At 39.9% G+C, this 72,089-nt stretch overlaps 1 protein-coding gene across 1 annotated transcript; it reads left to right on the forward strand.

Moving 5' to 3' along the window:
• The first annotated feature begins 13,858 nt into the window (after positions 1–13,858).
• Positions 13,859–36,708, forward strand: LOC118843265 (zinc finger protein 501-like). Its single transcript, XM_036750811.1, has 5 exons — positions 13,859–13,905; positions 26,733–26,873; positions 27,997–28,088; positions 29,520–29,643; positions 35,289–36,708. Exons 2-5 carry the CDS (start codon positions 26,756–26,758, stop codon positions 36,446–36,448), a joined length of 1,494 nt encoding a protein of 497 aa, XP_036606706.1. The 5' UTR covers positions 13,859–13,905; positions 26,733–26,755; the 3' UTR covers positions 36,449–36,708.
• The last annotated feature ends 35,381 nt before the right edge of the window (positions 36,709–72,089 follow it).

The following is a 72,089-nucleotide window of genomic DNA, read 5'->3' on the forward strand; positions in this document are numbered from 1 at the left end:
TGTGACCTTGGGCAAGTCACTTAACCCCAATTGCCCTGCCTTCCGCCCTGCAAAAAAAAAAAAAATTATTGTATAAGACAGAGCAGACCTGCAGTAAAACTTAATTAGTTTTGAAAGGATTTTTTTTTAATGCTTCAATCTGTATTCAGACACCATCAGTTCTTTCTCTGGGGATAGATGGCATTTTTCCTCATAAGTCCTTCAGAGTTGTCTTGGATCATTGTATTGCTGAGAATAGCTAAGTCATTCACAGCTGATCATCTCACAACTATACTGTTACTTTGTACACTGTACATTTCACCTTGCATCAATCAGCCCATGCAAGTCTTTCCAGGTTTCTCTGAGAGCATCCCGCTTATCATTTCTTATAGCACAATAGTATTCCATCATAATCACATGCCACAACTTGTTCAGCCATTCCCCAATTGATGGGCATCTCCTCAATTTCCAATACTTTGCCACCAGAAAAGAAGTGCTATAAATATTTTCGTATATATAGGTCCTTTCCCTTTTTGTTTTTGTGTTTTTTTTATAATCTTTTTTGGGATACAGACTGTTAAACCTGAAAGTTTGGTTGAAGGAGGCAAACAAGCCAGGTGATAGAAAAATCCATGTTGTTTATTATTTTCGCTTAAAGCACAGCTAAGCTAGCTTACTTGTACGTACAAGAAGTCAGAGCATAAGCTCTGGCTGTCTGAATAAAGGAATGAGAAAACTTATATACATTATTTTTAGCAGACTCAACAAGCCTGTGTTACCTCACTTTTATGATCCCCATGTATGTTTAACCATGATACAAGAAGAGGATTTTCCTTAATGGAATAGATTTGTAAATACAATGAGGTAAGAGTGTTGACAAGGGTCAGTTGAAACTACAACCCACCATTTCTGTGTTTCATTAACATTCCGTAACATAATATGTGCCTGTAAAATATTAAGCAAGGTAGTCTCTCGGGATTAAGGTCTCATCCTTTAATGGTTAACAGGGGAAAGACTGTTCTCAGGTCAGCCGGATCTGGCCTTGTTGACAGAGAAACGATATTCTCTGAGCAAACTTTAGAGAACAAAGAAGCCCCAGCCCAGGCTCTTCTTCCAGTGGATCATTTATTCAGGCTCTGGCCCTTGATTGAAATTACAAAAAATGATATAAAATGGTATAAAATGTTCCACAAGACCTAGTAGTGGTATTGCTAAGTCAAAGTGGAAAGGACTTAAAAAAAGTTTATTTCATTGTATCAATCTAGTTCCATATACAAAATTTTTCAGAAAATTACACTTTGCACTTCCATTTGAATACCTCACTTAAATTTCCTAATTCGAGAAAAGGAAACCATAGGTAGGTATGAATATAGCCAAAAACATGAAACAGAATATCTACTTTATTATGACCTCCTAAAACAGTTCATAATTTTCTTAGCTGTATTGACTTAAAAAATGGGTGACATCTATATATTACAGTTAAAAGTAAATTGTCTTCACCATATTTGCATAAATTATGTCCTGGTGACTATATGCTTTAAAACATCTTAGAGCCGTCAAGAACTGTCAATCAGTCAAATAATCCACTAAACTACACATTCCTTCCCTTCAGGGGAACAAAGCAAGCTGGAACTCATCTTGAACCTACAAATTATCTTCCCTGCATTATCCATACTTAGGGGGTAGATAGATATCATTCTAACCCGGTACTCTTTCTCTGATCTTCAGAGACTGTCAGGCTGGCCAGCCTCTGGCCTCAATTTCCTGTCTCCTCTCCTGGCAGGAATCAAAATCACCCTTGGAGAAAAGTGGGTAGAGGAGACTCTAGGCATCCTTTCGTGCTGCTCTGCTAGCCACATCTAGACACATCTACCTAGACATGCATAACCTACATGGGCAATAGGATACAGCACACATTACGTGTTGTCTCCTCCAATAGAATGTAAATTCCTTGAGGGCAGGGCCTCCTTAATTAAAAAAACAAAATAAAACCACACCCCCAGCACTTGAGCAGTACTTGGTACATAGTAGATGCCTAATAAATGCTAGATTGATTTAGATCACAGATCTGTGGAAGTGCCAAAGTTTAAAAGGAGTTTGTTTGTACTGACTTCAAAATCCGTGAATATCTAAGGGATGGTTTTAGTCTGCCTGGTGTTTTGGGCTAAGAATATTCTGTTGTGAATTTAATTACAACTGTTCTTCCCTAATAGTACAGCATTATCCTGTGACATTGAACAGATACTTTTCTCAGATCGTGAATTGTTCTTTGCTTTGTGCAAAAGTCAAACCAAGGAAATATAAAAGACATCACTGAGGAAATGTAAGACTGAAAATGAGGTGGGTTGGTCATTTAGTGAGAATGAAAGAAAGCAGATGGAAAATACTCTGTCTTATAAGCTTGAGTTCAGAATACAGCAGGCCCAGGAAAATTTTACCCTGCAGGCCAGCTCCACACTCGGTTTTGACTTTGGGGTCCCTGCGAGGGGATCTCATAGCTAGGAAAGCTGCAGGAGCACCTTTAGGCAGGGTTATTGATTCACCCTTCTACCCCTCCACCCCTTCCAATGATCATAACGCCTTCCCAGAAGGCCAAGTTCCTTTTTTTCGGGTCCTTAGTTTCCTCATTTATAATACAAGGTGGTTGGATTGAATAATTTCTAGGGTCTCTTCAAGCTCTGGCATTCTTTGATCTGAGTCTGGAGTGAGGAGGAAGAGTTCTAATGGTTCCTTTGGTTGGGATCTTCGAGGGCTTGGAAAGGATTGAAACAATGAGCTCTAGCCATCAATCAGGAAATGGATAAACCAAATCTTTTTTTTTTTAAATCATGAATATATTTTAATGTATTGTTTTCTCTGGAAGCTCATTTCTGGGGTATGTAGCAGGTGTTTTTGTTTCTATTATTTTTTTAAAGTTAAACCTTCATCCTGCATTTCAGATGTAGTTGTTTCACTTACTGACTGGTCACCAAACTGGAATCTGATCTGTCTCATGGACAAAGCCTGCCCTTCCAATAGGTTTTCATTAGTTTATTAAGTGATACATGCTTTTTGATCTTGAACTATCTTGCACTGACTGCCCCCTTCCAATGAATGGGATCCTTGTTTTCAGTCTTGGCTCCTTCCCTGAGCTCCTCCTTGGCCATGGTGAATGGAGAAGATGCTATTCAAGTCAAGTTCTGAAGCCCAGACGCCATTATTTTTCAGGGACCATGAAGTGGTTAAATCATGCATCCTCCAGCTGGTCAGGATAGGCCAAGTTCTACCAAGTGCACTTTAAAGGATGAGATTTAAAAGGAAAAGCAGTGCAGAGATATATGATGTTAAACGTGAAAATTTGGTTGAAGGAAACAACAGAGCTAGGTGATAGAAAAATCTATGTTGTTTATTATTTTCCCTTAAAGCATAGCGGAGCTAGCTTACTTGTACGTACAAGGAGTCAGAGTATAAACTCTGGCTGCCTGAACAAAGCAATGAGAAAACTTATATACGTTATTTTAGCAGAGCTAGCAAGCCTGTATGACCTCATTTTTATGACCCCCATGTATGTTTAACCATGATACAAGAAGAGGATTTTCCTTAATGGAATAGAGTTGTAAAGCATGTTGACAAAAGTCAGTTGAGACTACAGTCCAGCGTCTTTGTGTCTCATTACATTCCATAACATAGTATATACCTGTAGAATATTAAGCAAGGTAATCTCTCTTGGGGTTAGGGTAATGTCCTTAATGGCCAACAGGTAAGAATGTCTTGTTGACAGAGATAAGGGTATTTCTTGAGCAAACTTTTAGAGAGAACAAAGAAGCCCAGGTCCTGGATCTTCATCCAGTTACTCATTAAATCAGGCTCTGGGTCTACTTGAAATTAGAAATGATATAAAATAGTATAATATTTTCCACAATGGTGATTAAAGAGCCAGGCTTAGGGTCAGGAGGGGGCTGGGGTCAAGTTCTGCTTTTGACAAATACTAGTTCTAAAGGGCATCATAACGTAAAATACATAGAAGAAAAAAAATTCAGAAAGGGACACAGAAACAAGGAAGGGCATTTTTTTGTCACTACCTTGTTAAATTTAATGTATGTCTTAAAAAATATTTTTTCAGTTATCAAAAATCCTCCTCTTCCACCTCCCCCATGGAAAAAGAAAGAAAAACAAAACACTTGTAACAAACATGCCTAGTCAGTAAAGCAAGTTTCCTTAATTGGCCGTGTCCAAAAAACAATGTACACTCTTGAAAAACAGTAACAGATAGTTTACAGTCTCATATACAATCTTCTTTTTTATTCTTTGAATGTTTTAGTTTGTTGATGATTCATAATGACATCTGTAATAAAAATGTAAACCAACTAACTGTTAAACCTGAAAATTTGGTTGAAGGAAACAACAGAGCTAGGTGATAGAAAAATCTATGTTGTTTATTATTTTCCCTTAAAGCATAGCGGAGCTAGCTTACTTGTACGTACAAGGAGTCAGAGTGTAAACTCTGGCTGCCTGAACAAAGCAATGAGAAAACTTATATACATTATTTTAGCAGAGCTAGCAAGCCTGTATGACCTCATTTTTATGACCCCCATGTATGTTTAACCATGACACAAGAAGAGGATTTTCCTTAATGGAATAGATTGTAAATACAACAAATTAGATAGTTGACAGAGTGTCAATTGGAATTACAACCCCAGGATCTCTGTGTTTAATTTGCCATTAACATTCCACAACATAGTATATGCCCATAAAATATTAAGATAAGAAAAAGTCACATAATTCAAGATAGTGTCTGGGGTCAAGGTTTTCACCCTTAATGGCCATGGACAGAGCAAGGAATGCTCCATCTGGATTTTGTTGATATAAGATAGAGATATCTCTGATCTTACTCAGAGAACAAAGAGACTGTTAGGATCAGGCTTTTCTTCTGGTTAAGTAGTTCAGGCCCTGAGTCTTATTGAAATTACAAAAATGATATAAAATAGTATAATATTTTCCACAAAATAAATCCCAAACCAAATAATATCTATGAGACCATGATGGGCAAACCGTTTAACTTCCCAGTCCCTGCAGACAAATATCTATGGCTATAAATTACAGACAACTTGCCAAATTAAATCATAGATCCATATCTAAACAAAATGTTGGAAAACTTAGATGCCATTCAGTCTGAGACTGGGCAGATTTGTTTCTATGTTATCCTGTTGTATTGTTTCTGAATTTATATATTTCATAGTGCAGCACACCCCTCTGGGATATTCCTCCAGCTTGCACAGGAGCTCAAGGTTAGGTCCCTAGAGGATCCTTACTACTCTTGGGTCCTAGGGTGGGTTACCTGTGGGCTTGCAATCCCAGAGCTATACCTCATGAACTCCTGCTGATGAGTTTTCCATTAACAAGCAGCCAATAGACAGACATTTTGCCTCAACTCTTACCTAGCCCTTTGTCATTGAAAGGGCTTGGTTTCAGACAAACTGAGACCCACTGTTTCCTGGGCCATTGCCAACCATATTAACTTCTGCCTTGCCACTGGACTTTGATGACTCTGGGGGAGAGAGTGGGGCTGGTGACTTTGCACAGTTTTGCTTCACTTAGAAAGGTAGGGTCCCAATTCCTTTCTTTGTAGAGCCCTCATACTACTCTCACCTGGGTGTCATGTCCATACTACTCAGCTGGGATCCCTAGGCCTGCTCTTCCCTCCATGACTTGATTCTGTATTGCTAGAGCTGACTCTCTCTTGAGTCCACAGCTAGCTCCCTTCTCTGCTGCCAGAGGTCCCACTCCTAGAAGCTGCTTCCTCCCCTGAGTGCCTCTATATATCCATTTATGCTTAGAATGTGTGATTCTACTCTCCATTGAATGCTATGTCTTTTGTTAGTTAAGTAGGTCTCTTTCAAAGCTACCAGTGGTGGAGTTTAGGAGAGGGAGGGAGGGAGGGAGGAGAGAGGAATATCCCACTGTCCTGCTTGTCAGGGTCTTCTAGCTAGTTTTTCTATTTATTTGAAGAACAATAAAAAACACTATTTTTTGGGGGGGGGTACACTTTGGGAATTCAATGGCATAAGGTACAGTGCCAAAACATTAAAAAAAATAGATTTTTCTCTCTTTCTGAAACACTATACTACATAGTTTTATTCAACTAAACAGATCATTTACAAATATTAGGTCAATAAATTTCTAACATCCATAAAAATGTACTTTTACTACTGTTACTAACATGCAAGAATGATAAAGATTCATGTCTACACAAGACAAAACAAAAAAAATAAATGAAAGCCTAGATATCACATCTAAAATTGGGATTTTATGTTTGGGACTTCATATTCTTCTCTCCTTCTATTATATCCTGCTGGAGTTCCAGATCCCATTCTTTTAGGGCCGTGCCTATTGACAGGCCCAGCTGCTCTCTGCTGTAATGGTAATTAAGGTGGGACTTTTTTTTTTTTTAACTGTTTTCTCTTTTAGAATGCTAAAGTAATCAAGTTCCTTTGATTAGGTGTTGCTAGGTGCAAAGCCCCAGACCCATATCCTTTTGCTGATTAGGTGTGGAGCCTTTGGGGCCCTAAGAAGAGTACATAAATTCAGAGGCTAGCATTTTGTTTGGGGCTCTCACTCACTGGAAGAATATTGTGTGATTTGACTAGACTCTGAGCAGCGGTTGTTGAGAGCCCCCTGGCTTTGAAGAAACCCAGATGTTGGTGCTTCTCTGATACCTACATATTGCTTTGGATAGACTAGTTTGTGTTTGCTCTGTTGATATTATCTCTGTTTGTAATTTCTATTTGTATTTGCTCTGAAGTTCAGGGTGCTGGCTTTTCCCCCTGAACTAAATGAATGATATATGTATGTTTGATTAAAGTGAGATTGTAAACCCCTTAAAGTTGCTTTCCTTAGAAAAGAAGATCAAAGAACCCGTGCTAGCAGCCTTTCTGTGTGCTGCTGTTGGTGGTCTTACACAGCCACGATAATGGCAAGCAGCATTGTTGTTACACCTGCCCAAAGCCATTAGTACTCATGTCAGTTCTCATCATGGACCCACTTGGGGCTATTGGTCGAAGCCCAAGTATAGGGAAGATTAGTCCCTCTGATGTGAGGGTTTGCCAAATCCTTTTCAGGGCTGGTCATCTACCTTTGCTGTCCACCTGTCACCTAGCTCTCACCTGTGGCTCCAAGAAGCTGTAGCAGGTGTAGCAGCCACACTCTGTAAACTCTTTCAGCAGATGGGCTAAACCAGGCTGAGGGTAACCTAGGGGTCTCAAGGCCATTGGTGAAGTAGGCAGATGTTTACCCAAAGCATGTGAAGACTTCCTGGGAGGAATAGGAGGATGTGACACAATTTGCTTCAATGGGCCATAAAGGTGGCTGAAGCAGTTGCTGTGGAGTGCTCAAAGCTTGGTTAGACATGAAAGACATCAAGGTCATCCACTGGGAGCCATCCTAATCATCTTGACTTTTGTCTTGCCGCTGGACTTTGATGATTCTGGAAAAGAGAATGAGGCTGACCACTTGGGGCAACTCTGATTCACTTAAATTCAATTTATGCACAAGTCAAAAGACATCACCCATACCATTTTACTATTTTTAACCTATCTCAAAGGCCTGTGTCAATGGGCAAGTAATGAAGCTGCAGGTGCTGATACACTGGGAGCTGTAGTCACAACCCTGCTCACAGGTGGCCATAAGGTCATCTTCTCATTGGACTGAAGGAGCAGTGAGATTCAGCAGCCTCCTGGGTGTCTGAGCAGCGTTTTTTTGTTTGTTTGGGTTTTTTTTTTTTGATCGGGGAGGGCCAGGCAATTAGGGTTAAGTGACTTGCCCAAGGTCACACAGCTAACAAGTGTCAAATATCTGAGGCTGGATTTGAACTCAGGTCCTTCTGACTCCAGGGCCGGTACTCTATTCACTGCACCACGTACCTGCCCCTGAGGAGCCTTTTTTAAGGGCCACACTGCTCACTTCCTGGTGTGAGGAAGGGGCTAGAAAAGGTGCCCTAAAAATTGTCTGCTTAACCTAATTTAACCCTGGCCTGCTTTTTGTGGTAGCTGGGAATCCTATCCTGTGATTGAAACAAAAAAAATGTACAAACTTTTCAAAGATGATTCCATTCACCATTGGTACATGGAATGTGTACACGTTTATGGACAACATGAAATCCAGTAGTCTTGAAAGATGAACAGCTCTTGTTGTGAGAAAACTCAGCAGGTATCACATCCAAATAGCAGCCCTGAGTGAAACAAGGCTGGCAAATGATGGCCAGTTTACTGAAAGAGCTGTATACACATTTTTTCTGGAGTTGTTGGCATGATGAGGAGCACTGTGAAGCTGATACAGGTTTTGTAATCAAAACTAATCTAGTCAACAAGTTTGTCTGCCTCCCAAAAGGACTGAACAACAGGCTCATGACAATGTGATTGCCACTTACAGGAAAGTGCCACACATCACTATCATCAGTGCCTGTGCTCCCACCGTGACAAACCCTGATGAGGTCAAAGAAAAATTTTATGAAGACCTGGAGACCCTCATCATCACTATGCCAAAAGAGGACGAGTTTGTAATTCTAGATGACTTTAATGCCATAGTAGGCACAGACTATTAGACGTGGCAGGGAGTCCTTGGGAGGGATGGAGTTGGAAACAGCAACAGCATTGATCACTTACTACTGAAGACTTGTGCAATCCATGCCCTTCTCATTACCAGCATTGTCTTCCATTTATCTAAATGCAATAACACTTCATGGATGCATCCTAGCAACAAATATTGGCATTTAATAAACTGTCATTGTAAGGAAAAGAGACATAAAGGATGTGAGGGTGAGTATGGCAATGTATGGTGCAGAGTGCTGCACCAATCACAGACTTTTCCTCTCCCAGCCAAACATTCACATTCAACAAAAGTGGCAGCCCCAAGGCAAGACAACCATCAGAAGACTTAATGTCAATAGATTAGAGTGCCTCTCTGTGTTTGGACAGTTTATTGCTAAGTTGGAGGGAAAGCTGAGCCAATATACAGTTGACAACAATGGAGCAGAAAAGGAATGGGTAGCATTCAGAAATTTGGTGTACAGTACAATATTTACTCATTTGGGCCAGAACACTCGCAAACATCAAAATAGTTTTTATGAAAATGATGGAGAAATTCAAAAGCTGTTAAATGAAAAATGAGAACTCCACAGGGTTTACCCACAGGATAGTTCATCCATCTCTAAGAAGGCAGCATTTAACTCCATCAAAAATAAAGTGCAAGCAAAGCTTAGAGAGACGTAAGATTCTCGGCTTAGTAAGAAGACAGATGAAATTCAGTTTTATGTTGATAGTAACAATTCAAAGCACTTTTATGGTGCTTTGAAGGCTATTTAAGGGCCAAAGATCTATGGTACATCTCAACTCTGTGGCTGATAGAGCCACATTTATTAGTGATAAGGACATGATCCTGGAAAGAAGGGTTGAACGCTTCCATAGTGTTCTCAACAGACCATCATCAATCAATGCTGAGGCCATTGACCGTTTACCTCAGGTTGAAGTCAATCCCTCCGTGGCTGAAGCTCCAACTGAAGAGAGGTTTTGAATGCCATTAGGCTCCTATCATGTGGCAAAGCACCTGGTGCTGATTCTATTGCAGCTGAGATTCATGAGGCAGGAGGTCCACTGCTTATATAAAAGCTGACTGAGATCTTCTGGATTATATGGCAAGAAGAAGTTATCCTTTAGGAGGTCAATGATGCCTCCACTGTCCATCTCTATAAAGGTAAAGGAAATAGAGTGTCCTGTGATAATCACAGGGGTGTCTCTCTCTCAGTCATTGCTGGCAAAATTCTTGCCAAAGTGCACCTTAACAGGCTAATCTTTTACCTGGAAGATGGTCATTTACCTGAGAGCCAGTGTGGCTTCAGAAAAGGCTGAGGAACAGTCAATATGGTGTCTGCTGCTTTATGATCTCTTGCCTTATGTGAGTTTTTTGTAAAATACTTTTTAGGCAAATGTACATTTGGCATTCAAACAGTGTAGCTAGCCCACTGAAGTTATCTGCAGTAGAGTTTGAATGCTTGGCAATTCAGCTGGAGAAAGGACCTCAGTGTTGAGTACCTTATCTTGCCAGGCAATCTTCAAAATCTTCCTAAGACAATTTGAATAAGTGTGTATTGCTATGTCATGTCAACCCTTCAATATGGCAGGTTCACTGGGTTGGGGGTGGGGGCGGAAATAATATGTAAAATGATTATTAAGGCAAATACTCCTTGAGTGTCCATCCTGTGCATTATCTACCAACCAGCCAGGAAACAGAAATCACATGGTAAAACTTTTCATTAGGACAGATTAGCAGGACAAATAACTAGGGACAATCCCTGACCTCCCTTAACATAGCCTCATGTTGCATTCACCTTCCTGGCAGCTGCATTGCACTGTAGTCTCATATTCAGCTTGTAGTACACTAAAATCCCTCCCATCTTTTTCAGATGATCTGTTTCTTGACTGTGTAGCTATGCCTCAGGAGTCATGTGATTTGTGAGACTGCCTTACCAACACACAAAGAAAATTGAAGCCATCCATCAGGAGCTCTCCATTTCACTCTAAATGCTCTACTTCAAATTCTTTCAACATCAACATCCTTTATCTTCTCCTCCTTTGCTTGACTTTTTTGTGAAGAGGTGGCCTTCTTGAAGTTAACTCCTTCACGTATGCTCTTGATCCCACCTGTTTGTCATCTTCAGTCTCTTCTTATCTGTTGACTCTTTCTCTGACACCAACCAATTCAAGCAGATCTCCCTCATCCTCAAAAAAGCTTTCACTTAATCCTGCTATTATTATCTTAAGATATTGTTCTGTATCTTTTCTCCCTTTCACAAAGAGCATCATTTATAGTTATTGCCTACATTTCTTCAAGTCTATCCAATTCTCAGTCTCTTGTAATTTGGCGTCCAGCTCTCAACCCCCGAAAGTCTGCAAATCACAGCCATTTTTTTTCTTTGTGTCCTTCGATGTAAGTGATTAATATGACCCCAAAGTTGTTCCTTTTTGTTAGAAAGATACTAGAATCTGCTTTTCCTTGTTCTCCCTTTGAATTTCCTGGTCCATAGGAGGTTCAAAAGGCAGAGACAGTGAATTAAAATTCTCTTGGGATATAATACCTATGGGCTGTGGGTATATATGGTGGGTGCTCCAAGAAAGACCTTTCTGAAATCCAGTTTTATTGTGCTTATCTGTCTGCAACATTCTTCTGATCTTGTATATATTGCACTCCTTGCTTGGCTCCTGACTTCCTGTTCTTCTCCGTCGCCTTTAGGTGACCTCTCCTCCCTCTCCATCTTTGTCTTCATGATTTTCAGCTCATTTTGATGCATCATAGTCCCCTTTCCCCTCTCCCCCAGGGAAGAAAAAAAAAAGGAAAAAAATAAATTTACATGATTGCTTTATTATATATTTAAAAAGAATAGCAAGTTGTACATAGTAGATTTGTAGTTTCGTGTGCAATCTTTTTTCTACTATATTGTGGAAATACTTGTTTGATTTCATTAATTAAAAATAAAATAAATACAATTAAAAAAATTTTAAAAATAGGCTGAAAGCCAGCTGACACTACTTGACTGAGTACTTGTTCTATGTACCAATGAACTTTCCCCTTCTAGCTATACTTCTAACTTTCTGGATTTCAACACCCTGTCTTATGTGCAATCTCAACGGAACATCCAAGTGCTGTCCCAGCCCCCTTTTTCCATTAGTGAGTTCCTGTTTGGGGCTCTATATTGTGGAGGGGCCCAACTAACCTTTATTACCTTCCTGGCTATGTTTCTAATTTTCTAGATTTCAAAACCATGCCTCCGTCTGGCTAGGTTTCCTCTCTCCACATCTCCACCTCCATTTTGCTTTTTGTATTATCTTCCTCCATTAGATTGTGAGCTCCTTGAAGGCAGGGACTATCTACTTTTGCAAAGACAGTGCTTAGCACAATGCCTGGCACACATTAAGTAAGTGCTTAGTAAATGCTTGCTGCCTTGGTCCCCAAGGTAAAAAGGAAAAAAAGATAACTATTTCAGCTAAGGGAGATAGCATGGTGCAGTGAAAAGAGTGATGAATTTGGAATCACAGAGTCTGAGGTAGAATCCCAGCTCTGCTACTTACCTGTATGACCTTGGGCAAGTCACTTAACTTTTTTGGATCTCATTTTCCTCATTTATAAAATAAGAGGGTTAAATTAAATGACTGCTGAGGTTCCTTCTAACTCTAAATCCATTGAGAGCTGACAGATTTTCCCTAAGGGAGAAAAAAGCCTCTAGGAGTTTGTTTTTCCACAGTCTGATGATGATATATGAGAACACTATCTTCCTAAAAGATGTAAGATAAGCCCCTAGGCTGACTCCAGCTGAAATCAGAAGCTAGAAGGAGAGAAAAGTTCCATAACTTTCTGTTCACTGGAGCCATAGCTGGCAGCAACCAGTAGCTATGATAGGACCATGGTTGCACCATTGGTGGTCACATGAGACTAGTAAGGAACAACACCCAGCAGGGATTATAGACCACAACCACTCACCCATCAGAGACCATATGCCTGTCAGACTCTGTATGCCATGCCAGTGGAAAGCATGCCCAGTGGAAGCCCTGTGATGATGTGAGCAGATAATATTAATGGCCTGCAGTGTGGGAGGCATGAATTCCCATTCTAGGCATGTGCCCTTTTCCATGAATGTGCCCTAGGTACGGCCACTTTTCCAACACTTGGAAAGAGTGTGCTCTGGGTTAGGAGGGACCTGTTTTATTGTTACTTTTCTTACTGTGCCATTTCATTACATGCCTTTGCTTTGAATTAATTTGTGTCCTCTGGCTAAAAAGTAAATACTTAGATGGATTATGTGGGTAAGGATTCTAGCACTCTTGCTTCCTTAGAGGTAGGAAAATATCTTTTTTTTTTAGTTCTGATTTTGTAGAATACTGGAACCTGGAGTAGCTCCTTTGGAGAGTGTGTGTGTGTGTGTGTGTGTGTGTGTGTGTGTGTGTGTGTGAGAGAGAGAGAGAGAGAGAGAGAGGAAAATGTGATCAGGGCAATTCATGCCTCCCACACCGTTGGCCATTAATATCATTTGCTCATGTCATCATAAGCTGCTGCTTGGCTCAGTAAATAGAATAGGACCACCTGGAGTCACAGACCTGAGTTCTTACTTTAGTTCAGACTCATGGTAGCTGTGTAATGGTGGGCAAGTCACTTAAACCACAGTTTCTTCATCTATAAAGTGGGGATAATAATAGAACCTCCCTCACAGGATTGTTGTGAAGAACAAATGAGACTAGATATAATTTTGCTTTGTACACCCTAAAGTGCTAAACAGATGCTAGCTATTATTATTAACAGGCTGGTGCAAGTGAGGTAGGAAAAGTGTCTCCAGAAAAAACTGAAAATTTCCTTCATATTCCAAACAAGTTCAGAGCTTCTTGTTTAAGCCTTCTTTTCCTTCTCATTCTTTCCTTCTCTTTCTTTTCTTTCCTCTTTTCTCCTTCCCAGTCCTCTCATTCTCAAAAGCACCTGCTAAGGGCCTACTATTGACCCCGCCATCAATACAAAGGCGAGAACCCAACAGTGCTAGCCTTCAAGGAGCTAAACAGAAGGCATTTACCTGGACAAGCCACTTAATCTCTAAGTCTCAAGTCTCTAATCTACGAAATGAAGCGTTTGTGTTAAGATGGCCTCTGAAACCCTTTCAGCTATTAAGTCTAGGATCTTTCCTGGCTTCCCTCCTTCCTACTCCCACGTTCTCGCACCCTCAGGCTCTCTTTTCTAGCCCTGAGCACACTCGGGAGGTAGAGTACTACCGAGATGGGGAGACCTCCGCGGCTTCCTAGAGCGGCCGAGGCAGGTGCCCTTCGGAGGGCGCGCCGCACGCACGTACGCCTCGCCTGCTCTCGCCTGGGCCTCACTTCCGGCGGCAGGCAGCGCCATGGTCCTCTCCGGGCTCGGGTGAGTGTGAGGCGGACGGGAGGGAAGTGGGGGCGGGGCGGGGCTGCCAGGGACCGGGACCCGAGTGTCCCGGCTCCCCGCCCTCCGCGCCCCGCCTCTCTCAGGGCGCCGGTCCGATGGCTCGCTTTCTATTTCACTTTTACTCCGAACTGACCCGGGCCACCGACTGTCAACGCCACCCATTATACAGAGGGGGAAACTGAGGCTCGGATTAGAACCCAGGATTCTCTTACCCCCGGGTCGCCGCACCGGCTTCAGGACCTAGGCCCGCGGGGTCCGGGGGTTGGGAAAATTGTTTCTGTTCACTTAATTTTAATTGAAAATTACTTTTTATGTTGTTATGGTTTTCGACTGGGTGCAGTATTAACGTTTAAAAGTAAAGTTAGTCCTCTGCCCCTCCCCCACCATCAACCATTGGCAAATCAGTGGAAAACTTTTTCCTTCTAGCACTCCTTAAAAAACAAAACCCAACAAATTTTATTATTTATTTTTGACATCTAAAAAAATTTTCGAGTTCCACATTTGGAAAATTATTTACAATGGAAAACAATAAAAGGAACGCCGTGCCTCGTTCTTCTCGCAGTGCAGTCCTCTCGCTCCTTTCAGTGCCCAAGACTGCTGGAAAGAGACCAGGTTGTGAGCCCGGGGCCCTGTTAAGACCTGGGGTCATTTCCTTGGGCAAAAACTTCGCTCTCCTACGGTCTTAGATTTTCCTCTTTTGTAAAATGATGAGATAGTAAAAGTTAGCATTTATAAAAAGAGTTATATTCGTATTATATTATTCGTATTATATTCGTATTTACGTGTTATTTCTTCTAACAACCCTGTAGGTAGGCAGATGCTGCTGTTATCCCCTATTTTCCTGGTGAGGAAAGTGATCAGAGTTTAAGGGACTTGCCCAAGGTCATTCAGCTGCTAAGTATCCCAAGCAGCATTTCCCATCAGGGCTTCCTGACCCCTCCCATGCCAGCCTTCTAGATCCTACATCACCCAGCTGCTCCTGCGTTACAGAGGGAGATGATCTGTAAAGTACTTTCTTGCTCAGACATTTTGAATTTTTCCCCTTTATCCCTTTTATCTTTCCATGTTCCTTTGGGTTCTTACTATATCTTTTTTTTTTTTTCAACTTGGCCTTGTGGGTGATTTTCATTCACTTAGCGGCTCTTCTCTCCTGGTGACTTTTAGCACAATTTTGTTCGGTGTCTAGATTCTAGAATGTCAGAGGTGTGAAGAACTAGATGCCGTCTCATCCAATCCACTTTTTTACAGTTAGGGAGAATGAGACCTGGAGAGGCAGAAATGACTTGTCCACCTGAGAGAACTGGAACTCTAAAATACTAAATACAGTAAACATTTATTAAGCCCTTTATGCATACAGAGCACTGTGCTGGGGAGCAACAAAGTTTAGTTAAGATGCTGCCCCTGCTCCTGGGGTCTTTGCTTATCTGCTCCAGTAATTTCTCGGCAGATTTTCTTGGAGAACTCGATTTAGATCTCCCCTTTGTTATACTTTGTATCATACATTATTTGTGTTTGTGTTGTTTTCCCCTAACTCCCAGTAGATGGAAAACTCCTTCAGGGTATGTACTCTGTCATTTTTATCATTCATGTTATCTCTACCTAACTCAGTGCTTGTGCCTACATTTAATAATTGCTTAATTGAACTGAGGCACATGACGTACCTAAATACGATGAATAATGACAGCTAAGACAAACTAATACGTGGTAAGTGCATTAGAGAGAGATGCTAAACAAAGCTTGAGAGAAGCTTCATACGGATGACTTGGGTCACTTGCCTTACAACTGCTATAGCCTTCACTCACTCCAAGAGGGGATGGCCACAGAGTGCAGTCGCATTAACAAATGCACCTTCAGGTCTAAAGAAGCAAGCACTGGCTTAATGGTAGTCGTTGTCTGAGTCAGTTCTTCCATTCTCCCTGATAGGCCAGAAACCATAATCAATTAATCTTGGGGCACAACCCTCATTCCCCTATTGCCTGCAGCAGTGAGCTAGGTTCTAATCATTGATAGAAGTCACATAGTCTTACTTCTTCCAGTCTAAAGACTTTGAGGGCAGGGAAGGGTGCAGGAACCTCAGGAACACAGACCTGTGAATTTCTTCCCTGCATTTTCTCTTTGACTAACCAGGATTCAGATCTTTGTTTTTCCTTTATTTCCTCCCAAGCCCTTTTCTTCTTGAAGGTGAGGCGGAGGGAAAATCAGACAGCAGCTACAGCTCTTTTTCCTGTGAAGAAATCCCCTCTCCCCATTTCTTTACCATCAGACATTTATTGAGCACTATAGCTAATTTTCTGTGACGTTTCTTTCCCTATCCTCTATGTCTCATCTCTTCTCTCCCCGAACCCTCCCTGCCCCTGCCCCTGCCCCAGCCAAAAAAAAAAAGCCTTAGTGTTTCACTTTGTAGGCCTGTCTTTTTGCCTTTCCTTGAAGAGATCTGTTTGGACTGATATTCAACAAGTTTCTTTTGCTCTCCTCCTTTTTAGTTTTCCTGGCTATAAAATGAGGATTTGATTTAGAATGATCATTAAGTCTCTTTCAGCTCTTCAGTGTCTGGTTCAAATAAGGATAGACCTCCCAGAGGAATTGAAGTTTAAAGCTGAGTTGTAGAATCCCTGACATAGAAGGGACCTTAGAAATTATTTAGAGCCAGGGGTGGGGAATCTGTGCTTGGAGGACATGTGTGGGCCCTCCGGGTCCTCAAGTGTGGGCCCTTTGACTGAATCCACAGAACAAAATGCCCTTAATGAAAGGATTTTGTTCTGTAAAAGGCCATAACCCAGGACCTAGAAGGCCACTTGTGGTCTCGAGCTGCAGGTTCCCCACCACTGATTTAGGCCAAAACTTTTGTTCACAGAGAGGGAAACTGGCTTAGAGAAGTCAAAGGACTTGTCCAAAGTCACACAGAATTAGTGGCAGACCTGAGGAACTTAACTCTTGGCTCCCAGTCCCTTTTCTTCCAACTATATCAGAATGTATCTTTTGATCTATAAGGTTATTTTATGTAGCTAATACACCAGAATCTCAGAAGGGAGCTGCTCAGACTTTGTGGTATCATCTAATCTCATATTTTCCAAATGAGATACCAGCAGTTTAAGTGTCTTGCCTCAAGTCAACATCTGGACCACTATTGCTTTTTCTTTTAATTTAATTTTTTTTTTGTAAATGATATTTTGTTTTTTTTCCAATTACATGTAAAGATAGTTTTCAACATTCATTTTTTAACTAAGATTTTGAGTTCCAGATTTTTCTTCCTCCTTCTGCACCCCTCCCTCTGTCTCCAAGACAGCAAACAGCCTGATCACGGTTGCTTTTTCTTAAACTTTACCCCTTATATTTTGACTTTCCTAGGTGGGGCAGTAGTCTATGGAGGTAGGAATAATTCAGTGTCGAAAGGACTCCTAGGGTGGAAGTACCTATGTGATAAGAGGGTCAGACTAGAAGATCTTTAAGAGTCCTTCCAGGTTTAAGAAAGTTTCATGACTTTCTTTAACAATTTCTGGCTTTAATCACCTTTCCTAGACTTGAGCTCCCTCCTCTCCTAATTTACCGTGACTCCCTCGACAGCAGTAGTATTAAGAACAGCTTATGTTTCTGTAGAGTTTTACCTTCCTGGTCACATTTGATTTCCATAACCACTTGTGAGATCAAGTTACGTGACTTCCCCATGGTCATGTTGATAATCATAGTGAGTGAAGGCTATGGGATTTGAACAAGAGTTTTCCCAGTCTAATTCTAAACTCCAGCATTCTTCCTATTCTACTATGCCGTCTCTCTCTTTTTTTTATACTGGAAAACTTTATTGTAAGTGGAGTGGGATAGCCGGACACAGTTTAGATGATTCCAATTTTGTTGGCAACATCTAAAGCATCATAGTCTGGAGCAAGTCGGACATAGGCCTTCTCTCCATCAGGCCGGATCAGCGTGTTGACCTTGGCCACGTTGATGTTATACAGCTTCTTTACCGCCTGCTTCATCTGATACTTGTTGGCCTTGACATCCACAACGAAGACTAGGGTATTGTTGTCCTCAGTCTTCTTCATAGCAGACTCAGTGGTCAAGGGAAACTTAATGATGGCATAGTGATCAAGCTTGTTTCTCTGAGGGCACCTTTCGAAGGTATTTGGGCTGCCTTCAAAGTCTTAGTGTCTTGGGTCATGAAAAGGTACGGGATGTTCGGATCTTCTTTTTGTGGCGATGGACTCTCTTCAACACCGCCTTCTTGGCCTTCAAGGCCTTGGACTTGGCCTCTGTCTTAGGGGGACAACGGCTTCCTTCTTCGCCAGTCCTCGCCATCTTGGGGGAAAGGGTCTTCCACCTACTGTGCCATCTCTTGTATCCTTCTTGACCACCAAAGCAGGTTCAAGATTTATCCTTTATTCCAGATGAGATACCTAAAGTCTTGGTATCCCTTTCTCCGTGCATGAGTTATTCATTCACAAAACAAGCAGTCTTGCAAGTGTTAAGTCCTTGGACAACATAATAAATATATTCCTGGAAAGTGTAAATTCTCCTTCATGATAAAATTCAGCTTTGTTCATCAGAAACTTTTAAATCCAGACGGCAAGTTCCATACTTAGAGAACTCAAATATGGGTCCTTTTTAAATAAAAAGGATATGTTTGGTAAGTTAATTCTGAATATTTTTTTTAGATGGGGAACATTTATATTATACATTTTGAGTGACACAAGAATGGAGGAGGTGAGGTGCTTGCCATGAAAATGAGGAAAGAGAAGAAAAAGAAGGAAGGGGAGGAGGCATAAAAGTAAAGATTGGGAGCATTTTTCCTTTGCTTTTCTGAAACAAGTGACAGCTGGTATCTATGTCCCTCCCAGTGCTAAATTTCTGTGATTCTCTGCTTGTCTGTAATATATCCTCAGGAACCAGACCCTCTGGGAACACAATCTCCCATATGACAAAGTTGGTTTCTGCCCTACACAGCAAAGCTCAAGATTTGACAGTTGGAAGGAAGCCCTTGAAAGAGCCCCACCTTTGCCTTCAGTGTCTGAAAGTCATTTAAACACAAATTGTTTTGGTGGAGAGACTGTTAGATGATATCCTGTGTCTCTTAACGTCACTATCTTTCACTGTGGCTCAGAATATCAGAATCATCTTTGAGTCCAGCCATTCTCTTGCCCCTCACGTCCAGTAAGTCACCAAATTCTGTGATTTTTTTTTTTTTACTCTGTCTGGCACCTGATTTTCCTTAGTGCTATCCCTGAGATCCTCATGCCTAGACTGTTGTAATATTTTCATCACTGAGGTTCCTGCCTCTAATCTCAATCCACCTTCTAATCCACTTTCTACAGCAGGGGATTTGTTCTGTGAAGTTTGGATTCAGTCAAAGGGCCACACTTGAAGACCTAGAGGGCCACGTGTCGCCTTGAGGCCACAACTCCCCATTCCCGCACAGTATTGCTATAAATTTTTCATTGTCTCCCCGTTGCTTACTGAATCAAGTCCAGACTCCCTAATCTGTCTCTGAAGCTGGCTCCAGACTTCCTTTCTGTCCTTATTTACCAGCAATTTCCTAGAGGAATTTTCCCTCAAGCTAAACTTGAATTGCTTAGCTCTGGGTATGCCCGAACTTTCCTATCTCCACACCTTTGGCTATACTGTTCTCCCCCACCTAGAGCACCCCTGCTGGTTGACCTTCACATCTTGAAATTCTCTTTTTCCTCTCAGGCACAGCTCGATACCACCTTCTTCCTTCTAGAAGTGATGCTCTCCTGAAGTCCCCTGTGACTTTGTACCTCTTCTGTGACCCTTATCACACACTGTCTTCTCTAATAGTTATGTCTTTATCTCCTCTATAGTATTGTGAATCCTTTGTGGGCAGTGACATCCTTACGATAAGGAGGCTGAGTCGGTTCAGGGTATAGACCCCTGGGACCGGTTTTAAGCAGCTTGAACTTGTTACTAACGTCAGGCTCAACGTGATGAGTTAGTGTGAAGTTCCCCACCTCCACTGGCCGCTTAGCGAGTACCCATGTTCTGGTTTTGTTTGTTTGTTGGTTGCTATGTACTGGGAGATAGAAAATGGAAAAAACTAACCTGACAGAAGAAGAAGATTGCTCACGGGTCTTGGGTGGTGTGTGGGCGTTCTGTATTTTTTATAGTTAATGCGTATTAGTGATGGGAGGGATGCTAGACTCTTCAAATGATGTCTGCATACCTTTATTTTGGTGCTCCTTTACCTAGATCAGGGGTTCTTAATCTTTTTTTGTGTAATAATCCCTTTGGCAGCCTGGAGAAACCTCAGAATACTGTTTTAAATGTATAAAATAAAATACAAAAGATTCCAAAGGAAACCCATTATATTGAAATAACGTTCTCAAAATGTTAAAAAAAAAGTTCCTGGACTCAGATTTAAGAACCCTTGATAAAGATGATATAGTTCTTTTTTTGCTAGTGGTAACTTTTGATAAAATAGGAAGGTCAGAGAATGAATTGTCCTCTGAGAGGGCTGCTGCTGTTTGACATTTGAAACACTCATCTCTATGATAAAAGGAAGTTAGGAGTCTGGGAACTACCTTATCAGTTTTTTAAATTGTTGCTGTACTATAGGAGATTGAGGATTGGTGGCAAAGGCACTGTCAGTGTGGAAAACCTAATAACAAACAAGTACCCCAAACATCCCAGGGGCATTGTGGGTCTGCAGTGACAAGTAGAGTGGGGCTTTTTGTTGTCTTTTGTTTCGGAGTGCTTCTCAGCACTAAGGTGATTAAGTGCCTTTGATAAGTCTCACTATTGTTTGAATCAAGAGTCATTGATTGGAAACAATATATGAGGTGGTGCTAGTGATTAAAGATCTTTCCCACACCCTTTTGCTAAGTAGGAGCTAAGCCCCAGGGCCCTAAACAGGGAATATATGCCCTGAGGTTGGCATTTTGTTTTGGGGGCACACTCATTGGAAAAGTGTTGGTAGCTGTTAAGGAGGCCCCTCCCCCCCACTTTGAAAGCCCAGATGTTGGTGCTTCCCTCTCTGGTAACTATGCATATTGCTATAGGCAGACAAAAAGCCTGTCTGTTGATCTGTTTATATTTTCATGCTTGTAATTTCTGTTGTATTTGCTCAGAAGTTCAGGATGCTGACTTTCTCCCTGAATTAAGTGAATGATATATGTATGTTTAGTTAAAGTGAGTTTATAAACCCCTTAAAGTTTCTTCCTTAGAAAAGCAGATCAAAAACCCTGCGTTATCAGTCCTCCTGTGTGCTGGTGTTATAGGTCTTACACAGTGCAGTAGCTGAAGTAGCTACATTGTTGTTACAGGGTCTTTGCCTACTGTTCTTTGCCTTGTGTGAGTTTATTCTCATTTCCTCACTCCCTATATAATATGACCCAGAAATAATATCTACTCACTCATTTCTCACTGGCTTTTTTAGGCTTGGGAAAAAACTTTGCATAGGTGATGAAGATCAAGAATGGGTTCAGGCTTAACTGCGTGTGCTTCTTGGCATCCCAGAGGTAGACTGTCATCTTGCAGGCAAGTAAGATCTTGAAAGCTGGAATCTGTTAACTTCGGAAGGTGCTGGAGTATCAGAGCCTGAAGGAAGCTACAGACTATGAATTTAAAATGCCTCTATTTGGTCTGGATGGCTATTTCTATACAGCACTCTGGTTTGCAGATAAGATTGAATGTAATTTTTAAGTTCATTTTGATAAATATTCCAACCTGGATCAATTGGTCCAGGACAAGGGTGACCCTTTGATTGAATCCAGACTTCACAGAACAAATCCCCTTAATAAAAGGATTTGTTCTATAAAATTTGGACTCCATCAAAAGGCTGCACCCAGGGACCTAGAAGGCTGCATGTGGCCTGGAGGCTGCAGGTTCCCCACACCTGTCTATATTTGAAAGGTCAGGTATGTTAGCTCAGATACTAGAGAAAAGGGGAAACCAGTTCCAGGTAGGTGTTATGGTCTAGGCTTGGTTGTTAGGATGCTGCAACCTCTGATGTATTTCTGGGGTTCTACTCCCAGTGAATTGCATTCTCTGAGAGAGGCCAGTTTGTCATCTCAGCCGCCTCCCCCTTGACGCCTGACTCCCAGGTATCACAGGCATGGAAGCAGAGCACAAGTATCACAACTCCTCTGATACTGTTGTCAGAGGGAGGGCAGCTAGGGTGGTACTTGAAATGTAGTAGGAGGTTATAGAAATCAGGCTGGTCCCCTAAAATCAGCAGTCTTCCTGAGTTGGGTGTTGACAGCAGCATCCCTGGATGCATATCCTGAGGAAGGCAGCCCAGCCAGGCAGTCTTCTCTGGGAAGCCTCGAGCCCCTGTTGCCCAGTCCTCCCTCCCTGCTTTTCCCCTCTGCGCCCTCTTAGAGCATGGTTCACACTCCTCATCATGGCATTTCAAGCTCTTCAGTTTGGCTCCAACTTATTTTCCATATTAATTTCCCATTTACTCTTGCTCACATTTATATGTCAGCCAGATTAGCCTACTTGCTGTTGCCAGAGCTGGGCATTCCATCTCTTGCCTCTGTGCGCATACAGACTGTGCCCCATGTCTGCAACGCTCTCTTTCCTTACCTTTGCTGCTTGGGATCCTTGGTTTCCTTTGAGGATAAACTTGGGTGGCACCTTCTAGGGCCACATTTCTTGATCCCCCTAGCTATTTTGTTTTTTGTCTTGTAATCCCTAACGCCTAGTATGTTCTAGTTAATGTTCTTTCCCTCCTTAATTATCTTGTACTTATCTATTTATATGTTATGTCTCCCAGCAAAATATAAGCTCCTTGAGGTCATGGACTTTTTCTTTTGTCTTTGGTCTTCCCACATAGCACAGTGCCTTACACCCAATAGATGCTTAATAAATGCGTGTTGAATTGAATATTGGGGCTTGGGATGGAGATTTGGCATCATCATTGTGATCCTATGGAAATGGATGACATCTCCATGTAATACAGTGTAGGGAATAAGAAGGGAGAGCAGAAAACTGAACCTTGGAGTAGGTTCACATTAGGAGGTGAGAGGAGAAAGGGGAAGGCAACCAAGGAATAACTAGAGAGAAAGGATGAAAACCAGGCTGAGACAGTGTCCTGAAGCCAAGTTCTCATTTTAAAGGCCACAGTCATTATTTTCAAGTGGGGAACATCCCCATCTTGTGGACTTCTAGGGAATCACCATAAATATTTTTATTGCATTTAGCAGTGTTGGGTTTAAAGCTGTCCCACTTACGAGTATGCATGCCTTCCCGGGAACAAAGACCCTCCATTGTCATCTGTTTTTTATTTGTCATTTTCTACCAGGCCTAAGTTTTAAAAAAAGAAAGAAGGTGGAAGCACAGGAAAGGAATGTTTATTACTGCCTGCAAAATTCCTTAGGAAACCTCAGATGGGCCCTATGTTTACTTCAGTAATAGGAGGTCAAGAGAAAAGCGTGAGATTGCATTGTTTCCACAATATACTAGGAAAGAATAGAAACCCTAGTCTGAAGCCACAGATAGTAGTACTGGAAAGTTAAAGTAGATCAACCTTTGGGGCCTTTAAAAGAAAAGAAAGCATGTATCAGGGAGTAAGCTGTGCTGAGACTTTTTTGAGTGTTTAGCTCAGGACCAAGCCTTGCACAGTCTCCTGCCTAAATCTGTTTTCTGCTGGAGCCACCACTAGCGTCTGAGAACTCAGGCCTCTGTCCTATTGACAGTGATGCAGATCAAGGGTACTTGTGCTCCTGGGACAGAGAGCTGCAGTGCATTCTGTCTGATTGCTAACCCTCCACCTTGCCCATGATTCTGTCTTTTTCAGCCTCCTTTTGGACCTTGCTCCCTCTAAGCACTCACCTTCTTCACCTGTATTTCCTGTATATTCTGTTTCTCCACTGGCTCCTTCCATTTCCCTTGAGCTGTTGTCCTTTCTCTCCTATCCCTTTCACTGTTGAACATTTAGAACTTCACTTCCTTATCATCCACTGACCATTTTACTTCCCTTCCAGAAATACCTCCGAGATGCCTTTCTGATAAAACACCGACTCCTCAGCCTGGTACTTGAGCCTCTCAGAATCTGGTGTCAGCCTCCCTTTCCAGCCTTTTCTCATATTACTTCTTGATATGCTTCTCTGCACTATGCAAGCCATTCCTCTTGCCTGGAACGTGAAGCCTTTTCTACCTTCAAGACTCAGTTTAGGTGTTCTCTATAAAGCCTTCCTTGGCTTCCCAGGCTCCTACGCTGATCCTTCCCTCCCCTTGTAAGTGCCCCCTTCTTCCTCCAAGACTCTGATCGGATTCCTTTTCTCCCTTTATACTCTTTTGGTGATCTCATCAGTTCTCATGAGTTCAAATATTGGTTCTGTGCAGATTACTCTTAAGTCTGTATATCTGGTGCTGTTCTTTCCCCACGCTCTAGTCCCACATCACTATCCACATGGGTGTCCTACAGGCATCTCAAACTGAAGAAAAGCCAACTCTCAGATTTGTATTAGAGCCAGGACTAGAACCTGGGTCTATTAAATCACAGGGCCAGTGCTCTTTGGGGGGAGTCACTATTATGTGCAAAACATTATGGTATTGAATGTTAACTCAGATCTTCTGTAATGACTCCAATGCCTGTTCCCTTCTGCTAAAGCTGATCCTCATCTTTCTCATACTATTAGGTCACTTAACTCTTCCGCATTCTCCTAGTCCATCATTCTTGTTCTTCACTGGCTCTGCTCCCCAAAGATGGGAGATGTCAGTAGGCATTTCTTTGATGACAATTCACCAAGACTACAGAATTCCTCCTTCCTTTAGTCATTCAGAGTTCCTTCTGCTAATTCCTTACCCTATAGAATGCTAGCTCCCCTCTACGCGCCCCCCCCCATCTGTTTCTTTCATTCATCCAAGCTAGGGAGTGTTTCTGGAGGGAGGTAGAAAACTTCACTGACTTGGTGTACATAGACTTTGGGGCTGGAAGGAATCCTTGAGACTTCTAGTGCAGTCACCTCAGGTTAAACAGGGAGGGGATTGAGGTCTAGAGAGGAGATATCACCCGCTCAGAGTCATGAAGGTTGTTTATAGAACAAATGAAAGTAAGGGCAAGGACCCTAACTTTTTATTTGCTCTGGAAACAAAAGTCAACCTCTGTAGAAGACACATCTCCTTGTCTTCGATCCCCTCCATTAGAGTTTAGGGCAGCCCGGCTCACAAGGAGAAAACTAGCCCGAGAGGTTGGATGGAAATGGCTTCCCCCCATCTAGATGCCTTGAGGCTGCTGAGTTTTGTGACACAGCTATGATCTCAGCGGGAGGAGCTGAAGGCTTTTAGCCCACCTCCTCATTAAATATCTACCCATCAGGGTCGAGTTTCACTTGTCAGGAGGGTTCTCTGTCAGAAGGAACAAACCTGATTTAAGGTGTTGCAGAATCTCCATTGGTGTCTTTGCTTACCAGGAGAAACCACTGACCATCAATTTATTGATTATTGGCTAGCCTAATTATTAATAAGTCCCGGAAACCTTGTCTCTGGGGATTTTATTTGCAACACCAGAGGTCTTTAAGAAGTGACTGAATGACTACAAATTGATGCTGTCTCACTTTAGCTGAGCCCTTCCTGCTGTGGAGCAGTCCTTTTACTCACATTCTGTTTACTTCTAGTCCTATTTCCCAGAGAGGCCATGTCAGCCACCCTCCTGCCCTCCATCCTCTGTCTGACTGGCTGCCACTCCTCATACTCTCACCTCATGAGGTCCGATGCTGTTCCCTCAGCTCAGTTAGATTTACTTCAACAAGCATTTAAGTGCCTACTCTTGGCCATATCTTAAAAAACCTTTCTAGGTCCTTAGCTATATTTCCCATCCTAACAGAGGAGAGGTGGCATTCCTTGCCAAGGGTTGCCTCTGTACCCATACCCCTTATTCCATTCCCTTCTGCCTTCCCCAGGCCCTTCAGTAAATCTTCTATCTTTCCCTTTCCCCTGCCTCCTCTTCGCAGTGGATGAAAGGTCTCTGCTGGCTTTTATGGACTTGTACAGTCCTGTAGGTACTTCTGAGGCACTTTGTCAGTAGGTGTATCTGCGTGGACGATCCTTACTTCCCCAGTGAACAAGTTGTTTGTTGGAGTTATGAGAGCCAGACGTGCAGACGTGTGCTGAACTTTGCTCATATGGATTGTTGTGATAGCCTCCTGCCTATTTTACTTTCCTTCACTGTTTTCCCTTTCCCTACCAAATAAAATACAAATCCTTTAGCCTAGCTTTCTGCAGTCTGACTGTAAACTACCTCTGTAGCTTTTCTTCACACCACGTCCTTTTGTTTATTCTGTATTCCAGCCAAACATATTCTCCAAACTGGTTCCATATGTGCTCCTTTCTTTGCCTTTGCTTATATCATTATCTGTGCTTAAAAATGCCTTTCCCTCCCTCCTCCTCCTCCTCCTCCTCCTCCTCCCTCCTCCTCCTCCTCCTCCTCCTCCTCCTCCTCCTCCCCTCCTCAAGCCACCATGTTCAACCCACCTGTTGAAAACCTAAGCTCTTTCAAGGCTCTGCTGAAATGTCAAAGGCTTCCTCTCTGAAGCCTTCCCTGTCTTTCCAAGACTTCAGAACTCTGTACCTGTCTTAAGCACTTCTAACTTGTATTATTCTGCCTCTTCTCTCCCCTATCTTTGGATTTCCCCTAATAGCCAACATAATTCCTTGAATCTCATAAATACTTAATAGATATTTGTTAAATTGAACTGAATTTAATTCCCTGATTGTATCTTTGCTTTTTAACATGTGTTAAATTATAAATATACTTAAGTGTTTTAAAAAAAATTATCCAAATCAAATATTTTAGCTCTAAACATTTTATGTTTTAAAAAAATGTTGCTTATTTTCCCACCCTGATTTCTCAGTAGATTCATGCTACAATGAAGAAATGGCGGCCCTCCAAGCAGCAGAGTCCCCTCCTGGCTCGGCTTCTCTCAGCTGTTCATCACTTGAGACGCAGCATGTTGACAGAATGGTGCTCCATGACTTCCATGAATCACAATCCAGTACTTCATTTATTCATTTGTTTGTTCAGCAAGTTTTTATTGAGCTCCTGACATACAGGCTTGTTAAATGTAACACTGTGGTGGGCACTGAAGGTGATTTAAGGAAGTGTAAGACATAGTTTCTGTCTACCAGAGATTTATAGTCTGACTGAGCATATTTCAAAGAACTGACTTTGGTGACTGACTAATTAGATAAAATGGATGAAGTTGAGGCAATAGTTAAAGATGATGTTGAGGTTTTAAGCTTGTGTTACTGGGATAAATGGTGATGCCACTGGTTGAATTAGGGGAGATGGTAAGGGAAGGAACTCGTTTTGAGTTGAGTTTGAAATGATAGTAGACAAGCCAATAGCTATGTCCTGAAGGCATTCTGAAATACCTTTTTGGTGCTTTATTAAAAGTTTGCGATTGGCAGTGCAGATTTCACTCTCATCAACATAGACTTAGTAGTTGAAGACTTGGGGCAGGATCATCAAGGAAAACCATATACAGAGAAAAAGAGGAGGTCAAGAATTGGACCTTAGAGAATGCCTGGTGGTAGGGTAGCAAGTGGGCAGTGAGGTGGCACCATAGTGCACAGAATGCTATGCCTAGAAGTCAGGAACGCTCATCTTCCTGAGTTCAAAATTGGCCTCAGAATCTTACTAGCTGTGTGACCCTGGGCAAGTCACTTAACCCAGTTTGCCTCAGTTCCTCATTTATAAAATGAGCTGGAGAAGAAAATGGCAAACACTGTAGTGTCTTTGCCAAGAAAATCCCAAGTGGGGTTGTGAAGAGTCAGACACAACAGTAAAGTTACGGAACAACAACAGCAAGACTCACCACCTACAATTTTGAGCTTTTGCTCTGTCTCACCGTGGGCTGGCCTCTTTGGTAATCTAATCCCCCAATTAAGAAACTCTGGTTCTTCTTTCTCTGTACTTGTGGATGAGATGGACTGTGGGCCGCACCCTCTCATTTATTCTTAAAAAACCTAGAAGAATGACATACTTCCTGTGGATACTTAATTAACTATTGGGTGGTTATTTCATGATACCTGAGGGAGGGAGGAGGAGGAGATTCACTTGATGGGCATCCTTATTGGGAATATATTCTTACTCATGAATCCTTTCTCATCCTTTAGCTCCATCTGCTCCCAAGTTTCCTACACTGCTCCTCAAGGAGAATTCAGGAGACCAAGTGATGGCAGCAGCACCCTTGACAAGCAGGTCTCAGGTAAGGCGTGGTCCTTCTTCCCTGTTGCCTGAGTGTGACCTTTACTCTGTCCCACAGCATCTCTCTCTAGCAGTGTCCTCTCCAGGGACCTGGATTCCAGCTCCCTCCAAAGGAGGTCAGACCCATTCTTTGGGTGATGGTTATGGACTAGTATTATTATCCCTTTTTATAGACATGGTAAAAGCAATGGGCTATATTAAGAGGTCTGGGTTCTAATCCTGACTTAGTAATTAGCTATGTGACCTTAAGGAAGTCAGTTTTCCTCTCTGGTTCTCAGTTCCCTCCTGTGTGACATAACCTCTCTGGGTATCATTTTCTTTTCTTTTTTTTTTTTTTTGTTTCTAAAAGAACTCTTTTCATTTTTATTTATTTTTTTGAGATTTTTTTATTTTTAGTTTACAACACTCAGTTCTACATGATTTTGAGTTCCAGATTTTCTTCCTCCCCTTCCCCCTCCCTCCCCAAGATGGCATGGAATCCAATATGTCTTCTACATACAACTTTGCATTGAACTTATTTACACAATAGTCAAGTTGTAAAGAAGAATTATGACCAATGGAATGAATCATAGACAGAAGAAACAAAGCCAAAAAAAAAAAGACAAAAACAAAAGAGAAAAAAAAAGGGGGGGAAAGGCGAGCCTAAGGTGTGCCTCAATCTGCATTCAGACTCCATAGTTTTTTCTCTGGATGTAGATAGCATTCTCTATTGTGAGTCCTTTGGAGTTGTCTTTGCACCTTGTATTGTCTGGGTATCATTTTCTTCACCTGTGAAATGAATAGTGTAGATTAGATGATCTCTGAAATCCTCCAGCTCTGATTGCTATGAGCCTGTGGCTGAATGATGTCTAAGGAACCTCTTCCTTCCTGTCATTTCTTTTTCTTTTTTTTTTTTAACAGAATCGGTGATTTCTTTGGTATTTGTAATTCCTGGTGAGGAGACTCTACCAATGCAGATCAGCCACCTAAAGTCTTAGAAATCGCCTAGGGGTACTCAGATTTATGTTGCTTGACCAGAGTCACGTGGTCAGTATGTGTCAGGTGGGACCTGAACCTGCGTTTTCTTGACTCTGGGGTTGGCTCTCTATCCACTCCACCATGTGGCCAAAGCTTTGTATAATTCTGAAATCATATGATTCTGGATGGGAAACTGATGTCCAGGCAAGATACTGTTTGATGCCCTTCAACAGGTTATCGAGAAAGCCAGTATTAGAACCCAAGTCTCCTTATTTTTAGTTAGGTATTCCTTCCTTTGTACGATTTTGGTTTGGGGTCAGACTTTTCAGTCATCTAATAGATATTCCACACAACCTCAAAACCCTTGATTCCTGCAGATGCCCTTCCCTGTCTTTCTGTTGCTGCCAACTTTGCCCATCATTCTGGGGCAGCCTGGTGGAATTGTCCCCAGGGCAGCAGGACCCTATTGTTTTAGGAGTCGGTGATGTTTGAGGATGTGGCCATGTATCTCACACCAGAGTGGGGGCAACCTGACCCCACTCAGAGAGCCCTCTACAGGGATATGATGCTGGAGAACTGCAAGAATGACGTCTTATTGGGTAAGGATTCTCCCCAGCTCTACTCCACAACTTTTTACCCCGTTTCTTCTTTTCCCATTTGTTCATGAACATGAGAAATGCAGTGTTCCATTGTACCAGGAGTCCATTATATGGATATTCATTCTTTGGACATTCAGTGGGACCAATGGTTTCTTTTGGGGTAAATGCGATAGTTAACATTCTATGAAGTAAACATCTAAGGGTTAGGGAATATTTCTCAAACATGTGCCCTTTAATGAGTGAGTGAATGAAATAGTAATAAGTACTTATTAAGTGCTGTGGATACAAATGCAAAAGTGAGACTGTACCTCCCATCTGTTTGGGAGAGACAACACACTTCTAATCATTGAGATGGGTGGGTAGAACAGGGGGGCTTGAGGGGCCCCAGCAGGGCTTGAGGGGCCCAAGGGGAGCAGAGATTCTGGGCTCCCTCCCAAAATGGTTGGGGGTCAGTGTCTGACCAGGAGAGGGGGAAGGGGAAAGGGTATTGGCAGGAGGGTTGGCAGAGAAGGGCACCAGGAAGTACTTGCTTTAGAACCTCTGACACCATATGGGATCTATGAAGTCAGGTGGGAGGGTGGAAGAGCCCTTTGTGTTTAATTTTAGTTGTTCTAGGCAGCTTAGATTTGTTTTGTCTTAATACCAAACTGGTTTATCTCTTGGAATCATGTTGTATTGAGTTCTGGTTCTTATGCCTTAAGAAAAAATTTAGCTAGACTTAAGAAAGTACAGAGAAGGGCAACTATATTAATGCCATGTAATGCCATTTAGTTTGTACAACACCCTGTAGTCTTTCAGAGATTCATGAATTTGGTATTTCAAGAACTGCTGGCCCAGAGAGTGGAAGTCCTCAGTGGTACACTTGTCTGCTCTCTGGGTCCTGTCCAGTGTGTTGTATTGCTCCAAGCCATTCTTCACTGCCTGTGCCTCTAGGGCTTCTCCCACAAGAAAAAGTTTTTGGTTTGGGAGCAGGAACTACTCTCAGTCAGAGCTGCATTTGAGATAGAGGCATGATCTTGAGGGCACAGAGCATCCCAACTCATTGTCCACCTTGAACATAAGACCTTGATTAACCCTCAGGTGGTAGAGCAGTTGAGTCAATGTCAGGTCCTTCCTGTTCTGTTTTCAGTAGTATCAACTTTACCATGACCTATGTTTAAGGATGTTGTTGATCTGCAGAAAGATTCTTTGTTGTGAAATACTGAATTTGTGTAGTCTGTCCTCAATCACCTCAAGATCTCACCTACAGATTATCATCTTTTCAGCTACTCAGTAAGACTTAATCAAACTGATCCGCCAGGTGGAGGTATAAAGGAAAACTAAACTCAGGCCTAGCTATCCTCCTTCCATGCTGGCATGGTGCTTACATGCAAGAGAAGTTTGGTTTCTTATGAGCTCTTGTACTACTGTTTGTGTACATATCTTTCTTCTGATGAGGATTGAGTAGTAGAGCCCTTTCTCTGCTCTAACCATCTGGCTGTGGGCCATCATAGCACACTGTGGTCTGGTCAAAATGTGGTTGCCTAAGACTTTTGATGGCCATAACTATGACATGTCCAGTCTCTTGAACTATGTGCTTGGGCCAAGGAACCCAATGGGACAGCCAGTAAGCTTATTGGCAACCTCTGCCATTTCCTTCTGTCCCTCCAATACATGATTTTGTCATGGACCTGCCTTCATCTTCCAAGGAGATTCTCTGACCAAGAGGACTCATGTCTTTGTGTTGGGCCTCCCCCTGAAGCTAAGATTGCCTGCCTGCTAGGGAAGGAGATTTTCTCACCTCCCTTTTCGCATTACCTCCAGTTGGGATCCCTCATTTATATCACATTTCTAGAATTCTCAATTAAATATCCTTCCCATAAAGTTTCCCCTTTCTACAATACATAACCCCTAAGATAAATTATCTTACATAAAAGAGGCAAGAAAAAGCTGTTATAATTGGAAGAAAGAGGGGGGAGGTGAAAGGGAATGAGTGAACCTTACTCCCATTGGATTTGGCTTAAGGGGGGAATAACATACACACTCAATTGGGTATCTTTCCCTACAAGAAAGTAGAGGAGAAGGGGATAAGGGGGGAAATGATAGAAGGTAGGGCAGATTGGGGGAGGGGGTAGTCAGAAGTAAACACTTTTGAAAAGGGCAGGATCAAAGGAGAAAATTGAATAAATGAGTGACAGGATAGGATGGAGGGAAATATAGTTAGTCTTTCACAACATGACTATTATGGAAGTGTTTTGCATAATAATACATGTATAACCTATATTGAATTGCTTGCCTTCTCAAGGATGGGGTGTAGGGAGGGAAAAAGGGAGAGAATTTGGAACCCAAAGTTCTAAAAACAAATGTTAAAAATTGTTTTGACATACAACTGGGAAATAAGATATACAGGCAATGGGGTATAGAAATCTATCTTGCCCTACAGAAAAGTAAGGGGAAAGGGGATGGGGTGGTGAATGGGATGATAGAAGGGAGGGCAGACTGGGGAAAGGGGCAATCACAATACATGCCATCTTGGGGTGGGGGGGAAGGGAGAGATGGGGAGAAAATTTGCAACTCAAAATCTTGTGGAAATGAATGTTGAAAACTAAAAATAAATTAATTAAAAAAAAGAAAAAAATACATAACTCCTAATCTGATAAGCCGATAGAAGGGTCAAACTGACCCTTGCAATAGTATCTGTGGTACTATATGTCTTCTCACAAGATTGACTGAGCTACCTCATTTTCTACTGTGGAATTTCATTATAATAACTCAACCCACTTATCCATTGAGTAAAACATACACTTTTGTATGACCTCTGACTTCAGCCCTCATATTTTCCTTGCACTCATCCTGTGCACTCTAGTTCCTATAGTCAGTGACTATTTGGGGGAATTGGAGGTCCCCCAAACTGACTTATTGTACTCTGAATATCCAAAGTAGCATAAAAATGGGGCAAACTGGCATTATACCCCTGGGAAGCCCTTGAGCTTAGGGAACCAGGTCTAGCTATCTTCTTGAAACCTCCACACTCTCAGACCTCAAAACTGGAGACAAGACTCCTCCCTCACTCAGTTGGTAAATCTTACGGCTTACTGGCTAGGATTATTTTCCTTATTCCATATCCCCTTGTCTTTCACTGGTCCTTGGTTTTTAGAGACTTCCCTCATCTCTGAATTATTCCCCTGAATTCTTGTTCACCACGGCTATTTATGGTTGCTTGGGAAGAGCATATAGTCCAAGATATCCTCGATTTACCAAAGCATTGGGTCTCCTACCATTATCTAGTGGACTAACAGGGATTTGGCTTGAGGAGAGGAAGTAGGAACCAGCTCACAATGTGCACATATCTGAGTTAGTAGATGCCTACCATCAGTGCTTTTTTGTGAAATTTTCAACCTTGAGTTCTAGGGAAGTGTTTGAGAAGAGGAATATTGTTTAAATGCACAGCTTCCACAGTGTGATTGAGTAAGGGGGTAGGCAAAAGTTGGTGTTCCAACAAAGGTGACTAAGAAGGCCTAGTCATACAAATAGGCAGAGAACCAGGAGAGGTCAGTAACAGGGATACCAAGGAAAGAGAAGGTGTCCAAGAAAAGAAGGCAGCAACAGTATTAAAAGCTTTAGACAAGTATAGGGTGATTAGGACAAAGTAGACCGTTGAATTTAGCAGTTAAAAGATTGTTGGTAAAATCCCAAGATTGGTTCTCTTCCACATCCATCTCTGACACTCAGTTCTTCTCTGAGCTTCCACAGACTTATTCTCTCTTTTTAAGATTCTGCTTTATTTTATTTTTTAAAATACTTTTCCCAATTAACATGTAAAGACAATTTTTAACATTCATTTTTAAAAATTTAGAGTTCCAAATTCTCTCCTTCTTCCCCTTCATCCACTCCTCCCCTCCACGGTAAACAATTTGATATAGGTTATGCATGTGCAATCATATAAAATACAATTCCATGTTAGGTTGTGAAAGAAGACACAGACCAAAGAAAACCAAACCCCAAAACAACACCCTACACCAAAAAGTGAAAAATAATATGCTTTGATCTGCGTTTGATCTTCATCAGTTCTTCCTCTGGATGTGGCTAGCATTTTTCATCATGAGTCCTTTGGAATTGGCTTGGATTAGTGTATTGCTGAGAACAGCTAAATCATTCGCAGTTGATCATCATATAATATTGCTGTTACTGTGTACAATATTCTCCTGGTTCTGCTCACTTCACTTTGCATCAGTCCTTGTAAGTCTTTCTAGGTTTTTCTGAAATCATCCTTCTCATCATTTCTTACAGCACAATAGGATTCCATCACAATCATATACCACAACTTGTTCAGCCATTTCCCTGTTGATGGGCATCCCCTTAATTTCCAGTTCTTTGCCACCACAAAAAGAACTGCTATAAATATTTTTGAACAAATAAGTCCTTTTCCCTTTAAAAAAAATCTCTTTGGGACATAGATATAGTAGTGATATTGCTGGATTAAAGGGAAGGCACAATTTTATAGCCCTTTGGGCATAGTTCCAAATTACCTTCCAGAGTGGGTGGATCAGTTCACAACTTCATCAACAGTGCCTTTGTGTCCCAGTTTTTCCACATCCCCTCCAACATTTATCGTCTTCCTTTTCTTTCATATTAGCCAATTGATAGGTGTGAGGTGGTACCTCAGAGTTATTTTAATTTTCATTTCTCTAGTCAATAATGATTTAGAGCATTTTTTCATATGACTATAGATAGCTTTGATTTCTTCCTCTGAAAACTGCCTGTTCATATCCTTTGATATGCACTAATCAATGCAGTAATTTCTGGCTATCAGAACTTTTTCTTTAATAGCTTATTTTCTACCATGCCTGACTTTTATCCTCTTCCTGTATTCTGTGTAGTTGGGAGGACATTTTTAAGAGTTATCAAAGTCATATACACGTCTGATAAGCATAGTTTTATTTGGATAATCCTGCTCTTTGGTTTCAGATAAGCTGGCACCTCATCTCATAAGGAGGGACTGCACTTCCTCCTCACCTCTGGTCTGTTCCTTCCATATTCAGGTCAAATGCTATCTCCTCAAAGGAGTTAATGCTTTTCAGTTAGTCTGCTTTGCCTCCTAAAATTATCTTTCGTTTATTTATCTAGTCACCAACAAGCATTTATTTAGAGCTTACTACTTCCTAAGCATTGTGAATGCAAATAGCGGCAAAAAAGAAAGGCAGATCCTGCCCCCAAGGAGCTTCTATTCTTGTGGTGGAAGATGATTTATCTAAGGAAGCTGGGGAAGAGGGGAGAGGTACTCAGGGGGCATGATGGAGAAAGTATTCCAGGGAGTCTAGAGTGGAGTCCTGAGAGGATTGAAGGAGTGTTTGTGACCAACCTGGGACCTTCCTTAAAATGGAGGTTTGGGGAGCAACTGGACAATCTGAGGAAGGGGTAAGGGATCTTTCAGGGTGAGAAGGCTGTTGGAACCAAATAGTGAAAGCATTTTCCTGGGTGAGAATGCTTGTCTGTATAAATGTATTCCTGTAATAGAATGTAAGCTCCTTAAGGGCAGTGACTGTTTTATGTATCCCATCACTTAGAACCATCTTACACCTTGAAGCTGCTTAGTAAATTTTTGTTGAATTGAGTTTTTCTTTCCCAAGGTATGGGTAACATTTTTGTTCGCTTTATCTTTTCAGATGATGGGTCTGAGACTGAAAACATGGAGTCTCTTTCAAATCTGGAAGCTTCTGAAGATGTTGAATCAGAAGAGAAGTTATCATCTGAATTCCCAATAGCTTTTCCCCAAGGACCTGATTTTGGAGAAGCCCTTGACAGCAAGCTCTATACATATGATAAATGTAGGACTGCCTTCCAGTGGGGCTCACACCTTATTCAACGTGAGCCGATTCACAGGGAAGAAAAGCCCTATGAATGTAATGATTGTGGGAAAGCTTTCATGAGGAGTTCAGATCTTATTCGTCATCAGAGAACTCATAGTGAAGAAAAACCCTATGAATGCAGTGAATGTGGCAAAGCCTTTAGACAGAGCTCAGGTCTTAGTCAGCATCAGAGAATTCATAGTGAAGAGAAACCATATGAGTGCAACATTTGTGGGAAAGCCTTCAGGCAGAGTTCAGGCCTTAGTCAGCATCAGAGAATTCATGGGGGGATAAAACCCTATGAATGTAGTGAATGTGGAAAAGCCTTTAGGTGCAACTCAGACCTAACTAAACACCAGGAAATTCATAGTGGACTAAAACCCTGTGAATGTAAAGAATGTGGGAAGGCCTTTAGGAGTACTTCAGACCTCATTAAACACCAGAGAATTCATAGTGGAGAGAAACCTTATGAATGTAATGAATGTGGGAAAGCCTTCATGAGGAACTCAAGCCTCATTAAGCATCAGGGAATCCATACTGGAGTGAAACCCTATGAATGCAGTGAATGTGGGAAAGCCTTCAGTCAGACTGCAGTCCTTATTCAACATCAGAGAATTCATAGTGGGGAGAAACCCTATGAATGCAATGAATGTGGGAGAGCCTTCACCAGGAAATCAGACCTTATTGTTCATCAGAGAATACATACCGGAGAGAAACCCTATAAGTGTAATGTGTGTGGAAAAGCCTTCAGCCGAACCTCAGTTCTTATTGAACATCAGAGAATTCATACAGGAGAGAAACCTTTTGAATGTAATGAATGTAGGAAGGCTTTCAAGAGGAGATCAGACCTTATTCAACATCAGAGAATTCATAGGGGAGAAAAGTATTATGCATGTGATCAGTGTGAAAAAACCTTTACTCAGAGCTCAGGCCTTATTCATCATCAGAAAATTCATAATGGAGAGAATGTTTACTAATGTAATGAATGTGGGAAGGATTTTATTTGGAGCCTAGTCTTTTACTGAGCATCAGACAAAAACCCTCTGAATATAATGAATGTGAGAAAGCCTTTAGCAGACTTGTGACTTTGTTCTACCCTGATATATCACACTGGAACTAGGCTTTGGAGATTTATGAATTTCTGGAAGTAGGAATCGTGTCTTTGTAATTCATTTTATATAGCATCAAGTCTAGTACTACTTGCAGATTGGCTCTTTAATAAAGACCTTTTATATTAGTGATTGGTCTAGGTGACAAATTGGGAGAGCCTTCTGGCCCATTGCCCTCTTTAATTCCATAGGGAATGAGAATTTTAGGAAAGGATTCAATGGAAATGTTTGCTCTTTGATTATTAAATTACCCTGTTTCTGCTTTCTATAGACCTGTATAGGTATGCCAAGAGTTCTGGTGGCTCCTCCTTATCCTATTACAGCCACTGGAGGGAAAGCAGTGGCAGCTCCAGGCCTATCCCTCAACTGATTATCTCTTCTTAGAAAGGAATTTTCATTGTTTTTCAGACCCTAAGTAGTATGGTTCTGAAGAATAGATCTGGATTTTATTCTTAGCTCTGCCATTTAACTAGCTGTGTGGCTTTGAGCAAGTTAGCCAAACTCCTTGGGCTTAGATTTCTCATTTGTTAAATGAGGTTGAGGCAGCTAAGTAGTGAAGTGAATAGGGAGCCAGGCCTGGCCTCAGACACTTACTAGCTCTGCTGACCTTGGGCAGATCACGCAACTCTGTTTGCCTCAGTTTCCTCATCTGTAAAATGAGCTGGAGAAGGAAATGGCAAGCCTCTCTAGTATCTTTGGCAAGAAATACAAAATGGGGTCACAGAATGTTGGACACAACTGAAACGACTGTACAACAACAAATTTCTGAAAAACAGCTGAACAAAATGAGGTTGAACAAGATGATCTAGGCATCTGACACCTTTCAGTTTTAAGATGTGATTATGAATAAGGAGAGAAAATTTGAAGCATAATTCCATTGTTTATATAGTATATGAGGAATGGTCTGGGTGTTTTTCAGCAAAGGCCTTATAATAGATAAACTGACAGAGATCAGGCAAGCAAAAGGAAAATGAAATTTTAGGACCAGCTTTTCCCCTGTTCTCGTCTAATTAGTCCTCATCATCTTCACAATCATGAAATAGCAGTGGTTTTGGGGCTTTTTTTGGCTAGGGGGATGGTTATAGAATTTCTTTGAGTTTTAACATCAAATTCTCTAGGGGATTTAACTCTTGTGGCTCCTTTGTTTAGTTTGAGCAAATCATTTATCTCTAGAACTTTCTGTAGAATTATAGCTTCTCACATTTTGGAAGGGACCATTTTACCCAACACATATCTGAAGGCTGAGTAGCCTTCTGCAGTGTCCTGAACAAATGACTTCCAGAATTGGACATAGCACCACAGATGATAAGCTGATGAGAGTAGAGAACGCTCACTTGTTCTGGACACTGCTGTTCTCGAAAGCAGCCTGATGTTGCATCATCTCTATTGGGGCAGCTACTGACGTTAATCTTGTAGCCTGCTAACACAGGTCTTTTTCATGTGAACTATTTGGTATCCTCCAACAGAACTTATGAAGTTGATTTTTAAAAACTAACTTAGGATTTTTAATATGCCTCCCTTTTAAATTTTGTCTTATGAGGTCTGTCCCTTTCTAGTCTGTTGAGATCTTTCTGGATCTTGATTGTTATTGATAAGTGTATATGCTTTAATCCGTGTCATTAATGAGCATATTGAACATAATAGCACCAAGGGTGGGTCCCTGTGCACTCCACTAGAAACCTCCTTCTAGGTTGACAAATTAGGGCTTCTCACTGCAGCTCCTGGAAAACAACTGGATTTGTTTCTCTAACTCTAGTTACCTGTGGCCTCGGTCTGAGGCTACAATTTCTAGCTTCACTTAGCTATGCGCTATCCAGCTGCTGGGGCTCCTAGTCTCCTTTGTCTATCCTCAGAGACTCAGGTTCAGAAAAGTTAAAGTGTATTTCCTTCCTCTTAGAAAAAAAAATGGCTTTCATCCTTTACTCTGTGCCATTAAGTATTGGGAACTGTGAGAAAAACGAGGAATAGAAGGCCATGGTCTCAGGAAACTTGCAATCTCTGGAGAAATTTAAAAAAAAAACTAGTATAAGACATGTAAGTTTTGGGATGAGAGAAAAGGGCACCTCAATAAGATGAACAGAATTGATTCTCTCCAGAGAAAGTGGTTCTTTGAATTTAAGAACAAGTATCTTCCCACAATGCCTTTTGGTCTTACCTGTGAAATGATTTCCACTTCAGTACACAGACTTAATTGGAGACTGAATTAGAAATAATATTTAATGGGACTTCATTAGTATCATTGAAGTCATATTTATTGAAAGATTTTTATTAGATTAAAATGACATCTAAGCTGAGGATGCCTTACCACCTTGGCATTAGCATTGAGCTTAAATCCCAGCAGTTAGCAAGAAGAGTGAGTTAGTCTACTTTTATCTCTGTTCTTTTAAGATGTAGGGAAAGGCAGTCAGGTATAGAGGACTGAACTAGACTGGGAAGATTCGACTCTGTCTCTTACTAGCTACGTGAGCTTGGGTACCCATTTTCTGGGCTTTGTTAGGGGCATTAATAAAGGGTTGCATTGCATTTCAAACAAATAGGCTTATTGGGAAATAATTGCTATGATCAATCATGCTGGCAGCTGCAAGTATCTTGCCAAGTGTTAATCAGGAGGCGATGGACCACAAGATGACAATGAAATTTCTTTACCTGAAGCCACAAAAAATATTAAGGCCTTGGACGTGCAGATTCATCCTAGCTATCCTCCAGGCAATTTTCCTAATAATATCAGATGAAACACAATTGGTCAATGTGTCTGCTCAGTGCCATAGATTAGAGATTTTTTAAAAACGGCATACAAAGACAAAAATGCAGAAAAGATCACATCCTCCAGAAGCTTACATCCTGTTGGGAGAGACTGCATGTACAGACATACAAAAATAGGGGCTATGGCACGCATCCTCTCTTACTTCCATTAAGGGGCTTCTAGCCTTGGAGACACACACACACTCTCACTCACTCACTTCTCTTTCCCCCCCACCCCCTCAGCCCCAGAGAGGTGAGGCTCTCTGGCCTGTCTCCGTATAGGCATAAATTGGTACAAAATAAATACAAGATAAATTTTTGGAGGGAAGGCACTAAACTGGGGGTGGTGTGGTAGGAAAAGCTTCTTATAGAAGGTGATAAGCTGAATTTTTAAGGAAGCCAAGAATTCTAAGAGTATTGGGTAAAGAAGGAGGAAATGCCCAGAGAACAGCCGCTCAGTTTGATTTTATAGAGTGCATGAAGGGTAGGTTGGAGTCTTTAAATATACCTTAAATGCCAGGTAGAGGAGTTTGTATTTGATCCTTGGGAAGACAGGGAGCCATTGAAAGTTATTGAGGTGGGGGATAGATTAGAAGGGAGGGAACAAGACACCTGAGTTGAGGGAGACCAATTAGGAGACTTGATACCAAGACAAAGATGAGGTGGGCCTCTGCTAGCGTGGTAGCCATGTGAATTGATGCAGTTGGTGTTAGAGATAGAATTCAGCAAGGCTTGGCAGAAAGAAGATGAGAACTAAAGGATGACTCCAGGGTTACAAACCTGGATGACCTTTACAGAAACAGGGAAGTTTGGAATCTGTGAGTTTTTGGGGGAATGATGCTGATTTCTGATTTGGACAAGTTTAATTTGAGCTGCCTTTGTAATATCTAATTGGAAATGTCCAGTAGACAGTTGATTATGTGGGACTGAGCTGAGGAGAGGTGTTAGAGTTGGATGTGTAGATTTTGGAGTCACCTGTGTAAACCTGATAATTGAATCTGTGGAAGCTCATGAATTCGCCAAGAGCACAGAAGTAAAATGTGTCTCATCCTGGGAACAACAGGCAGTAACAGTTTGTTAGATAGCCTCAGTAATTATAAGGGAGTAATGGGAGACAGGATCTACTCAGAATGTAGAATATTGAATGCTAGGCTAAGGACTTCGGACTTTATCTTGTAAGTAAATAGGAGTTAAAAAAATTTAACATTTTTGACCAGGAAGGTAACAGAAATACTGCAGAAAGATACCTTAGAGATCATCTAGTTGGCCCCTCCCTCTCCCCTTGAAACTGCAGGATTGATAGGGCAGAGGATGGTATGGGTTGAAAGAAGTTCCAGTTGTTCAGAATAGATTAATAAATAGCCAATTAGCTGAACCCTGCGCCTCCCCTCCTCCAAGCCCACACAACATCTTGTGGAAGGTGGGTGACCTCCCCTTCTCCCCTGCTTTTGAACACTTCTTGGGGCTCTGCACCAGATGGGGGGTGCCAGGTATGGCCCAGCAGGTTACCTGCAGATCTACCTTCCTCTTTGGGTTAATGTGAAGACTTTCTAAACCTTCCAGTGCGCTAGAGGGAAGAGTGTGGTAGTGTTTTCACAGTTTTTGATTTGGTTAGTGTGGGTCCTCCCTCCAGGGACAGGCAGCCCTTTATAAATTGCTGGCTCGGTCACCTGGGCCTGACCCAGTGCCCAGAGAGAGCAGACAGCTCTTAAGAAATGCTCCTTGATTACAAAATAGATGGAACTTCTAGGGTTGCCAAGGCCTACGTGGGCGGCCAGGCTGATGGACACCTGGTGAACCCAAAGTCCTTCCCCTGCCTATCAGGTAAATGCAAATTCCCGATGCTATCTGTGCTCATCCCGGGGTAGTTGCTATGGAGCCAAGTACTTTTTGGACACAAAAGGCCAACCAGAGAAGTGGGTGCTGCGTGTTAAAATGCCCCCCGGCCACCTACCACGTTGGAGGCTTTTTCCAAAGCCTCCAGTACAAAAATGAGGGAAGATCCCCAGCACCTTGGAGCGGAGGTGCACGGCTAGGACAGGTGAGTATTATCTTCAAGGGACAGGTGGAACCAGAGGGCGGGGCGAGGGCCGGAGGCCAGTTTCGCCCTCACAGAGTGACAGATCACCACGTACAACTCCAACTTGGCTACCCGCTGCCGGGCTGCTTCGCCCCACCCACTCACGATGTTCCCTTTGGAAGGGCCCAATAGGACGGCCACCTCCAAGCCCTGGAGTGTCCTGCTTCAGGTTCTTCGCTTCTCTGCTGGGCTTTGAAGTCCGAAGACGCCCAGTCTCCGCCCCTGAACTCTGTGTGTGTGTGTGTGTGTGTGTGTGTGTGTGTGTGTGTGTGTGTGTGTGTGTGTGTCTGCTTCCTTGTTGGTTTTCTTTTTATTTTCATGTTGTGCACTTTTTACTTTCTTTTTTCCGCTTTCCCCCTCCCCCACCGTAAAGAAGGCTACAATTAAGCATGGGTATATACATATATACACATATACACGTGCATAGATAGCTATAAACACATATATACACATATACAGTCATATACATAGATGTAAGACTATATTGTGCTTATTTACACCTGTCGTCTGTTTCTCTGAAGGTGGATAGCATCTTCCTTCACAGGTCCAAGTTTTCTCATATTTTTCTAAATCACCCAGCGTCATTTCCTACACTATAGCAATATTCCAACCCAACAACATCCTGTCTGAGAGATTGTCTATGAAAGTTATTTCCAATTTTACTACAATCCTTCTATTCTTGGCTACATAGGTTTTATTTATACAAGAAAATTTTAATTTAAAAAAATCAAAATTATCCTTTTTATACTTCAATAATGTGCTCCCTTATAATATAGTTTAAGGTCTGATACTGCTGAATCTACTTCCTTTGCATCTTTTTTTTGGGGGGGGGGTTTCTTTGAAGTTCCTGACCTTTTGGTCTTCCAAATGAACTTTGTTATTATTTTTTCTAACCCAGTAAAATTTTTTTTTTAGTAATTTAATTAGGATGACATTGAATAAATAGATTAGTTAGATAAAATTTTCATTTTAAAAATTATTTTGGCTTTACCTACCCATGAACAATAAATAATTGCTTCAGTTATTTAGGTCTGAGTTTATTTGTATAAAAAGTGTTGTATATTTATGTTCATATAGTTTCTGTGTCTGTTTTGGCAGCTATATACTTAGGTATTTTATATTGTCCAGATATTTTAAATGGTCTAAAACAATGTTGAATAATAGTGCTGACTCAATTTTTCACTTTTGATTAAATCTATTTTAACTTTAACTTTGAGATCATGATTACCATCCCTGCTTTTTTTTTACATAATAAATTCTACTCCTGCCCTTTATTTTATCTTTGTGTGTATTGTCGACCTGAAAGTTTGGTTAAAGTAGGCAAATGAGCTAGGTGATATGTAAATTCATATCGTTTATTCCCTTAAAGCTAGCAGATACATACGTGTATGAAGCCAGACAAAGTCTGACTGCCTGAACAAAGAAATGAGAAGGTTTAAATACATTTTTTAGTCCCAACTCAGCATGCCTGCATTACTCAATTTTATGATCCCCATGAATGTTTACAAGAAAAGCACTATTCTTAATGGAGTAGGTTGTAAATACAATAAGATAAGAGAGTTGACAAAGTATCAATAGAAATTACAACCTAGGATCTCTGTGTTTTATTTACCATTAACATGTTATAACATAGTATATGCCCATAAAATATTAAGATAAGAAAAAGTCACATTATTCAAGATAATTTCTTGGGTTAAAGGTCTCATCCTTAATGGCCACAGAGTAACAAGGAAAGAATGCTCTTAAGTCAGCCTGATCTGGCCTTGTTGACATAGAAAGAGGTATTCTCTGAGTTTACTCAGAGAACAAAGAAGTTTAGGTCCAGGCTCTTCTTCTAGTTGATCATTAGTTCAGGCTCCGGCCCTTACTGAAGTTATAAAAATGATATTAAATGATTATCAGTATCCCTCATTTTTATAATGTTTCCTGAAAGCAACATATTGTTGAATTCAAATTTTTAATCTACTATCCATTTCTGTTTTATGAGTAAAATTCATCCCATTCAACATTCTAAACTACAATTACTTGTTTTGCATTTTCTTTCTTCCTATTTTATCTCGATATCCTTCTCACCGTATTTACCCTATGTCTCCTCACTCCTCTGCTTTACTTCTACTATTACCCTGCCCTCCTATTCCTTAACCTATCCATCCCTTCAAGAGTCTCCCCCTTATCTTCTCCCTCAACCCTATCCCCTCCTTGCTCTCTTCATTCTGAATTACAAAACTTTTATATCCTTCTAGCTATATACCTATATGTGTATATGCATATATATACACATACCCACACACTCACACATATATATTTCTCTCTTTTACCCATTCCAAATGAGAGTAAAGTTTCAGCACTATCTGCCCTTCCCCCTACTAGCTTCTTCTGTATCAATTTTTCCTTTTATGCCTCATTTGTATGAGATAATTGCTCCTTTTTATCTTTCCCTGCAGTTTTTTTTAGAATCTCACCATCATACTCAGTTTAGCCCAAGTCTCTCTTTCAAACTACCCAAATAATGATGACAATCATAAAAATACTGCTAATATTTTCACATATACGAAGCAAACAATTTGACCTTATTGAGTCCCTTATAATTGTCTTTAATGTTTACATTATATTTTTCCTAGATGTTATATGTTGAATTTTTCCTTAAGTTCTAAGGTTTTTGTCACAAAAACCTGATAGTCTTTCAGTTTGTTAAATGTCCATTTTTTTTCTTTCAGGATTATACTTAACTTTCCTGAGTAAATTACCCTTGGTTGTAAACCCAGTTCTTTTGCCCTTCCAAGACCTACAGTTCTTCAATGTAGAAGCTGCAAGGTCTTGTGTAATCCTTATCATAGCTCCATGATATTTAAATTGTTTTTTTCTTGCTGCTTCCAATATTTTCTCCTTAACCTGGGAGGTTTGAAACTTGGCTATTATATTCCTGTAAATTTTCCTCCTGGGATCTCTGTCAGGTGGTGATTGATGGATATTTTTTTTTCTATTTCTGCTTTGCCTTCTTATTCCAGAACTTCAGGGCAATTTTCCTTGATAATTTCTTGTAATATTATATCAAGATTCTTTTTTTAAAATCATAATTCTCAGGCAGTCCACCTATTCTTATATTATTTTTCCTTGATCTGTTCAGTTGTTCTGCTTATGAGATGTTTCACTTTCTTTTCTATTTTTTCATTCTTTTGATTTTGTTTTATTATTTCTTGGTGTCTTAGAAGGTCATTAGCTTCCCCTTGCCCAATTCTAGTTTTCAAGGAATTATTTTCTTCCTTAAGTTTTTGAATCTCTATTTCCAGTTGGTTGACTTTCTTTTCTTGATTTTCTTGGATTGCTCTTATTTTTTTTTCCTAATTTTTCCTCAGTCTCTCTTATTTGATTTTCAAAGTCCTTTTAAAGTTCTTCCAAGAACTCTTTTTGGGCTTGGGACCATTTGACATTTCTCTTTGAAAAAGAAGTGGCTTTTTTAGCTCCATTATCTTTCTCTGAATATGAACCCAGATTTTCTTTATCCCCGCAGTAACTATCTGTGGTTGGGTTCTTTCTCCTTTGCTTACTCATTTTTATTTAGTTAGTTTTAGTTTTTTTTAGTAGCTATTAGTGTAATCAAGTTGTAGTCCCAAGGGATGAGCAGTGATGCCCCAAGTCTCAAGTCCTTTTTACTGTTATTTTCTGAGGTCTGTTTCCGGCCCAACCTTGGGCTCTCCACAGCCAGGGCCCCCAACCACACTGCCCAGCAAATGATGATCGTTCTTGCAATCTCTCTGGTGGCTGCAAACTATAGCTGTCCTTTCTGCCCTGGAACTAAAACCAGGGACTCTGCTCTCCTGCAAGTGCTCACAGCCAACAGGCTTCCCACCCTTCACTACTGTATTCACCAGGTATGTGCTAGCTCCTTCTCCCCACAGCTACAACCCAGGACAGGTCTGATCAACATAGCTGTGCTTGGCATCCCTCAACAGTGGAAGGCCTTTCAGTCTTCTCCTAAGCAGCCGACAGACCACCACACTGTCTGCAAGATGAAAGTTTCTAAGGCTGAGGCTGCCTCCCAACCCAACTACCCCCAGGACTTGATGTTTGCAGACTCTGAAGAGTCAGCCGGGAGGTGTTTGCACTTTATTCAGCCTGAGCCTCTGCTCCTGGAGGTCAGGTCTTTCCTGGGGTCTTCTTAGGGTATCTTAGGAGGACAATTGCTTTACTCCTTGTTTATTTCTGCTGCCCTGAGGTGAAGTACGGTCCTTTTTTTTTTTTGTGAAGGAAATTTGGAGAGCTGAAAGTTTTCTGAACTACTCTGCCGGGTCCTTTCCCTAAGTAACTCCACCTTGGCTTTAAACAATAACAGGACTGCTGTAGTATTCTGGAAAAGCAAAAAGCATAAAAATCCCTATCTGGGAAGAACTCCCTATAGGCTATATTCTGTTCCAACAGATGTTTCTTAACTATCGTTTACCAGTTGTATCCTGCTTCATCTGTCTGAACCAAGTGTATCATAAACGACTATAAGGCAAGTTTCTTTTTTTAAAATAATTTTTAATTGATTTAAAAAAAATCACCATGTCTCTTCCTCCCAGAGAGTCCTCTTATATAACAAATAGTATTTTTAAATATAAAAAAAGAAAAAGAAAAGAAAAAAATCATAACTAATCTAAACACTGAAAAAGTCTGAAAATATATGCAATGTATACACTTCCTACCTCTGCAAAGGTGTGAGGTGGGAGTAGGTTCTCATATCTCTTTTTTATCATCCCTGTTCATTACAATTTTGCCACATTCACTTTTGATTTTTTTTTTGTATGTATGTGGCTGTTCTTTCCATTTGTTGCGGTCGTTGTGTATCTTGTTTTCTTGGCCCTGCTTACTTTCCTCTGCATCATTCACGTAAATCTTTCCATACTTCTCTGCATTCACTACATTCATCATTTTCTCCAGCACAGTACTTTGCAGTTCTTGCTATTGCACAAACACACACACACATACACACACACACACACACACACACACACACACATACACACAGTGCTGCTATTTTGATATCAATGACCTCCTTTGGGTATAAGCCCAATAATAGAATCTCTAGATCAAAGAATATGGACATTTTACTCACTTTATCTACATAGTTTCAAATTATAAAACATTAGTTTCTTAATGATGAGAATGTTTTTATTCCCATGTATTTCTTACTTTTCATAAATATAAGAATGTTTTTATTCCCAGGTAATATAGTACTTAGCACAGAACAAAAGCTCTTAGCGATGAAAAAAATTCTTTTTCCCTTCCCTTTCCCTGTGTCCTGTTACTAATAAGTCACAGGACCTCATTAGTATAACCAATCAGAATAGAGTAAGCATTTCCTTTCATTATGCTGGGGCTAATTCGTGTATAAAGAATCTCTATAGAAAAACCATCTGGAATTTGTACTGAAATCTGTCTGTCTATGTGTCTCCCTTTTATTGTAAGTTTAAAAAAATTGTTAGCAGCAGCCATAAGGTAGAGTTTTTCTTTCAGGTACCATAATAGTACTTGGATGGAACTTTCCACATTCTGCCTTTTGTGTTGTGGACACTGCGGTAAGGATCCCGGTCAGAAAACCTAGATTTTGGTAGTAGTATGATGAGTCACTTAACTGTGGTCAGCCTTGGTTTCCTCTTTTGACAAACTGGAAATAGTAATACCTGTACTACCTACCTCATAAGGTTGATGGAGGAAAGTGCTTTATAAACTTTATAGTCCTATGTGAATACAATTTATTAATCTTATTATTTATACTTATTCACATTTTATCTCCCTCTCCCCCCAACTATCCTGCCAACATTGTGTACTCTTTGAAGGCCAGGAGCAAGTCATTCATTTTTACATTTCTCCCATGTCTCAGTGCATCCTCTGGCACATACATAGTAGAGACTTTGTTTGTAGATGTTTGTTAATGAACAAATTTATTAATTGTCCCAATACATGTGACATTGTATGTGTAATGTTAATGGAATAGGAAGATTTTCCCTGTCCATTAATAGGCCTATGTATTCAATCACAGCTGTGTTACCTCTTGAATCACATAGAGCCCATGGGGGGAGAAACTTGCTTAAGGAGGAGCTTGCTTAGAGGGAGGCTTGCTTGTGGGGAGGCTTGCTTATAGGAAGGCTTTCACACCTTTTGGTACCAAGCTAATTGGGCACTGAGAGGGTTCTGATGCCTTCTGGCTCTGAGCCTATTAGCCAAAAATGTATATATATTCTGAAGTGAGATTTTGCTTTGGGGGTTCACTCTTGAGAAGGACCTTTTGATTCCCTGGACAGGACTCTGTGTAACTGTTTATTAAGAGCCCCCTGACTACATTAAGAGCCCCCCAACCCCTCAGATGCTGCTGCTTCCCTGATCTAGTGGCATATGTTGATGGTTGTATTCCTTTGTTCAGATAGTTGGAGCCCTGTCTGTTGAATCTCTGTGCTAATTTCTCTGCTTGTATTTTCTACTCATCCGTAATTAAAGTAAGATTGTCGACTCCTTTAAAAGTTGCCTTCCCTTTAGAAAAGCAGATCGAAGAACCTGTCCTAGCAGGCCATCTTGGGTGTGCCGGGGTGCTTGCTGTTACAGTGTGTTGAACACATATATCCATGCATTTGTATGAAGATTGAAATGTAGGTAAAGATTGATAAGAGCCTGGACTAGCTTTGTTGTATTGAGAGTAATCAGAGGTAGCATTTATATAGTGCTCACTATTGCCAGGCACTGTGCTAAGCACCTTACAATTATTATCTTATTTGATCCGTAAACAATCCTGAGAAGTAGGTGCTATTATTATCCCCGTTTTACAGAGGAGGAAACAGAGGCAAGTAACTTGCCCAGGGTCACACAGCTAGTGCCTGAGGCTGGATTTGAATGCAGGACTTCCTGACTCCAGGCCCAGCCTCTATCTACGGTACAACTTAGCTGAGTGAAAAAAAGAGAGTAAAAATAGTAGCCGCCAGCTGAATGACAACTGATGGATTGGATGGGGGTGAGGGCTAGGGTGGTGATATTGGGGATCAAGAGGAATTAAAGTTAACATTAGGATTATAAACCCGAGTGCCATTCAATTCAGCAAAAACCAAATGTCCCAAGTCCATGAGCTAAGCACTGAACTTCAAAAATGAAGAGATATCTTCTTTACCTTTGAAGGAGTTTGAAGTCTCCTGAGGGGGTAGTGTATCCACACCAGTGGAAACTGAGAAGTTGTAAAGAGAGTCAAGTTTAGGTGGGGAATGATGAGTTCAGTTTGAGGTATATTGAGTTTTAGATATTATTGGTTCGATTTCTCATTAAGATGTCAACGAGAAAGGCTGTAGAGGAGACCCACTCTCCCATAAACCCTCCCAACACAAATCTATGAAGGATTTAGAAAAATACCAATGATCCAGAAAATCAAAGAGGAGCATCAGTGCACTTCTCTGTCTAGCCTAGGACCATATAAGAAAGAAATTTTGAAGCCTGTAGGTGTCCAGAATGGGGACCAGCTGCCAAGAGCATTGAAAGCTAGTCTGGACTCCAGTAAATGGGCCTGAAACCTACAGGTACTCTGAACTGGGATGCTTCCTACAGGGAAGGCTAGAAGCCATGTAAGCCCCAGTAACTGGGATTTGAAGCCAGAGAGATCTTAATCCTGATCTTTCAAAATAGAATTGGGGACAACTAGCCCCCCCCCCACCCTCTGCTCACTGTACAGGGATTAAAGGCCTGGATATGCCCTCCTCAGAACCCTGGGAGACATAGCAAAGAGACAAGACCAGTTCAATGACTGGGCATGCATGTACCTGGAGATCTGAAACCATTGTGATCTTCAGTGTTAAACTGTCAGGCTGACAGCAGGGGATGGAGCCAATGTCTAGTCGAGGATTGCATAAGTAGAAGGAGATAGAGAAGGGTCTAGTAGACCAACACCAAAGTTGGCCTGCCATCAGAGGAGGTTGACTGATAAGGGTCTGTTATCCAAGATATAAAGGGAGCTGATTCAAATATATAAGAACAAGAGCCATTTCCCAGTAGGTAACTGGTCACGGCATATGAATAGGGAGTTTTTAAGGGAAGAAATTGAAACGATTAGCAAACATATTAAAAATGCTTCATATCGGAGCCAAGATGGTATCTGGAAAGCAGGGACTTGCCTAAAGCTCTCCCTCAGGACCCTCCAAACACCTGTAAAAATGGCTCTGAACAAATTCTAGAACTGCAGAACCCACAAAATAGCAGAGGGAAGCACGGCTCCAGCCCAGGATAGCCTGGATGGTCTCCGGGTAAGGTCTATCGCACTGTGCTGGGAGCTGAATGGAGCCCAGCGCTGTGGGCCGCGCCTGGACCAAATTTGTAATTCAAACTCTTGTGAAAATCAATGCTGAAACTAAAAATATTAAATAAATAAATAATAATATTTTAAAAAATGCTTCGTATCACTAATAATAAGAGAAGTGCAAATTAAAATGACTCTTAGGTTCCCCTTCGTATCAACTGGACTGACAAATTGGACGAAGAAGGAAAATAATAATTATTGGAATGGCTGTGAGAGAGCAGACTCACTATGTACTGTGGAGTTGTGAATTGGTATAATTATTCCAGAAAGCAATTTGGAGCTATACCCCCAAAGTCATCAAACTGTGCATACTCTTTGACCTATACTCCAAAGAGATAAAAGAACCCATATGTATGCAAATAGCCATAGTAGCACTTTTTGCTACAGCAAAGAACTGGAAGACAAGTGGGTTCCCATCAGTTGGGGAGTGGCTGAATAAATTATGGTCTATTTATTTAATGGAATATTATTTTGCTACAAGAAATGATAAAAGGGATGGATTTAGAAAAACCTGGGAAGACTTGTATGAACTGATGCAAAGTGAAGTGAGCAGAACCAGGAGAACAATGCTTACAATGAGTGTAACACTATGAAGAAAAACATTTTTCAAAAACTTACGGCCATGAATCAATACAATGACAGCATGGCTGCAGAAGATCAATGGTAAAGCACGCTTGCCAACTCTTGACGAGAGAGGTGATGGACTAGACATAGAAAATGAGTCACACATTTTCAGGAATGTCCAGCATATGAATTTATTTTGCTTGACTATATTTATTTGTTACAAAGGAGGATTTTGTGTATGTGTGTGTGGGAAGAATTGGGAGGAGGATAAAGGGGCTAGTGATAGTGATATCCCTTCCCCCCTCCCCTGCCCCCGCTGGAAAACAAGAAAAGAAAGAAAAAAGTATCAATGATTTTTTAGAGTTTACAGAAGAGAACAAAAGGGTATTCAGAGGCAGACAGACAAAGCATTGTGTTGTCATGGAAAGATCACCTACACAACAATAACTGAACTGAATTGTGCCAGTGTGGTTATAAGACAATTGATGTTCTTTGCTAGTTTTGTTTTTAAAGCCCTTCCAGCTTGATAGGAGCTGTTAGAGCTTGTGTTCTATTTGTTAGAATGAAATAAAGAAACCAAGTAGTTTTATCTAGGCAACGATTTATTAAGCAATACATTCAGTTGCAAAACAAACTGGGACCAATGTTCTGGGAGCCAAGAACCCAGAAGCTTGGTTTCTTACAGTTAATACACATTTTGGAAGGAATAAAAAAACAGGAAAAGCAATGATTAGAACATCTGGTTTCTCATTGGTGGAGGAGGATCTGGAGACACTGAGGTTAGAGGGAGAAAAGTCGTTTTTGTGACATCCCTTAAGTCAGGTGACAGTTGAGGGAGGGAGGGGATGACCTTGTGACTTCTCCAAAATCAGATGACTTTCAAGCACTTATGAAGCTTAGCTTCATAAAATAATGGATAAAAAGCAAAATGGAGCTATTTTTTATTTTTTTTATTATTTTTAGTTTTAGTTTAAAACATTCAGGTTTTTGGGTTCCAAAATTTCTCTCCCTCCCTCTCCTCCCCCTCCCCCCTGGGGCTACTTTAATGTAACACATTTACCCTTTGAACCTGAGTCACTCGGAGCCCGTGGTGGGAGGAGCTTGCTGAATGGGCGGAGCAGGAAGTGAGAGAGTGAGGCAGAGCTGAGGCAGAGAAACTAGCATGAGTGAGAGAGGGAGGAATTTTGCCTAGGGGAGTTCATCTGTGGGTAGGTCTAAGAGAGGGAAAGCTTGTGAATGTCAGTGCTCCCTGGATTGGTGATGTGTATAAACTTCTTCACTGCCATGATGGATTTGGCTTTCTGGTATCTGAATAAATATCTTGGTTTCATCTTTGAGGAAGAAAGTTTGTTATATTTTGCGATTCAACCCTGGAAATACATCTGTATATTCATAGCAGCTGCTGTGGGAATTGCATTGGCATTATACACACATATAGTAAAGCAATGAAAGTTGACGCAAAACCTCCGGAAAAGAGCTGACCATAGTAAGCCTCCATTCTGCATTGCCTTTTCACTCTTAGGGTAAGATTGAAATCTTTAAATCTGAGGTCTATTGTTAGTAAGTTGGTTCAATGATGTAGATTCAATATATATTATTTATTAACAGATATAATTTCATAATTTTCACAAGTGATAGCTCAAATAATCAGATAAAATTCATGCTTTCCTTTTATAAAGGAGATCTTCAAATTTTGCCACCGTGGCTAGGAGCTAGTACTTTAGAATTTTATCACAGATCAGGATAACTTGAAGAAAAATCTACTAATAAATTTCTGAGACTGGATTTTAACTCAGGTCTTCCTAATGCATGCATTTTCCAGCATATTGCTTTAATGCTAAAATAGCAAATGTGATTTGTGTTAAGTTCTGATTACCACAGTTATCCTAATAGGAAAATGTCATTGTAAATGAGATCATATTCTGATTTAGTTTCAGAACAAAATTTTGATCAAATTTAGATTTCTAGTTGCTAATGGTAATATTTAAAATGTCAATTTTCCCAAGGGCTCACTGTTTTCAGTTAGCTCATGTTCAAGAAAAATTTGCAATGGCATTCTCATCTTCCTATAACTTTTCCTTTATTTCCTTTTAAATCACCCAAAGAGCCAAGTTTTTCAACCAAGGAGCCAAGAGTTTTTTCAACCAAACCTAGCCCCATCCAACGCTTTAAGAAGGTCTAGGACTCCAAGGGTTGGTACTGTGGTGAGTATCCTCATCTGTCACAAGGGAGACTGGTTCCATTCTTCAAAAGTAGAGTTGTTATGGGGCAATGAGGTGATACAGTAGATAGAGTGCTGGGCCTGAAATCAGGGAGACTATCTTCCTGAGTTCAAATCTGGCCTCAAATACTTACTAGCTGTGTGACCCTAGGTAAGTTTTTTTTAACCCTGTTAGCCTCAATACCTCATCTGTAAAATGAGCTGGAGAAGGAAATGGCAAATCACTCCAGTATTCTTGCCAAGAAAATCACAAATGGGCTCACAAAGTGTCAGACATGACTTAAAAAAGCAATTTTAAACCCAGAAAGTCTTTGGGGTTGAGGGTTGGGGAGGGGCCTCATGTGACAGCCTCACATTCCCATCTCCCTGCTGCGTGTGAAACATACTTACATTGTCTAGGAATAAACAATACTCATTGGGAAGCCAGGAATGTTTTAATTATATTTTACATCTATTCGGTCTGAATAAATGGGTATGTCCCTTGAACAGAGTACAGGAGAGTACAAAGACTCAGATGGATGCCAGTCCCTTTATTGACCCCCCCCCACTTCAGATCTCCTGCCAGGCTCTTCATTGGCCAGATGCAACCCCCTGACCACCTGTGTCATGCGATCCTCAAATGGCTCGTTTAAGCATGTGTACAAGCCTCTAACCTTTCACCCAACCAGAGGCCTGGTCTCTCCTAGATCAGAGCTCTGATTGCTTAAGCTGGGGGTGGGGAGGGGAGAGAGGGATACTTTCAACTCTGTGGAAACAAAACTGTTCCCCCCATTTCTTGCACTGCTTTGGAATTTGAGAGGCCTAAGGGTTGAGGAAAAACCCTTTGAATGGTCCTCCAAGAGCAGAGTGTTAGCATGCTCACTCAAACAATTTCATGCCATAAATTTATTATTATAGTTTCCATATCATAAATAATAACCATATGCAGTTTCGCACATCCTTCTTATCTCCCTGAGGTCAAAACCTCTTTCAAACTTCTCTTTCCAAAATTCCAAAAACTTTTGCTTTCAGTTCATAGTGTCAATGCAAACAGAAGACAAGTTTTTTAAATTTTCTACCCATTCTTCTCTCGCCTCTGCTTGCTTAAGCTTTCTCTCTTTCTTTCTATATTCCTCTAGTGGACTTTGATAAAAGCCCTTCAAAAATGTACCTTTCTTGTCTTCTTTTCATATTTAGACCCAACGCTTCTCTCACTTTTTTCTACTTGCTTCTAGTGTTTATTTCCCAATCAAATCCCAGGCTATCTATAGAACTAATCTTCACTCCACTGAATTTTCCTTTACAATTTAGCCCAAGTTTTTATTACACAAAACCAATTAACTGCAATATTGTTGACTTTGGAGTTCTTTAAGCTTAAAAACTTGTGGTCTATTCCAATACCTTTTGGTGACTTTGTCACTAGTTTACCTAAACAATTAAATTCTGTTACCTCATTCATACAAAACATTCTTTCAAATTTACCTGGTTTAAACAAGCTTTTCTTTTTTTATGGTCAAGAAACTTAATAACAGGCAGTTCTTAAAATTTAAACTGCAAACCGAAAGGTTATTTTTTCTCCTTCACTTTGAAACTTCAGTGATACTACTTTCGATTCCCTTCTCTAATCAGTGAAACCACCTTTCCCCCTTGTACTAAAGCAATAAATCAGTTACTCTCCAGGGAAAGAGTGATAAAAGCACAGTTTCCATGGAACTTGCAGAGTTTTGCTCTTATTTTTCCTTAAAACAAATTCTAGAGTGGTGCCCCAGAACTCACATAGCTATTTCCGGAAAAACAACAACAACAAAAAACTAAAGAGCATTCAAACCACAACTTGGAAATTTACAGTAGAGAACGTACACTTCAGTCACACACTTAGAATTTCTTCAGGCTTCTTTCCTGTGTCTTTTGTTTGCTTTCCTAACTTGTCTAGAGTTAGAAATGCTGACAGAGAGAGACTCTTATCTTTTTCCAAAGCATTTCTGAAGCATACAAAACACACAGACAATATAGACACATAAAAGAAAGTTTAATCAAAATTTGCTCACAGTTTTCTAAAACAGTCTCAAAGCATTTAATTTGCAGTTTCTGAAAGTCCCTTCTTCAGACCAAATTTGGGACTCATTGAGATTTATACATGTCTTAGACCAATCTTTGCATAATTTGAGAGTTTTCATGTGATAAAGGACCTTCATCAAAGGAACACCCCAGAGACATTTATCAAAATGTTTCTTTTTAGGTGAGCTTTCATTCAAAATCTATATAGTGGCTTTATTTGCTAGAACTGGAAACATGCCCAATATGGTTGAAATGAACTCTGGTACCATATGTCCATTTAATGGAATGAATGAATAAATGAATGAAAAAGTATTTATTAAGCATTGACTGTGTCAGCCACTGTGGGAAACACTGAGCATACCAATCTAACCAAGAGAGACATGCTTGCTGTCAAGGGGCTTACATTCTAATAAGGAAAGTCAGGTACATAGAGGGGAGCTAGAGTTGGAAGGGAGGAAGAATGAGGATACCCTTCTGCCTATAGAAGATACCCTTCTGCTGGGAAGTAGCAGGGTGGTCTAGTTTGGGGCAAGTCCAGCTGGAAGAAGAGGAAAGCCTGAGGGTGGGCAGCATGGTTTGGAGATGGTCATAAACATAAAGTGGTCCTTCTGGGCAATGTAAGATGAAAACTTGCCCATCACAACCATTAAAATGCCATTAAAAATGACAAACATTAGGAAAGATTTGTAGGAAGTTAGAAGAATCAAAGAAAACAGAACTAAAAGAACACATGTATGACTACATTAAAAGAAAATGCGTGCGTAAATGTTAGATGACTGAACAAAGAAGGGGGTTCAGAGCTAATAAGCTTTTATAGAGATACTGCATGTAGATTTTCAAGTGTGAATAGCTGTAAATGTATTGGTCTTGTTTAAAATTTAGCGCATAGTAATTTTTTTTTTCCCTAAGCAAAAGCTTTGAATTAGGAAACCATGGTGAGGAGATGAATGAGTGGGGAAAGGTCATCAGTTTAGGGTGATAAATGAATAAAGCTGGAGATATTGGAAAAGATGTTTTCTGATGGATGAGGGCAAGGATGCTGAAAAAGCCATAACATTGTGAGCTACTAGTAAGGGGAGCCAATCAGACTTCGCTAGTATGGACTAACTGGAGACAGTCCAATAAGAAACAGTGAAAAGTCTGAATTAAGAATATTTTAAAAGAAATACAACTTCATTATTTTCACTAGCACACATACTAACTAAAACCAAGTTCTCAGGGTCCAGCCCTTTTCAGGAAAGTACTGAATCTGAGTCTCTGGTTTTTATCTCACTTCAACTGTAAAATCCTCAGGGGGTCTTCTTTGTGTTTCCCATAGTGCCTAGGTGGTTATCCTGTAGGAGTTATCCTGTAGGAGGGTTTAAATAGAGCTTTAAATGAATAGAGTAGAGAAGAATGCTTTATAATTGGTATATCAGTTATATGCAAATGGCTAATTCTGAAGTTCTTGAAGACAGTTCTCTCAGGTATATTTATACTATTCTTTCAATTTGACAAATCAGCCTGTCTACGTAGAACAAAGAAACTTCATTTCATTCTTGTTTGAATTAAGATGAATTCTGAATAAATGAGACTAGGTTAAATGAGATTTTACCAAGTTAATATTGGGGAATGAATGAATGATACTAAATCTTTTCACAATTATTTTTGTAAATGTCTATTTCTTTAAAATTTTCAAATTTATTACCATAAAGCTGTATGTTATCTGTTAATTTTTTTGTTTTGTTTTTACCTTAAAGCTGTATGTTGTCTGTTAATTTTTTTGTTTTGTTTTCACTATGGTCTCTACTTTCTCATTTCTAATTTGGATAATTTAGATTTTCCCCCCTTTTCTTTTTTTAATTAGATTTGATAATCTCCTTGAGGACAGGGTCTATTTCATTTTTGTTTTTGTATCCCCAGCACCTGGTACGATAGTAGATGTTTGATTGACTTATTTGTCAATTTTGGTGATATTTTAAAACCAACCAGCTCTTGGTTTTATTTATCATTTCAATTTTCTTTTTATATTCAATTTTACTAATCTCTATTCTCATCTAAGTTATTTCTATTTTTTGTTATTGTATTGCTTTGTTCCTTTCCCTAATTTTAAAATATAGGCTCAACTGACTAAACTTCTCTTTCTGTTTGACACACTCATGCAACATTATAAATCTATCTCTGCTAATCTGACTGTGTTCTATAAATTTTAATATGTAGTATCTATATTACCTTTATCCATAAAATATGACTTAGTTTTTTTAATTTTCTTTTTCACTGACATAAATTATGTTTATTTCTATGTGTAGAAATCTGTATTTCTATATATACCTTTTACACAGATATCATTATTTACTTCTAGCATTGTTATCCACAAGTATAATGTATGAAATTTCTGCTTTTCAAAATTTATATCTATTTTGAGACTTAGTACATGATCATTTTTTAAGATATTCCCAATTTGCTGGAAAAATATTCTGTGCCTTTCCCATCGAATCCTCTATATGTGTATGTATGTAAATATGTGTATATGTGGATGTATGTAAGTATGGGCATATGTGTATGTATGTATGTGTATGTATTTGATTACACTAGTTTACTACTTTATTAAGCACTATAATTTTCCTCTTATTTTTCTTTTTATTGGATTTATCTGGTTCCGATAGTGGGGTGTTAAAATTTCCTACTATAATTGTTTTAATCCATTTTTCTTCCATAAGACTATATATTTTTCCTTTACAGATTTTATTGCAAACTTATGAAATGCATAGATTTTAAAAATTAATAAGTTTACAGTGTCTCTTTTTTTCTCTAAAGCTTTGTGATTAAAATTTGATGTCCCTACCACTTTTGTTTTTTTGTGAATTAAAGGTAAATAGCATAATAAATCTTTCAGTTTACATCTTTTTAAATCTGTTTGGTTTGAACATGTTTCATTCAACAGGGTTTTGGTGGAAGTCACAAAGTAGTGTTGCTTTCTGCTTTTTAAAACTATTCTTTTTTTATTTAAAGAGTTCAATCCACTTATTTATCTATAAATCTAGTCAGTAAATAAACATTTATTAAGCATGTACTATGTGCCAGGCATTATACTAAGTACTGTTAATCTCTTTCCCAAACTCCATATGGACATTGCCAAACTACCTGTTAGACAGTGCCATCTAGATCTCCAGCTGGTATCTACAACTCGACATGCTCAAAATGGAACTTCTCTAAAGTTTCCTCTTGTACTATTTATTATTCCTATTGTTGTTGAGGGTACAATTGTCCTTCTGGTCACCCAGGTTCACAGCCTTGATAGCAGTCTTTGCCTTAACCTGGTTTCTAATCAAGTGCCAAACTATGTTGATGTCACATACACATCTTTCGCATCTGTTCCCTTCCCTCTACTCATAAACATCATACTCCCCCTAGAATAAAGTCATCACTTGAAATCTCATCATCATAAAGACTGATTCAGCTTTGATATTCAACACCTCCTCAGCACCCTCAGTTGCCTCTCCCCTCTGATTGGAGGGCTAGAGGGCACAGCAATAAAGTCCTTCCAAAGTCTCCCTTTATAGAGGACTCAGAACTTTTGGGGGGCAACTAGGTGGCACATAGAATGCTAGGCTTGGAGTCAGGAAGACATGACTGCAAATACAGCCTCAGAAAGTTCCTAGTTGTGTGACCTTGGGCAAGTCACTTAACCTTTGTTTGTTGCTGGAGAGGGAAATGGCAAACCACTCCAGTATCTTTGCCAAGAAAACTCCCTAGCCAGAGGTCCATGGGGTCACAAAGAGTCAGACACAATTGAAAAGACTAAACAACAACAACAGAATTTTCCAGCTAACTCTTCATTTCCCATGAGCTCCCCTGATTTTGGCTCCACTAACATCATGTCTCTGAGCTGGGGACCCTCTGATACTGCCCTGCCTGCTTTTCTGCTCCCTTTTATATATAGTCTTTCTTCATTAGACTGTAAGCTCCTTGGGGGCAGGGACTGTCTTTCTTTTTCTTATTTGGATTCCTAGTGCTTAGCACATTGCCTGGCACACAGTAGGTGCTTAGTAAGTATTTATTGAGAAACCCAAAATACTAAAATTTTTTTTCGTGACATTAGGGTGTTCCTGGGCACATCCTATATTCCTTATGTGATCCTTATGCTTTTTATATACATTATACCTATGAAATGATACTTAACATGCTTATAATGTGGCCAAGCAAGTGTTTGGAAAGAATTTTTCTGAAAAGAGTGCCCCCCAAGATAAAATTTTCTGCAGAGGGCTTGAAATCAAAAGTTTATTGACTGATTCATGAGGCACTTTTCTAGTTCAAGACCTCTTCCCTGAACTAGTCTATCAACCTCCCAATTGTTTTTCCTGATCCTTCTCTTTCCTGTCACTAATTCATGTTCTGTGCCACTTTCCAAAAAAAAATCTTATTTTTTTTTTGAAGGGGGGAAGGCAGGGCAATTGAGGTTAAGTGACTTGCCCAAGGTCAAACAGCTAGTAAGTGTGTCAAGTGTCTGAGGCTGGATTTGAGCTCAGGTCCTCCTGCCTCCAGGGCTGGTGCTCTACTCATTAAACCATCTAGCTGCCCCCAAATAATCTTTCTAAGGCAGAGTTCTGATCATGCCATCCCTGTACAAGAAACTGCAATGACTTCCTATTTCTTATAGGATAAAGTATAAACTCCACAGCTTGGCATTTCAGGTCCTTTAAAATTTGGCTTCAACCAAACTTCTCAGACATTTTTTGTTCTTTCACATTGATAATCATTTAATATCAATTTAGTAACTTCAATAAGGGTCAGAGCCTGAACTAATGATCAACTAGAAGAAGAGCCTGGACCTAAGCTTCTTTGTTCTCTGAGTTTACTCAGAGAATACCTCTTCCTATGTCAACAAGGCCAGATTGGGCTGACTTAGGGCATTCTTTCCTCTGTCTATCAGCCATTAAGGATGAGACCCTTAACACGAGAAACAATCTTGCTTAATATTTTATGGGCATATACTATGTTATGGAATGTTAATGGTAAATTAAACACAGAAACCCTGGGTTGTAGTTTCAATTGACTCTTGTCAACTCTCTTATCTTATTGTATTTACAACCTATTAAATTTAGAAAAGTCCTTTTCTTGTATCATGGTTAAACATACATGGAGATCATAAAATTGAGTAACACAGACATGCTGAGTTGTGACTGTTCTAAAAATGTATTTAAACCTTCTCATACTTCTGTTCAGGCAGTCAGATTTTGTCTTGCTCCATACACGTATGTATCCGCTAGCTTTAAGGGAGTAAACAATATGAATTTACATATCACCCAGCTTGTTTGCCTCCTTTAACCAAACTTTCAGGTTGACAACATCCAGGCCACTAGGTGACATGCTGGAGCATTAGACTTGGCTTCAGGAAGACCTGAGTTCAAATTCTGCCTCAGATACTTATTAGCTGTGTGACCCTAGTTACTTAATCTTTGTCTGCCTCAGTTTCCTCACCTCTAAAATGGGGATAATGCTAGCATCTATCCTCATATGGTTGTCATGAGTATCAAATATTTGTAAAGTACTTAGGGTGGTGCCTGGCACATTGTAGGCACTTAATCAATGCTTGTTCCCTTCCCTTCCAGTTCTCCCCCCAACTCAACATCTCATCTTCTTTCTTTGTGCCTTTACACAGACATTCCCTTCCCCTACCCTCTCCATGCCTAGAACTCCCTCCCTCCTCATCTTTGCCTCTCAGAAGAATCCATAATTTCTTTCAAGACGCAGCTCAGGCGCCACCTCCTTCATGAAACCTCCCCTGATCCTCTTAGTTGTTCATGGTCTTGACCTCCACAAGTTAACTTATATTTACGCATCTCTGTACATGGTATATCCTTCAGACAGAATGTACGCTTCTTGAGGTCAGGGACTGTTTCATTTTTGTCTGTATATCCCCAGTAGCTAGCACAGTGCTTTGGATATATAAATGCTTATTTAATTGAATGTAGGTTTAATGTTACAAGTATTGAATTTGTCTCATCCTCTACCATTCTATGGTAATTATCCCTTTTATCGGAAAAGAATACAATCTTTCTTATGTTTATTGTTGGAATCGGGATAGGGATTGGAACTTGCGATTTTGTTGGGGTAGGGAGTTTCCAGTGAGAAACTTCCTCTACCAATTGTGAGAAACGAATATTTCTCTTATATTTAATAACCGTATTAGGAGCAAGGTTTTCCCCCTTCTCTGCTTCCTCATCTGGAAACCAACTAGTGTAGAAAATCTCTCTTAAAGATTTACCCAGGTCAAGATCTAATCAGACAGTAAAAGAAATTGTATTTTTGGACTAACGGGTATATTCCTGTGCATTGTGTTTGCTCGGACAGATCTGGGGATGTGTTGATTCTCCCTATTATCAAAACAGGTGATACGGAAATTGATGTTTCTTTGACCAAGATTTGAGTGACCTAAGTCATGTACCCCAAGATAACCCACCTCCCATTGTGCTAACCAATCACAGTTGATTAGGCACCCCTCAGGAACCCATATGCTTCTAAGGGCACATAAACTGTAAGCCTACCACCCTGAGGGGTCATTGGTCTGAGAGAGATGATCAAATGACCATCCTCTTAATTAATAACATGCTGGCCTTATTAATAAAGTGCTTAAATTACCCAGAAACTATGTCTCTCGAACCTTTTTAATCGTCACACAATGGAGGTTAGCACCTCTTCTGCTAAGGACCAACAACAATAAAACAACAAGTTATTTTAAAATCTGAGATCCCAGAGAAGTTAAATGACCCTGCCATGGTCACAGAGCCAACCTCTCTCATAGGCAGGATTTGAACTCAGGTCTTCCTGGCTTTCCAGCCAGCTCTATCTATGCTAATTTGCCATTTATTATTACTGTGGAAAATATTATGCTACTTTATATCATTTTTGTAATTTCAATAAGACTCAAGGCCTGAACTACTTAACCAGAAGAAAAGCCTGATCCTAACAGTCTCTTTGTTCTCTGAGTAAGCTCAGAGATATCTCTATCTTATATCAACAAAATCCAGATGGAGCATTCCTTGCACTGTCCATGGCCATTAAGGGTGAAAACCTTGACCCCAGACACTATCTTGAATTATGTGACTTTTCCTTATCTTAATATTTTATGGGCATATACCATGTTGTGGAATGTTAATGGCAAATTAAACACAGAGATCCTGGGGTAGTAATTCCAATTGACACTCTGTCAACTATCTAATTTGTTGTATTTACAATCTATTCCATTAAGGAAAATCCTCATCTTGTATCATGGTTAAACATACATGGGGGTCATAAAAATGAGGTTATACAGGCTTGCTAGCTCTGCTAAAATAACGTATATAAGTTTTCTCATTGCTTTGTTCAGGCAGCCAGAGTTTATACTCTGACTCCTTGTACGTACAAGTAAGCTAGCTCTGCTATGCTTTAAGGGAAAATAATAAACAACATGGATTTTTCTATCACCTAGCTCTTGTTTCCTTCAACCTAATTTTCAGGTTTAACAGTTATGGTGCCCTGACTTTCGGATGGAAATGATGGAAACGGGACAACGCAGACCAACCTTGCCAACGCTTTTGGGCGCCGTAGGATTAATTTTTCCTGGAATTTTGGCCTTGACAAGGTGGGGTAAGTTGTCTTTCTTCCCAGCTTCCAAAAAGAACTCCCACAAAATTGGTTGAAGTCTGAAAATTCCCTTTAAGCTAGCTCTGGGGGCAGGGATCAAATCTGTGGTAAAACACAGATCTGCAGGCAAAGGCACATAGATCCCCTGGAAACACTGATTGATCTAGAAAATTAACTATGGATCAGTCAAAAACTAGAATTAAAAGTCCAACTGTTCCTCCACTCCCTCTCTTCCTTCGCTTGGAGGCTCTGGTCCTGGGGAGAAAAACTGCACTTTGCTTTTTCCCTCCCCTTCTGCCTCTCAGGAAGGGCTCTGATCCTGAAGGAGGTAACTCTGTTCTGCTTCCTCCATTTTCCTTTCCCGCTCCCTAAGGGATAGGATATGGAGAGTCAGAAAAATCAGGAACACCAAGGCTTCCCCAAAGACCATAGGGGTGCTAATAGCTAACTCATGAAAGCTTCTAATTCTCTGTTGTTTGAACTCTGAGCTCAGTCTGTATTTGTTCTGTATTTGTATTGTTAATTGTCTGTTAACTGTCTGTGTGAGAGCGTGTGCTGTGAAATGTCTATACCGTGTAAAAATCTGAAACGCAGGTAGCCAGAGAATTCTAAGGCTGCAGTTAGGGAAACAGAGACTCTATTTCCTTTTTCAATGTTTGGTCTGGCCAACCGAACTTGAAGAAAAAAATAGGTCTGAAACATTTTAGCATATTCTGGGATTGATTATTCATTAAAAGTTTGGAAATTGGTTAGTTGGATTTTGGGACAGAACTCCTGAGACTGTAAAATCCCTCCAGGAGCTCACTCTTGCTAAAACACCTTCCCAATGCTGATCACTTAGGTGAAGTTACTTGAGTTACAATCATTGAGATCTTTCACCATTGCCTTGTCTCTGACCAAGCCAGAGCTGCAGTAAAAGAGCAGCTAAAACAAACTCCTCTCTTCCTAGATCAGATTAGGAGAAGATAATACAGGAGAACTGTAGGGAAAACTTAAATCACCTTTCCCCACCTGGTGAAAAGGAGGAGAAGGACAGAAATTCACAGACTGACAGTATTCTGACAGTCCTGTACCCCTGGGTACCTTTGTAGCCCATCCCTTTTGGCAAAGTTTGGAATTGTCACCCAGGCCCTATGCATTCTGCCTACTCTGTCCCCAGCAGCTGCAAACCGCCCTAGGCTCAGTAACTTCTGCAGTTCTGGGGGAAGGGCGAGGTAGATGGATTTGGACTTTCTGACTCCCAGAATTGTCACCATTGGGATACTAGCTTCTGCTCTAGGTAACTTCACACTTCTTGTTCCAACTGCAAAACTGTATTTTAATCTCTGTTTGACCTGTTTCCTGAGTTTTAAAGGGAAAGTAGTAATGATGGTTGTTACGGGATCAAAATGGTAATGATTGTAAAATGCATAACACAAAGTCTGGTATATGTTAGATACAACATTATTATTATCTCTCTCTGATTTAATGTAATTGTTAACTTTTGAAGTGGTTTTTAATTACCAAAAGTGATAAGCTGAATAATTTCTATATGTGGTAATCTGGAAATGCAATAGATGTCATCTGAAAATTGTTGTTTCTGTATTTCTAAATTTGCATTGTGTTCCCAAAATTCTCTTAGATTGTGGAATTTGAGAAGACAATTCTGTGGTAAGAAATGATATTATAGCAATTTTAATCTGATTTTGATATATGTGAATTGGGTTTTTAAAGGGATGTGATAAAATTTGGAACTGTTATATGTGGTTATAACAAGTAAATAATTAATAATACTGATATTTAACCATGAGAACAGACTTTCTGTGTGAAAAAGTTTTCTATTATGAGAATATATCTGGTGATTTCAAGTTATAGTTTCAAATGATGAGATGAAAGATTCTCTGTGCATGGAGATTTAGGAATATGTTCACTGTGGTAATCTTTTACAATGCTAAGAGTATTGGGCCTTAGAAATTAAAATGTTACCACTAGTGATTAAAATAATCCTCTTATAATCTGGATGTTGTTAGATTAAGAATTGTAGTTAATTAAGAAATTGAGGTTTTTAAATGAAACAAGAACTTTTGAAACCATCTAGTCATGAATTCTTATCAATCTTGTGTGGTTTTCTGTGTAGAGGAATTCTTATGGAAAAAGCTTTTTTTTAAGTCCTGGTAAACCTTATTATTGTGATAAGGCTAATTAATTGGGTAATTATAGAAACTAAGTGTCCTCCACATTATAACACTTTTTGACTAAGGAACTTTGTAATATCCAGGAATTCTGGGCAATATTTGAGAATGAGGACATTTGGCACCAACTTAGTTAATGAATTCCAGCATTTAAGGATTAATTTGCTTTAAGGAAAGTACTTTTGGAAAATGTTCTGTAAAATCTTTTTGTATAATTTTAGAAAGCCCGCTGAATTTCCACCTGTAAGCCAATTGGTTGCAGTTCAAACCTATTGTGAGTTCTCGGAGTTTCTGGGTGAGAACCTTATTAGAATTATTAGAATTAATGCTTATCTATAGAAGCGCCCATTCAATGTCTTATTCAAGGTTCTTTTTTTTTTGAGTAAGGAGGTTGGAAACGACAGTCTGAATTCCTTACTCCTCCCCGCCCTTAGTTTAGATAAGAAGATTCACCTTAGCCCACCTGTCAGAAGGGAAGGAAAGGGGAGGGGCAACAATTACTGGGATTTGAGTTTTTACTGAAAGAAAGAACAGTAGGGGTCAGAAGCCTAAAAAAAAAACAAACCTGGCTTTTTAAAGTCAGCAAAAGTGATGCGTTTTTAGGATAAGACTGGGTTTCGAGGAGGATGTGGGTCTTAAGGATACAGTTCTTATTAGTGAAGCTTGCCATCTGATGGGAAAGAACCCACCCTCAGGGGGAGATGATGTGGCAGATCTCTTTAATCAGAAATAAGCAGGTAGTGACAAAAGGAAAGTTATCTGCCAGAATGTGTTACCGTTGTGAAAGAAGTTGTTTTTAAAAAATGAGAAATTGGATAAATGCAAATATGTAAAATCTTGTTGTTTTAATCAAATGACTGGTTATATTGGTACTCTTGTATAGTCAAATGAAAGATAATATGGTTTCTAAAGTGTTAATGAGAATAATTAGAAAGGGAAGAGAAGTTTTATGATGTAGGGTTCAATCATTATCCCATGGACTAGGGCTGGGATTTTAAAGTTGTATTGTATTTATGCGAGATAGAGTTCTTGGATGTTGCGAAGTGATATAAGAGCAATTAAGTATTGACCCAAATAGTGTAATTAATTACTGCGACTAAATCAGAGACATCTTCAGTTTAAGTAAACAATTCTAGAAGTATTTTGGAAAATGTTTTTGTGATTTTAAGCGAGAGTTAGAGTTTAACAATGTGTATAAGACTCAATTCCTGAAGTGTTCCTTTTTCCTCCAGAAGGAATTAACAGGGATAAATCCATTGACTTGTGAGGTCAGTCATTAACCTCTTTTGTTTGTTTAAGCAAACTGGAATGGGATTCCAGTATACACAGTTATGTCAGTAAAAAGTACTAACTTATGAGTTGTTTTGTGTTATGGTTGAAACGTAAAGGGACACTGAGTAATAGGTTGGAAAGGTAAATAAAAGCTTGAGGGGATACGAAAGGCAGATGAGAAAGTTAGAGGACAAATGGAAGTTAGCTAAGCCTCCCCTGTCCTGAGAATGATAGTTTCAGATGGTTTTAGCAAGTTGGAAAAGAGTGTGAGGAAGTATTTAGAAGCTGGAAATGTTATGTAGCTTGATTTGTTAATTATTAGCTCAATGAAATTTGAGACAGTCCTATCTGAAGGATATTAATTTGCTATTTAAGATTTTATGGGACTACAATTTAATATTGTTTTAAGCTCTGATTACAGGTATAGGTCACATGAAGCCAGTAGTGGAATGGCAGGCATTACAGACTGAGAATTCTTAAAGGTGGATGTCTATGCCTGGGAAAAAGTCTTGAAGACGACCTTGGACACAACCTAGGTAGGATCTTCCTGACTCTATTTCCCAATTCTGCTATTTCCTTTCTGAAAAAGAAAGTCCCCACCTGATTATTCCTAAGCCCTGCTTTCAGCACCTGGTGACTATAAGATTGGCTAACAGATATGACTCGTGCCTGGAATCAAACAGAGCTAAGGAAGTTCTTTCCTTCTGTTAAGATATATGACATAGTCCCTCGTTTCTTTCATAGCAAATTTATATTATCAAGAAAGTTTTGTAAGCACAATGCTAAATCTATTAGGTAATAGATGGATATTGGAATATCTCTGAGTTATTATAATAGGATACAGGAATGAAGAGCTTACAATTTTAACTTATGATCATGACCAAATAAAGATCAGAAGGATATAGAGATAACATCCTCCAAAAGGAGGAAATGATTAGACACAGTAATAAGACAAAGATGTAATGTGATAAATGTCTAATTAAATAGGATAGCAAATTTTGAGAGGAAAAGGCAATAGGACCAAATTGATTCCTCTAAGAATTATATACAGATGTGTATGATTGGCTCCAAAATTTATCAGTCATGGAAATTCAAGCTAATAAGTGTGTTTAGGTAGTAAGATCTTAAATGTGGATTTTTGTACAAGAAAATTGTATGAGATAGTACAAGTGAAATTATATCTCCTTTATTAAAGTATCTGTCTGATGATTTTAAAAGGAAGATGAATTCAATTTATGGTTGGACCTTTATATTTTAAAGGACTCTTATACCAGGTACAAAATTTAGGTAAGGTTAGAAACAGTAGATGATAATATGAACTGAAATACTCTGAAGTTAAAAGAAGGAGAGCCAAATTTAAGTGATTAAGTTATATTAAGTTAGAATTGTCTGAGGATTTCTAGATCTGAACCAGAGAAGCAGAACTCTCTTTTACTATCTAGGAACCAGATAACTACAATCAGGCATCTGAAAAAAAAATTTGTTGCTTTAAATGGACATTGGAAATACGTAACTTGGATTTAAAGTTACTTTGTATACAAATTGTGCAATTAATTGCTAGAATTAAATCAGAAACATTTTTAGTTTTGTTAAGAATGGTTTGTGGATTATTTTGTAAATGCCATCAAAGAGACATGGCATGACTAAAAGTTAATGACGCTATATGTACTGTGTTACTGGGATACAAGGAAGTTTATGATGTTCAACATTGTTAATAATGATTGCATTACTTTGTATGGTTCATGTTTAAGTTTTCTTCGTTATCTAATGTGTTCTGGGAGTTCCTGTCAGATCTGACTACTTCTACAGCTGCCAACTTGTGGATATGGACTCCTTGATCCTTCTATCATATCTGATGATTGCCTGTGCTCCTGAGTGGACATCTGAGCTCATAGGACACCTTGCCCTCCGGTTTCAAAGAGCCTGAAGGGGACAGCATCAGACGCAGGCAACCTTCCCAAGAGTCTGGACCAGAACCTGAACGAAGAACAACTTTCTTTCTGAGTCCCTTGCGTTCCCAAGACTGTTTACTTGTACCTTTGGTGTCTTTAGCTTATTTTACTTAGGTGTTCCAGTTTCCCCATTATGCTCCCTACTGATACCCCTTGCAACTTGCTCCCCCTGCTTGTTTACAAGTAGTTTATAATTACTGTGCATCTCTGGGGATGTCCAAACACAGAAAGAGAAAAAAAAAACCTGAATCCACCTAGATAAGGATTTTTACAACTTTACCCCTGAGGAAGATAGAGGTTTTTCCATACCTTAATTGGTCTTCAGGTGAAGCTTTCAGCTTACCTTTGACCAAAAGGAGGAAATGTGGAAAATACTATACTACTTTATATCATTTTTGTAATTTCAATAAGACTCAAGGCCTGAACTACTTAACCAGAAGAAAAGCCTGATCCTAACAGTCTCTTTGTTCTCTGAGTAAGCTCAGAGATATCTCTATCTTATATCAACAAAATCCAGATGGAGCATTCCTTGCACTGTCCATGGCCATTAAGGGTGAAAACCTTGACCCCAGACACTATCTTGAATTATGTGACTTTTCCTTATCTTAATATTTTATGGGCATGTACTATGTTGTGGAATGTTAATGGCAAATTAAACACAGAGATCCTGGGGTAGTAATTCCAATTGACACTTTGTCAACTATCTAATTTGTTGTATTTACAATCTATTCCATTAAGGAAAATCCTCTTCTTGTGTCATGGTTAAACATACATGGGGGTCATAAAAATGAGGTCATACAGGCTTGCTAGCTCTGCTAAAATAACGTATATAAGTTTTCTCATTGCTTTGTTCAGCCAGCCAGTTTATACTCTGACTCCTTGTACGTACAAGTAAGCTAGCTCCGCTATGCTTTAAGGGAAAATAATAAACAACATGGATTTTTCTATCACCTAGCTCTGTTGTTTCCTTCAACCAAATTTTCAGGTTTAACATTACCTATTATTAATCCAAACTTTAAAAAAACTCACTCTAAACAAAATCCCTACATCGTATGCTATTAACTATGTAGGTTTCTCTAATTCTGTTCTCACTCTGTCTTATCAAAGATAGAAGCTTTGCTTAGGGATCAGCCTTCCCTTTTTCCTTCTACCCTCTCTTTATCTTCTTGTTGATCTTGTTGGCAAGAACAAACTCCAAAATCTGAAATAGTTTTAGAAAAAAAATTACTAGGTCATTTGGTAGAGGAGAGACTTAGAAAAAAGAGGTGGTTCCTTTCCTTCAGGTTCTGGAAGGTTTGCATTATACAGGATTTTGACAAAGGTTTCCACACATAAGTTATGTACAGATTATATTAGATCATATTAAAGGAAGCTAAAACACAAGCTTGAATGGACCCAAAATAAGTCCTGGGTGTGGGCACCCAAAACAAGAATGCTGAGGGGAACCCAAAATTATTCCCCACAATCTCCAGCCTTCCTAGAGAGTAAACGAGGCCAGAAAGACATTCCGAGTACAGTCTCTAGTTAGATTTAAACAGTATGATAATAATTAAAAAATGAGTGTTCCAAACAATGTAAAGCATTTTTAAAGGACTTGAATGAAATATTTCTCTGAAACATTCAGATTTAGCCAGTGAAGTACCCTGAAGCTTCTTGCATTTAGTTAACAACTGACTTATTTTTGCTTAAAAGTGTGAATTGTTCTTAGTACTTATCTTTTTGGTTTAACACTTGGCATCTGAAACCCAACGTGATCAGAATAGAATCCATTATCTTTCCCCCTAAACATGCCCCTTCACCCAACTCCCCTATTTCTGTCAAATGCAACACCATTTTTAGGTCACCCAGGTGTACAACCTAGGAGTCATCCTGGACTCTTTACTCTGTTTGACTTTACCCCCACATCTAATCAGTTAATCAGATGCCAAATCTAATCAATTCTATTTCCATCACATCTCTTGCATCTCCTCCTTTTTTTCTACTTAGACCAATACTAATCTAGACCAGGCCATTATCACCTCTCATCGGGGGTTATTACAATAGCCTCCTAATTGGTATTTGTGCATTAATTCTCTCCCCATGTCAACACATACTTCATAAACTTCCAAATTAATATTTCTAAAATGTGGGTCTGATCATGGCACTGTGTTGTTCAAAAACTTTAGAGGCTGGTTCTCTGTTACCTTTGGGATTGGCCTCCCCAAATGCGTGATTATGTAGTAACTAAGACTTCATATTGGGGAATGGAAAAAGGGAAAAAATGTGTTAGGCTTATGTGTTTAAATAAGAATTATTAAGAGATATTCTGAAAAGCTGTGGGGGCTGAATGTGGAAGGAGAGAACTGGTGTCTTCCAAATTGGCTCTTGAGATAGCTTCCCAGCTTTCCCTTTTTGTATAGGAAAAGTCTTATCCCTGGTGTAATAGAGATGCTTCCTCCTTTTGAGAGGGGCAGCTGTTTTTTTTAAGAGTGAAATTTTTATTTGATTCTGTAAAAAAAAAGAATTTCCATTGTGGCCAAAGGGCATATGTTCACACAGGGTCTGTAGGACAGATATTTATTTTCCTCCAGCTTTCCTTTTTCCAGATTTCCACTCAGGTCCACAATAAAAGGGTCACAGGGGTCAGAGATGGGAAGGTCATAGGGAGAGCAAAGGAGGATTGGCAGAGGTCATGAGAAGTCCACAGTCTAACTCCAGGCCTGCCTGGTCGAAGTTGAGTTTTTTGGCTGAGGGAGCCTCTTATTTTTTTAAAGAAATAATTATACTTTATTTAACATTCATGTAAAAAATATTTGAGTTTCCAATTATCTCCCTCCCTCTGGCATCTTCCCCATTAATTGAGAAAGCAAACAATATGATCTCAGTTATACATGTGAGGTCATCCAAAACATATTTCCATATTAACCATGCTACATAAAAAGCAAGAAAAGCAAAGTAAAAAGTTTACTTCAATCTGAACTCAGAGTTCATCAGTTCTCTCTCTGGATGTAGATAGAATTTTGCTTTGTGCATCCTTTGGAATTGTCTTGGATCATTGTATCGATTAAGAGTAGCTAAGTCTCATTATAATATTGCTGTTACTATGTATAGTGTTCTTCTGGTTCTGCTCACTTCACTTTGATTCAATTCATATAAGTCGTCCTAGGTTTTTCTGCTGGGGAGGAAGGAAGAGGCAGTTCTAAGAGAGTGATTAGTGGAAAGCAAGGCATATCTGTTACTTCTGCTTTTATATCTAAACTTTGGGATTGTTTAGTGCTCTAATTAGTTAAAGAGGATGAGAATAACAGGAATGGCAACGTCCCTTTATCTTCTTGAAGTTCTCCAAGCAGGGGAGACGTAGAGAATCTTATCTATGATCCAAGTTGTATGGGTACAATGGACACTTATCTATGAAGTTACAATGGGAGAGACAAGGGTAAAACTTGGCTGGTTTTAGGGGTGAAAGCAAAAGAAGGTAAAAAAGCAATTAAAATCACATTGGTGTAGAGGATAGTGACCTATTAATATGGCATGACATTTTTTAGGGCATTCCATCTCTGAAATAACCTAACAATTTCTTAGGAGATAGTTTTGGATTGTTCTCTCAAATGAGGATCAAAAATCTTCTAATGGAGGTGTTTGCAGATTTTTCCCCTTGTTATTCTACACGTGTATGCTTATTCAGATTCTATAAGGGGTGGAAGGGTCAGGGGAGGGGACAAACTTCACTAACAAGGATCCTCACATAGTGCAAAAAGGCCTAAATTATTAAATAGCTGTGTGTGTATGTACGTATGCACATATCTCTAGCAAGCAATATCAACTCATTTGCATCCCCTAAAGGAAGGGGGTCACTTGAAGTAATAAAATTTTAAGAAGCAAGCCTATCCCTATGTAGCACCTTTTCTGAGTTCACAGATGTACACAAGCTCATAGTGAGAGAAATGATTATTTCTCTATTGTATTAATAAATAATTGTTATATTGAGAGCAAAGTTTTTCTCCTTTTTTACTTCCTCATCTGGAAATCAACCAGTGTGGGAAGTCTTAGGCAAAGACTTACCCAGGCTAAGTTCTTTTCAGTCAGTAAAAGACACTCTAAGTTTAGGCTAATCAGAGGGTTCCTGCTCATTGTGTTTACTCAGACAAATCTGGTAAAATGTGGATTCTCGTGATATGGAAATTGATAGGTCTCTTTGGCCAAGACTTGGGTGATCCAAGTCACATACCTCAATACCCTCATCTAGAGCCCATATCTCATTACAATATTCATTTTCTCCTTAATTGTTGACCAATCAGAGTTGATTGCCACCCTCAGGAACACTTACTCTTTCAAGTAAGCCCGCCGCCATGATGGTTCTTTGGCATTTGAGTGTCACTGACTTCTTTTTATTAATAAACATGCTAGCCTTATTAATAAAATGATTAAATTGCCCAGAAATTATATCTCTTGAACTTTTAAAATGTCACAACAGGAAGAATGGACTCAAATTTAAAAGTACAATGGTAGTAGTATTGGGGAAACTCACAACTCCTGGCACTTTGTGTTCTAGAAGACTTTTCATGAGTCTGTAGC

The sequence above is a fragment of the Trichosurus vulpecula genome, chromosome 1 (assembly GCF_011100635.1).
Source record: "Trichosurus vulpecula isolate mTriVul1 chromosome 1, mTriVul1.pri, whole genome shotgun sequence".
Lineage (NCBI taxonomy): Eukaryota > Metazoa > Chordata > Mammalia > Diprotodontia > Phalangeridae > Trichosurus > Trichosurus vulpecula.

Bases quoted from the DNA above. Each gene is read 5' to 3' on its own strand.
- LOC118843265 (XM_036750811.1), top strand. From the start codon at position 26,756: ATGGCGGCCCTCCAAGCAGCAGAGTCCCCTCCTGGCTCGGCTTCTCTC. The intron at 26,874-27,996 runs GTACTTCATTTA...CTCATCCTTTAG, and splicing joins CTTCCATGAATCACAATCCA to CTCCATCTGCTCCCAAGTTT. The intron at 29,644-35,288 runs GTAAGGATTCTC...TTATCTTTTCAG, and splicing joins CAAGAATGACGTCTTATTGG to ATGATGGGTCTGAGACTGAA.